At 38.4% G+C, this 72,089-nt stretch overlaps 1 protein-coding gene across 1 annotated transcript; it reads right to left on the bottom strand.

The window, feature by feature from the left end:
* Nucleotides 1–37,329: 37,329 nt before the first annotated feature.
* LOC139136212 (kynurenine formamidase-like) lies at nucleotides 37,330–51,562 on the bottom strand. The gene is made up of 8 exons (XM_070703951.1): nucleotides 51,363–51,562; nucleotides 47,222–47,317; nucleotides 46,088–46,181; nucleotides 44,471–44,821; nucleotides 43,567–43,770; nucleotides 38,337–38,432; nucleotides 38,020–38,113; nucleotides 37,330–37,627 (listed from the first exon to the last, which is right to left on the bottom strand). Exons 3-8 carry the CDS (start codon nucleotides 46,115–46,117, stop codon nucleotides 37,560–37,562), a joined length of 843 nt encoding a protein of 280 aa, XP_070560052.1. The 5' UTR covers nucleotides 46,118–46,181; nucleotides 47,222–47,317; nucleotides 51,363–51,562; the 3' UTR covers nucleotides 37,330–37,559.
* Between the last annotated feature and the right edge of the window lie 20,527 nt (nucleotides 51,563–72,089).

The following is a 72,089-nucleotide window of genomic DNA, read 5'->3' on the forward strand; positions in this document are numbered from 1 at the left end:
ACACCATACCAACCTAGGTCGACGTTGCAGTGGTAGTGTATTTGGCCAATTCTGCATGTGCAAATACAGTAAAATCTCAAAGGATACCGAACTCTATAAACTACCGAATTCAATATCAACTTAAAAAGGCCCAAAGACAGGGTTGGAGTAGGTGTTTATAAATTGAAAAATAGAATTAAACATGTTGGAATGAAAATATTTTTACAAGTTTTAAAATAAGGCGGACGTGCTTCTGTTACAAGAAAACGAGAAAGAACCAGATATGAACTAAAATGCTCACGTGTTTCATTATATATCGCAGTTATGTGTAAATTTGAACCTTTGACATTGAAAGTGTTATGATCAACATAATGAACAATATTCACCACAGATTAACTCTATAGGTCATTAAGTATTCAAATATGCAATTAGCTGAAATAGAAATAATTAATTTCTTTGACTGCTGTCATTGTATCACCACTTTATATAGCAAGTGTAATTGCCTTTGGTCAAGTCCTTCAAACTATATATTCCAAACTTTGAAAGCTCATTATATATGCAAACTATAAATTAGCTGAAATGAAAATGCGAAATGACTTCCAATAACCTGGTATAATCATCAATGTACATAGCATGTTTTGCCAACTTTGATCAAATAAATCAAAGTATATATCCCTAATTAGGAACGTTCATGAAATACACAAATTAGGAATTGGCTGAAGCAAAAATGCTTAATGCTTTTCAATAATGTTAGCCTACATCATAATCTTTAATGTACATAGCAAGTTTCCTCAATCTTGGTCATGTAATTTCAAATATATATCCCTAATTTCAAAAGTTCATTAAATATGCAAATTAGGAGTTGGATGAAGTAAAAATGCTTAATGACTTTCAATAACGTGGTATCATAGTATCTTTAATGTACATAACAAGTTTCGTCAACTGTGGTCTAGTCAATACAGATAAATATCCATATGCAAATAAGGAATTGACTATAGTGAAAATGCTTCATGACTTTCAATAATTTTCTTTCATAGTATCTTTAATGTACAAAGCAAGTTTCATCAATCTTGGTCATGTAAATTCAAATATATATCCTTAATTTCAAAAGTTCATTAAATATGCAAATTAGGATTTGGAAGAAGTAAAAATGCTTAATAGCTTTCAATAATGTTAAATCATAGTATCTTCAATATACATACCAAGTTTCGTCAATTTGATCTAGTAAATTCAGATACGTATCCCTAATTAGGAAATTTCATTAAATATTCAAATTAGCAATTATCTCTCACGTCACCCCTTAATAACTTTCACAGCTGATATATCTTGATGTGATCAACATTTATAGCAAATCTCATCAAATTGTGTACATTCGTTCTTAGTCTATATCCGTTTGTTTTTAAATCATTAATTATGCAAATGAGCAAAAAGTAAGTAAGCCACATCCACCAAAAACTAACCAGTTCTTGCCGTTTGCAAACTGAATGTATGTACCAGATTTGATTCTGATCTGATGAGCCGTTTTAGAGATATCGAGCACACAGACACACAGACAGACAGACAGACAGACAGACACACAGACAGACAGACAGACACACAGACAGACACACAGACAGACATCGCTGCGACATATGTTCATGTGTGTGAGTACATGAGCAAAAAAACGTGTAATGTATTATGCTAACACGTGCGTGTTCGACCTTTTGATAAACCTTGAAGAATGCGTTATCATAAAGACCTGATCACCACGAGCTCATTTGTTGACTTCACAACTGTTCATTGTCGTCTGTTGGTTTGTCTATACGTCATAAATTTATCATAATCTACCCTGATATGTTTGCTATGATGTCTAGCCGCAGTGTCTCGCAAAATGTGTCACCATATCCGGCTGCATGGCATAATGATGCAATGCTCTGAGAAGTATTTTCATCGCGGTTATTTGCTCACAAAGTTAATGACGGGCACTGCTCTCTATAGGCGGCTCCGTTCGAGCTTAGTGCAGAATATCAGTATATCGTTCAAGATTTGCGAACGTTGTCGAGAGTTTCTCAAATTCTCAGCATATGCGTTTAGGAAACGGTAGGTTTAGTTAAAATATAACCAGGGCGTCTCTACTTTCAAGTAACAAGCCGTCACTGGGCTGAACATTTAGTAAAGTAAATGGGTTAAGTAAGCCCGTGCACATCCGGGTGACAACTCGACAGTCTGAAGGGTAGAGACAGCAATCCGCAAAGTTACATCGTAAAGACATGAAAATGCGGTCAAATATCGTCAGAAGGTCGATTTTCGCAATGTGTTTACTCTGCTGCTATTGGTCAGAGATTGCTTTGGCACTAGCTTGATGTAAACAGAGTACCTTGAAGGATTGCCTTCACCTGCTTATGGGTATACATTTCCCAGCTTATTCGATATGCAAGAGCATGCAGTTCATATGGTGATTTTGTAGAGAGACATGGCCATCTCTCTTACAAACTGTTAAATCAAGGTTACACAAGAGCAAGACATGTCTCTACATTCAAACGCTTTTTTGGTAGGTATCGCAAGCTGGTAGATAAATACAATCTCTCTTCGACAAATGATCACTGATGGCATCGTGTGACATGGGGCCTTAGTTAGTGACCACTACCTATCTGACTTACATATTGATATATTGCGGGTGCCACATGTGGGCAGGATGAGCTTACTATTTTCGAAACACCTGACATCACTTCTTGGTCTTTTGGCCAGAGGTCCATATATCTTTCTTTCAGGAATTTGACTTTGTTTGTGTACCGTCTATTTAATGTCTGTTCTGTGCTGTTTTGTGTCTATGTTTACAACTATTGTCTTACAATTCTGACCTAGTGTTATTGGATTATGGATTGGTATGATTGCGATTATTTCGGTAATCCAATACCTCTTGTAAATATACACTTAGTGTCTCATTTTGCCCACTGCATTGTAGATCTGGAAGTAAATCGACTTTGTCGTTGTCTCTCAAAATTATATTTAAAATTCTGTTGACATCTTTTGAGTCAGAACCGTTCGCTTACGTTTGAATATATTCTCTGGATATAGCTTTAGTGTAAAAACGCCCCGAGTTTCGGAGTATAGAGTCAAATGCCCTAGATCGGTGACGTAAATGAACGAATTGTGCATTGATGGTTAAAGTTTACACTGCCATGCAGTGTACTCCCAGAGTAAACACAAATCAACTGAGGAGGACTTACAGATTGAAAGGATTAATGAAGGTCCAATACATCAAAGCATTGGTTTGGTTGTAAAACATGAACAATATCCAGGCAATTACACTTGAAGAGGCAGATAAAGATGGACCATATAATATTGTGGGGGCTCTGGAAGATTCTATGAAGAGGCGTCATATATATATATATATATATATATATATATATATATATATATATATATATATATATTATATATATATATATATATATATATATATATATATATATATATATATATATCTCCCAAATTTGTTTGTATCTTCTCAGAGGGGTAAAGTGCTCGATGCAGGGATGCAGAGCAATATTACAATAAATATGAGAACACATCAAGTATGTTTGGTACCTATTACTCGAGTCACACGCATACACGCGATCGTCAGACAGGTAGATGTTATTGTATGAAATTGATTCAGGTGCTTACATATAAGTATAAGGTTGGGTCAAACCATTTGTGTGGTGGGTTGGATTGAAATTTGACAAGTAAAATTTGTTTTCGTGTCGGCACTTGGAGACCAACTCGGAACGCTTGTTTGCTGCATACAGAACATGGACAGTATTATCAAATCACACAAAAAACGGGTCACCAAGCGCAATGATAAACAAGTCATCGTTGATGACACAGTCCCCACTTGTTAATGTTTACTTTAATTAGAAGTCTTCAGAGAAGATAGAGTCCTCTTCATTAATTAGGTCTGATAAAAATGCTTTGATACAGATGGCACTCAATGGCCAAGAATGAGTTCCATGGTGGTGAAAACATAAAACCAATGTAGGCCGCCATCCTAATTACAAAAGGTCATTAAATGAGTCAACTAGGAATTAATCAACAGAACGATGCCAAACATTTTAGCATACTATCCTAACACTAACAGATTATCACCGGTACCATATTTCATAAAGTTTGATGCAGTATTTACAACACTATGAGATCAACATCTGTACCAAGTTTCATCAAATTTGATGCAGTATTTGTGGATATATCACCCTAATTAGGAAAGTTCATTACATATGCAATTACATATTTATTAAAAGGACACTGATAAATGTCTTTTTCGCTGTTAAAGCAATGTGAGCTTAACATCTATACCAAATCTCACAAAATTTGATGCAGTATTTCTTGACATATCAGCCTAATTACAAAACCTCTGTAATTGACATGATACTGCTACATGTGGTGAAACAAATTGACGTGCATATATACATATAGTTGATAGGTCAATGTCCTTGTACCAACTTTGAATGATACTGGAGGAGACATGTCTGAGTTATGGCTCTGTACATGAAAAAATCGTAACTAAATCGCCGCAACGCAGCCATATTTGATCTTACTGTCTAAAAAATAGCCATGCATATGTATGACATAAGTCAATGTTCATGTACCAACTTTGAATAAAATCGGTTGAGACTTGCCAGAGTTATGGCTCTCGACATGAAAAAAAACCATAACAAAATGGCCAGCATGTGGCCATATTGCATCATATCGTGAAACAAATTGACGTGCATATGTATGACATAGGTTAATGTCCTTGTACCAATTTTGAATAAAATAACTTGAAACATGTCTGAGTTATGGCTTTGTACATGAAAAAATCGTAATAAAATGCCACTTGGCGGACATATTGGATCGTATCACAAACAAATCGAGGTGCATATGTATGACATATGAAGTAATCCTTGTACCAAGTTCGAATGAAATCGCTCCAGGCATCTCTGAGATATCTGCGTGAACGGACGGACGGACGCACGGACATGACCAAACCTATAACTCTCCCCCGGACGGTGTCCGTGGGGACTAAAAGCACACTTACGTATGTAAATGCCGCATCAAGACCAATTGCCCACTCCAGGGAGCTTGCCAGTCTAAATCTATAATCTATAAAGCTACTATTACAAGCGATGCCAATGAGGCGAAACATTACATCGGTCTAACTGACAACACATTTAAAACATGCTATGCAAATCATGTCCAAGCTTTCCGAAGTAAGGCATACGCCAACAGCACAGAATTATCAAATATGTCTGTCACTTGAAATCTCAGGACAAACCATTTAATATTATATATTATTGCCTGAATACATGGTTAATGTGCCCGAGAGCAGGTGACAATTTGCCCGACGCCAGGAGGGCAAATTGTCTCCTGCTGCGAGGGCACATTAACCTATGTATTCAGGCAATTATTTTTTTATTACATACCTCTTCAGCGTTAATGCTATATGACATTTAGTTTCAAGCAGGGCATTTTCCAACAATTTTACCATTATCGACTACCATCAAACAGATTTTAACGAAGGTCAAAATAGGAGTGCGGACATGGATATTTTACATCCAGTGATAAGCGTCTATTTTGACGTCGAAAACGTCGAAAGCCTTCACTGGACCGGGTAACCATGGAAACCGGTCAGCACACCTGTCATCGGCCCGCTAACATCCCGGATGTTCCTATTAAAATCAATGCACTGAATTGCACTCGCATCGAGGCATGTAATAAATCATGGTCAATCCTATTAGTCTGGTGCCGAAACCCTGATGTTTGGTCGAACCCAAAAATTTCGGCCCCACAATGGTATGGCTTTGAGAGTTTTTAGCGCTAGATAAAAGAAACCTGTGGTGATTTTTGACCTTGTTTGGCCTACATCAATTCACTCGGCGGGGCACGCTCCATTTTACATTTGTTTTAAAATGGCATGCTTGTACAGGGAACCATCGCTCGGTCAACGATGAATGTGAGTTTGTAAAACAGAAGCATGATCAAATTTACATTTGTTTATTAAAATGGCATGCTTGTACAGGGAACCATCGCTTGATCAACGATGGATGTGAGTTTGTAAAACAGAAGCATGATCAAATAGCCTGATCTTAGACTACATATATGGCGTGTAATCCATGCCAAAATTAACACCTTACATTTTGAGCCAACCTACATGCAACTCTCACGAAGCTACATGCGACTCACGAAGCTACATGCAACTCTCACGAACGTGCATGCAACTCACCAAGCTACATGCAACTCTCACGAAGCTACATGCAACTCATCAAGCTACATACAACTCACGAACCTGCATGCAACTCGCGCAAACCTCATGCAACTCTCTTGAAATGCCAAAATTAACACCTAACATATTGAGCCAACCAACATGCAACTCTCAAGAAGCTACATGCGACTCACCAAGCTACATGCAACTCATCAAGCTACATGCAACTCACGAACCTGCATGCAACTCGCACAAACCACCTCATGCAACTGCAACCTCATGCAACTCTCTTGAAATGCATTTGCTTTACGCTGCGACTTATTTGAATCGGACTCCCTAGATTACCTTTGAAGCTCAACTCATTTTAACTACACTGCTTGAAGCTCGTTTTTGAGCTGAACGCATTCGTGTCGGGGGACAATCCGTGTGAAGGGGGGACTTGGTTGGCGTAAACCAATTTTAAATAGGGTCTGCTGCATGCTGCCTTCGATTTAAATAAAGGCACTTCTGGTTGAGAAAACCATACGTGAATTGGAGTTCACTGCAATCGGTTAACGTGTGTGAATGAGATTCTATCGTATTTTATTTGACTCTCATTTGACTTCAAGTAGACTGTGCCACAATGTGGTTTACAATAAACCAACCCATCATTAAAGTGACTAACTTTGCCCCGACAACAAGGAAGCTTATGAGACGTCACAACGCGTCATACCAACGTCATATGACGTATTCAGGTGTTTTCTGTCAGTGAGCCAAGGGATCTGAAAAAATGACCCGACAAATAGTATATGCAGTGCAACGAGCAACTTGAGTTGCCCGTCGCATTGCTTCGTTTGTACGATGTCATCGTGTCACTCGATTACATAGACGAAAACAACAATTGTCTGTGCAGCGTAAAAATCTCCGTGCTGTGTGAATTTATCTCTGCGCTCATGGAAATTCTCAGCGCTGTGTAAAAATCTCGGCGCTCTTAAAAAATCTCCGCTGTGTAAAATAAATCGTGGCGGTGGGTAAAAATCTCGGCGCTGTTGAAAACTCTCCGCTCTGTGTAAAAATCTCCGCGCTGTTTGAAAATCTTGGTGCCTTTTAAAATTTCTCTCTACTGTTTAAAATTTCTCCGCAGGCTGTTTCAAATTTCCCTGCTGGGAGACAATTCTCCGCACCATTTCAAATTTCTCTCTTCTGTTTGTTCTCTGCGCTATTCACTTCCGTAACTATTCAATAAGGAAAATGAGGGCAACTTCATACAGCGTATGCGTACAAGCTGGCGATGTTTTACGGGTCGAACATTAGCCTGCTAAATACGTAGTCCTTACAATCGCCTTGTCAGACAAAACAAATTGAAATCATAAAAGTCGACAGGAAATGGCCAAGGATATATCCTTTACAATCGAATTAATGTAAGAGAACAATTTACAAAAACACTGGACATTTTTGCAATGTGCAGATTGCCTTAAAGCATGGTTACCTATGTACAGCATGATGAGTGATTCCTGGAGATTCCAACATCACCGACAGCTTCAGATTTTATAATTACTTTCTGGGAGGTCGTTCACAATTTTTTGTCCAGCGGAGGCTTTTCATAATTTTGTTTACCACCTGATTTTTTAAAGTTTCATACTTCAACTCGGACAATTTGCGTATATTGTGTACTGTACCATGCCTAAATCATCAAGTCATACAATATTTTCACAGTACATTGACCGTATCGACATCGATAAAATACGAGTCGGGATAAAATAGAGTAATATATTACAAGTTTTTCCTTCGCGATCGGTCGTAGAGTCGTGGCGATAAATGCCAAGAGAAATAGAATATTTTTTCAAAGTTTTTCTTTCAAGAAAAGGTCGTTGGGTCGTGGTGATGCATGTCAGAAGAAAGTAAAGTAGTTTTTCAAAGTTTTTCCTTCACGACCGGTCATGGGGTTGGCACATGCACATGGAGAGAGGTGCACCTTGGTATACATCGCCCCATCGTGTCAAAGAATATTGGTATCCTTGTAGCGTTTCTAATGGCATCTACATTGCGTTGAAACAGCCACAACACAACACTAATATTAGTTGAATTCCATTTGTCAACAACAACATCACGACTAATAAACATAAACATAAACACAATACAGACAACAATAACAACAACAACTAGATTTCTTGGTTTTATGGACAGTAACATTAAACTAAGAACAGGCCGAGGTCATAACCTGCCTGCTAGGATCGCTAGTCTCGTCTGATTAGCATGGCGACCAGCGCGGCCTATCATTTTGTAGGGAAATCAGATCGTTAATTTTGACACCTACCATAACGCAAGCATTTAAAGATTTAGAAAGTACCCATTTCGATAAAGCTTATATGGAACAACCTCTCAGTTCATTCTGAGTTCTGCTATCTTTCCGGGTTTGCATTGAATTGCTTAGAACCCGGCTGATGAATTTGTGTCACAGAGAGTGCTCAGTTTTACATGATTTATAAAATAACTCAAAGGAAATTTTTGGAATAAAATCAATGAGCGTCATAGTTCAACATTAATTTACGTATGTGGTAAATGTTATGTATTTTGAGCGCATTTTTATGTTAGATTTTCGACGGCAAATCCGAATCGCCCGGTTTACAGTGTAGTCAAAAGTTTTGCACGTCACTCGCGATCGGTTGATAGTGTCTATATATGCTAATGAGCGCTTGGCTGTTTGATTGTCTGTGACTTGTAGAGCCGATAACTATCGGCGATTTCGGACTTAAACTATGATACCAGACGATACTTTGTCAAATCGTGGGTAAATATCCGATGTATATCGGAGATTTCACCACCAAACAGATCTGACCATCCGACTACCTCTGTCCTACTCTTAATTGAAAATAGCATCCATGGTCGGTAGTCAAGAATCCTGCATGTTTTACAATAGTAGATTTATTCATGCACGAAAGACAATTTTTACATTTAATGCATTTTTCATTAAATGTCCACACGAAACTTTCAAACACATTACTATTTGAACTTCGTCGATAGGGACGATCGGATATCATATATCATCGAGAGTTTGGGAGGACCTAGCACGAAATACATTCTTTACATTTAATACATTTTACTCGATGATCGGGACTTGGACAGACGGACCGATTGGACATCATGAGAAGTTTTGGCTGGTCTTGCGCGAAATACATTCTCTAGGCCTACAACAAGAGACTATACTAGATTTTTCAAATCGCGGGTAAATATCCAATATACATCGGAGCATTCCTCACTTTACAGATCTGAGCAAGCCCGATTCCCTAAGTTCGACCCCAACTTCGAAAAACAGACGATATTATAGATTTGTCAAATCGCGGATAAATATTTCCCGATATATCAGCCATTTCGATCTGGCCAAGCTCGATTTACATGGTAACTGTCATTTATTAAACACATAACTTCCCTCTGAAGGGAAGAAAAGGGTTACAAAAACAAAAGAGGAAGTTACTCAAACGAAACCAAAACAGTGTTTCGAACTAATAATACGAAAAAGAAATAAATTCAAACCAAAAATAAAACCAAATCAAATGATGATTACATTTGATGATTACACATGGTAACACATACAATCAGTCAATCATTCCGTATCATTCACAAACCAAAAATTAATTTTAAGCTACTGATGAAGAAAACTGTTTTCGAAACGTAGCATTGAAGGATCGCAGGGTCACTTCAACTTAGTGTCTCCAATCAAGTTCGGGGTCTGTACAAGTACAGTGGCTCCCTCCACGGAATCATATACAAAACGCAAACAACCAAGATATGTGTGGAGATGCTTTCCCACTATTACACACCTTGGTTGAAATTGGTATGGTTTGATTTCAGTCGGGGAAAGTAATAATCGATGTCAGAAATATAGCTGTCCGAACTCTCTATAGTCGTCTTACATACGCTCTGAACAGTTTACGCATATTGAAAGTACTTCTCTTTCTGATAGCTCAAATCGTCTATTCGCCGATGACGTCAAGCACACTGCTACTATGAGCCCTTTCGCAATTAAATTCCGAGCATAAATGTCGTCAACTTCAACTTCTCTTTTCATCGCGCCATAGTCGTCAGCGCGTGCAAGTATGTGGCAAATTTGAGCTGCTTTTTATTCAAGGGTTCTATCAGAAGGGATAAATGATGAAAGTTGCTGGACTTAGGTTCCCTGTTATGGGGGCTTTTGGCACATACCATTATCATCATGTACGTACGGCAATTATCAGTAGTGGCAGCCCTTAAAAAACCTATTGAGGCGGATCTGAAAAAAAGATACCATGCTGTGGGCCCCTTTCAAAAATGGTTCACCCCAACCAAGCCCCCCCCCCCCCAACATGGATTATCCCCCGACACGAATGCGTTCAGCTCAAAAAGCAAGACGAATGCAGAGTCATCAAATGAGTTGAGCTTCAAAGGCAATCTAGGGAGTCTGATTCAAACGAGTCGCGGCGCAAAGCGAATGCATTTCACCAGTTGCATTGAGTTTCGTGAGAGTTGCAAGCAGGTTCGGGAGTTGCATGCAAGTTCGTGAGTTGCACGTTCGTTAGAGTTGCATGTAGCTTGGTGAGTTGCATGCACGTTCGTGAGAGTTGCATGTAGCTTCGTGAGTCGCATGTAGCTTCGTGAGAGTTGCATGTAGGTTGGCTCAAAATGCAAGTCCGTGAGTTGCATGTAGCTTCGTGAGTTGCATGTAGCCTCGTGAGTTGCATGCACGTTCGCGAGAGTTGCGTGTAGCTTTGTGAATCGCATGCAGTTTCGTGAGAGTTGCATGTAGGTTGGCTCAAAATGTAAGGTGTTGATTTTGGCATGGATTACACGCCATACTAGTCGTTTGTATCAATGAGAATGAGACTAAGTTTGAGAAGGTAATGACATTTTGCGATGTGTTAATCTTAAAGTGTATGTCCCGCATAAATTCAAAGTTAATTTTGCTTAAAATGAGCCATGCTATATGATTTTGCCATCCCTACTTTATCAAATAAATGCATCATCCCAAGGAAACGACGCGGTTAAATATTATAAAAATGCAATATGTTGTGCGATTTTGAAGTTGGCTGCCATTCGGGTCGTTTCGGAATTCGCGGGCATTGCCACCGGAAATGACGTAACTAATTGAACGTACGAGTGAGCGTGTTCACCACGGCCATAGCGAATGCTTACCGCTGTGGCTTCAACATGGTGAGAAGTTACCCTTTTGGTGGCTGAAGTAACCGCAGCCATTGCCAGTTTAACATGCACTTTATTTAGGATGCCGTATTTGCCAAAATTACAAGAAAGGGTCGGAAAAGAGGCATTCAGACAAGTGTTTTCTGCGGTGCACATTTTCGAGTGCCTCGCATGCCGTGCTTTGCTTGGCCTTGTGACTTCGCGTCGAATACACACGGTTCGGAAGCCATATGTACGGTAAGATAGAATTTAATTCCTGGAGCGACTACATCGATTATGTGATCGCAATGCCGTACCAGTATGACCATTGTCACCAGAAAGCGTTCGCGTGTATCATCATCAACTGTGGACAAGAGCGAGAACAGCAGCAAGACTGCGACAGGTTACCCAAACATGTCGAGGGGATGCGGGGCCGGAGAAGTATGACCGTGTTTACATCCACCAGGACTGAACGCCGATTCAGCTGCTTTACGAAAGTGATTGTAAATAAAAAAAATACAAGTACTACATCTCATGTATGTGTGACTCTATAATTAGTAACGTTGGGAGATATCTAACTTATTCCTAAAAAGTTTACGTAGTGATTGACTGACTCTTTGCGAGACTGAACGATAGGTTGTGTATAATACAGCATGGCGCTGCCAGTAACAGTGACACAACGTGTAGCGAAGAAGTTTCATACTGCTGACGAAGCAGTCGCGTTGTTGTCATCTGTTCCCTTCTGCCCGACTAAGTCTCCCCTAAAATATTTTAGCTTCTTTGAGAATTTCGCAGTCATGAAACAATGAACACTGTGCTTTATATCGCTGACACTTAATCAAGAAAAAAAAACCTGCGGAAGCGTAGCTGATCACTCCGTCACAGAAATGGCCAGCTGAGCCGCCCGGCCTCGGGTGCCAGTGTGCCCGATATTTACATCATGTCAATTTTAATTTATCTCTTCCCAAGAATTTGGCTAGACATGTCTTCACGGTCACATGTTTTTAAAAGTGCCAAACTTCATGTGAGGTTTTATAACGCCAAACTGAAGATTTTGCGGCGAGAATACTACTTTGGTTTTTATGCTAACGTGACCCTCAGCCGGTTCCGGTTCGGAAAGATGTGTGTTAAACGGTGAACAATTTTCAACTTGATCTCTACTACATTTATCTACAAACGTCATGGTGTAATTCAAATTTTGTATACAGATTTTGAACGAGGCAATTTATGTTGAGAAGTAATAATGAGGTGGGATGGCAACTCCAGACTTCGTTCATATTTTGTTAGCTTGCAGTTGTGTGTACGGAAGTGCACTAGTGTGTTGGACTGTGGTGGGCTCGTCAGGAGCTCGTCATAGACGGTCAACAAGAGTTCCGCTCTTGTTCTCGTTTAGGTTAAGGTGCCGCCTGTTAAAATCTGCAGGCCTGTAAATTCAGAACAGTTTTGTCATATCTTCTGTGACGATGACATTCTCAGTTGCACTGCTTTCCCTCATGAAATTATCACTATCACCATAGTCAATGCACTAAGTCGCCATCGCGCGTTCTATTAGTGACGTCACAGCTACTTTCGCCAAAACGGGGCGAGCTTGGCAATTTCCGGAAAATGTCGCCATGATTGAAGTCAAAACGTGCAACTTTTCCCGTGTTTTCGTCAAAATAACACAATACAACCGTCTAAAAACCGCTCAAATAAGCTTCAGTTTGTGTGTAAATGTTTGTTTTATTAATACCAATTTCATTGACAACCAGAACTAGAGTATAGGCCTCAAGTCAAACGAAAAAAAGGCCCAATGTGGCGGGACTCACACTTTAAGTGATATTTGAACACGAGCACACCATACCGACCTAGGTCGACGTTGCAGTGGTAGTATACTTGGCCAATGCTGCATGGGCAAATACAGTAAACATCTCAAAGGACACCGAACTCTATAAACTACCGGATTCAATATCAACTTAAAAGGCCACAAGACAGGGTTGGAGTAGATGTTTATAAATTGAAAAATAGAATTAAACATGTCGGAACGAAAATATTTTTACAAGTTTTAAATAAGAAAGGCGGACGTGCTTCTGTTACAAGAAAACGAGAAAGAACCAGATATGAACTGAAAATGCTCACGTGTTTCATTATATATCGCAGTTATGTGTAAATTTGAACCTTTGCCATTGAAAGTGTTATGATCAACATAATGAACAATATTCACCACAGATTAACTCTATAGGTCCTTAAGTATTCAAATATGCAATTGGTTGAAATAGAAATAATTAATTTCTTTGACTGCTGTCATTGTATCACCACTGTATATAGCAAGTGTAATTGCCTTTTGTCAAGTCCTTCAAACTATATATTCCAAACTGTGAAAGCTCTGAAGATATGCAAACTATAAATTAGCTGACATGAAAATGCGAATGACTTCCAATAACCTGGTATAATCATCAATGTACATAGCATGTTTTGCCAACTTTGATCAAATAATCAAAGTATATATCCCTAATTAGGAACGTTCATGAAATACATCATAAGAATTGGCTGAAGCAAAAATGCTTAATGCTTTTCAATAATGTTAGCCTACATCATAATCTTTAATGTACATAGCAAGTTTCCTCAATCTTGGTCATGTAAATTCAAATATATATCCCTAATTTCAAAAGTTCATTAAATATGCAAATTAGGAGTTGGATGAAGTAAAATGCTTAATGACTTTCAATAACGTGGTATCATAGTATCTTTAATTTACATAACAAGTTTCGTCAACTTTGGTCTAGTCAATACAGATAAATATCCATATGCAAATAAGGAATTGACTATAGTGAAAATGCTTAATGTCTTTCAATAATTTTCTATCATAGTATCTTTAATGTACAAAGCAAGTTTCATCAATCTTGGTCATGTAAATTCAAATATATATCCTTAATTTCAAAAGTTCATTAAATATGCAAATTAGGATTTGGAAGAAGTAAAAATGCTTAATGGCTTTCAATAATGTTAAATCATAGTATCTTCAATATACATACCAAGTTTCGTCAATTTTGATCTAGTAAATTCAGATACGTATCCCTAATTAGGAAATTTCATTAAATATTCAAATTAGCAATTATCTCTCACGTCACCCCTTAATAACTTTCACAGCTGATATATCTTGATGTGATCAACATTTATAGCAAATCTCATCAAATTGTGTACATTCGTTCTTAGTCTATATCCGTTTGTTTTTAAATCATTAATTATGCAAATGAGCAAAAAGTAAGTAAGCCACATCCACCAAAAACTAACCAGTTCTTGCCGTTTGCAAACTGAATGTATGTACCAGATTTGATTCTGATCTGATGAGCCGTTTTAGAGATATCGAGCACACAGACACACAGACAGACAGACAGACAGACAGACACACAGATAGACAGACACACAGACACACAGACACACAGACAGACACACAGACAGACATCGCTGCGACATATGTTCATGTGTGTGAGTACATGAGCAAAAAAAAGTGTAATGTATTATGCTAACACGTGCGTGTTCGACCTTTTGATAAACCTTGAAGAATGCGTTATCATAAAGACCTGATCACCACGAGCTCATTTGTTGACTTCACAACTGTTCGTTGTCGTCTGTTTGTTTGTCTATACGTCATAAATTTATCATAATCTACCCTGATATGTTTGCTATGATATCTAGCCGCAGTGTCTCGCAAAATGTGTCACCATATCCCGGCTGCATGGCATAATGATGTAATGCTCTGAGAAGTATTTTCATCGCGGTTATTTGCTCACAAAGTTAATGACGGGCACCGCTCTCTATAGACGGCTCCGCTCGAGCTTAGTAAAAATTTTAGTATATGATTCATGATTTGCGAACGTTGTCGAGAGTTTCTCAAATTCTCAGCATATGCTTTTAAGAAGCGGTACGTTTAGGTGTTATGGGTATCCACTTACCGTTAAAATGTGACCAGGGCGTCTTTACTTCTTATAACAAGCCGTCAATGGGCTCAACATTTAGTAAAGCAAGTGGGTGAAGTAAGCCCGTCCACATACGGGTGACAACTCGAAAGTCTGAATGGTAGAGAAAGCAATCCGTAAAGTTATGCCGTAAAGACATGACCAGATATGAACGGAATGTGCTCACGTGTTTTACAATAGATTCATTAATAGTAGTACGCATCATAGAATGTTGGATATCCAGTACACAGACTAGAAAATTGTAGCATTTACTCAACATAACAACTTGACATACTAATGTGACCCCTGAATGGAAGGAATGACTCTGAGTTTGACAAAATTACAAACCTAGTTATAAAGCATTGAAACTGACTGCTGATGACTCGACATGTATTGACATTTATCAGACACTACTGGACGCATGAAATAATACAATATGACATGAATTACTGCATACTTTTTGACTGTTATGAAGTTGTGTAAAACAATTGTACCTTTGACCTGTCTCATATAAAGTGACAAAACAACGAGCAAGGAGATGTTACGCAACATTTGCAGACCTCAGGATAATCACTAACCAAAACACAAGAACAAAGACAGACATCGTATATTCTGACAGCAGTTCAATTGAGCACACGACGCGGAGTGGAAGACAGACTTCTGATAAGACTAGCCGTGTATACGGTCTACTGCCAGAGTAACTATCTCTGACGAGGATTTATTGTATTATGTATTTCAATATTCCTGTCAATAAACCCAATTCATACCAATATAATCGACACCCGTGTGAGGCGTGTAATAAGAACAAAGATCTGTTATATCATTATATGTAGCAGGTTTTATCAATTTCGCACAGTGCTCTCAGAGTTAAATCACTAATTACAAAACTGTATTTAATATGTAAATGAGCTTATTAACTTGACACGCCCAATGCTTCTCAGTACAATTAAATATTTATCAGATCAATATCTGTATCAAGTTTCCTCAAATGTAATGCTGTAATTTTGGAGTAATATCACTAATTACAAAGTTCATTAAATATGCAAATGAACCCTTAATTAACTCCGCATAACTAAATGCTTTACACCACAATTAGATATCTGTCAGATCAGTATCTGCAGCAGATTTCATCACATTTGGTGCAGTTATTTCGGAGTTATATGACTAATTACAAAACTTCATAAAATATGCAAATGAGCTACTTGTTAACTTGACACTGCCAAATGCTTGTCAGTACAATTAGATATTTATCAGATCAATATCTGTACCAGATTTCACTAACTTGGGTGCCATAATACCAGTTAGACATCAGTCAGATCAGTATCTGCAGCAGAATTCATCAAATTTTGTGCAGTTATATCAGAGTTATATGACTAATTATAAAACTTCACAAAATATGCAAATAAGCTATTTTATAACTTGACACAGGCAAATGCTTCTGAGTAGAATTAGATATATATCAGATCAATATTTCTTGCACTTATCATCAAGTTTAGTGCAGGAATTTCAGAGTTATGTCACTGATAACATAAAGTCTTTAAATATGCAAATGAGCAGATAATTGACATGACACTCACAGTACATCATAATCATCGTAATGTTCTGAGATTGTAATCTGTGAAAGGTTTCATGAATTTTTGTGCAGTATTTCTTGATATATGCCTACACTGTCATTACCGTCTCCATAGGGAAACCATTGTACGAAAAAAATGATATTGCATAATTTCATTAATATGCAAGCCACACTAACCAAAATCTAATCACTTCTTGCAAGTAGCATATGGTACCTGTGTACCAAATCTGACTTGAATCTGTGCAGGCGTTTTTGAGTTATCGTGTAAACAAACAGACAGACAGACACAGACACACACACACACACACACACACACAAACACTAACATACACACACACGGACAGACAGACAACATCGCTATGACATTAGCCCACGTGTGAACACGTGAGCTAAAATGCGTTCAAATATCGTCAGAAGGTCGATTTTCTCAATGTGTTTACTCTGCTGCTATTGGTCAGAGATGCTTTGGCACTAGCTTGATGTTACAAAAGGTCATTAAATGAGTCAACTAGGAAATAATCAACAGAACGTTGCCAAACATTTTTGCATACTATCCTAACACTAACACAGTATCACCGGTACCATATTCATAAAGTTTTATGCACTATTTACAACACTATAAGATCAACATCTGTATCAAGTTTCATCAAATTTGACGCAGTATTTGTGGATATATCACTCTAATTAGGAAAGTTCATTACATATGCACTTACAAAACGACACTAATAAATGTCTTTTTCACTGTTAAAGCAATGTGAGCTTAACATCTATACAAGTCTCATGAAATTTGATTCAGTATTTCTTGACATATCAGCCTAATTACAAAACTTCAGTAATTGACATGATACTGCTACATGCCGTCAAACAAATTGACGTGCATATGGTCAATAGGTCAATGTCCTTGTACCAGCTTTGAATAAATTGGTTGAGACGTGCCTGAGTTATGGCTAGGACATGAAAAAATTGTAACAAAAAGGCCGCCAGGCAGCAATATTGGATCATATCGCGAAACAAATTGACGTGCATATGTATGATATAGGTCAATGTCCTTGTACCAACTTTGAATAAAATCGGTTGAGATGTGCCTGAGTTATGGCTCCGTACATGAAAATTTATTAAGTCAGACCATACCAACCTTGATGTACCACAATTCTCCAACAAGGTTATGCAAAATGTAGAAATCAGTACAGAACAGTTGTATGACCTGTTGTCAAATATCAATGTTAAGAAGGCCCAGGGTGCTGATAATATTAGTAATCATGTGTTATCACAATGTTCAATTGGACCAGCAGTCCCAGTTTGGAAGCCATTTGTAACCTCACTCTCTCAGGGCTGTTTTCCTGACATCTGGAAAAGGGCAAATGTAATACCAATACACAAGTCTGGAAGCGGGGAACGGGTCAGTAATTATAGGCCAGTCTCGCTGCTTCCATTTATAGCAAAATTGTTTGAAAGGCTAATCTGTGCTAATATTTATACTCATGTTAGTCCAGTTATCACAACACAACAGCATGGTTTTGTTCGACAGCGCTCTTGCACAACCAATCTTGCTGTTCTTGTGAAAAATGCTATTGATGCAATAGAAAGTAAACAAAAACTTGATATTAGCTATACAGATTTCAGCAAGGCTTTTGATAGAGTTGATCACGTTTACCTGCTCTACAAATTACAGTATTTTGGCATTCATCAGAATATTCTGAAATGGTTAAAAAGTTATTTGCTTAATAGGCAGCAATGTGTCCTAGTAAATGGAGCAGCATCGACTTGGTGCCAGATAACATCCGGTGTGCCACAAGGTTCCATTCTTGGGCCTTTGCTATTTTTATTATACATAAATGACTTGCCGATTACTGTATCTGTTCCGTCTTTGCTGTTTGCAGACAATTCCAAACTTTTCAGTCGTGTTAAAACTCTTGATGATAGCAAGTACTTACAAATGTCTGTAGATAAACTTGTTCAGTGGTCAAAAATTTGCGCTTAGATTTGAATGCCAGCAAATGTAAGGTACTTACCATCACCTTAAAAAAGACACCTATTAAGTTTAATTACCATGTGGATAATTGTTTGCTCGATCATGTTTCTCACATTAAAGATTTTGGTATCATTTCTGATTCAAAACTCACTGTTGTTTATCACATTGACTCTATTGTAGGTAAAGCCAATGGACTAATTGGTCTCATTAAACGCAATTTTAATTTGATTACTCAAGTGGCTGTCTTTTGACACCTGTTTATTAATATGGTGCGTCCAATTTTAGAATATATTACAGTAATTTTCTATTCAATTTCTGAGAGTCAGGCAAACCGAATTGAGTCAATTCAGAAACGTTTTCTTAGATATTTACATCATAAACAGGGATGTCACAGTGACTTTTCATCTTGGTGTAATTGTGACTATAACTTGCTCTGTAATCTTTTTAAAATTTAACCTTTGTTCTTACGTGGGAAACTATTTGATTGTATGTTTGTGCGTAAATGCCTTTTATCTTCTTATGACTCTGCAGATTGTACATGTTTTTATGGTCTAGGCGTACCTAGATACTCTGCCAGACATAGACCTCTATTACACATCCTTTATTGTAGAGTTGATGTTACAAAATGGCCTGATTGGACGTACGTCACGACTTTTCAATAACCTGATTGATAAGGTTTGCGATGTCGATGTTTTGAAAAATCTCATTCAACTTTTAAAAGACACGTTAATTTGTTTTTGTCATTGTTTGATTTTTAGAGTACTTTTTTGTTTGTTTAAATTTTAGTGTATTTTATCCACTTTTTTTTATTTTCATGTCTGTAAGTCGCTGCCTGATGGCGCTGTTGATGAGCAAATAAAGTAAAATAAAATAAAAATCATAGCAAAATGGCCGCAGAGCGGCCATATTGGATCGCATCACAAAACAAATCAATGTGCATGTGTATGACATAGGTCAATGTTCTTGAACAAGTTTGAAGAAAATCGGTCAAGACATGCCTGAGTTTTGGCTAAGGACATGAAAAAATTGTAACAAAATGGCTGCCATGCCGCTATATTGAATCATATCATGAAACAAATGAATGTGCATATGTATGTTATAGGTTAACGTCCTTGTACCAACTTTGAATAAAATCGGTTGAGATATGCCTGAGTTATAGCTTTGTACATGAACAAATCGTAATAAAATGGCCAATTGGCGGCCATATTGTAACGTATCACAAAAAATCGACGTGCATATGTATGAGATATGAAGTAATCCTTGTACCAAGTTTGAATGAAATCGCTCCAGGCATTTCTGAGATATCTGCGCGAACGGAGGACGCACGGACGGACGCACCCACGCACAGACATGACCAAACCTATAACTAACCCCGGACGGTGTCCGTGGGGACTAAAAACACACTTACGTATGTAAATGCCGCATCAAGACCAATTGCCCACTCCAGGAGCTTGCCAGTCTAAATCTATAATCTGTAAAGCGATGCCAATGAGGCGAAACATTACATCGGTCTAACTGACAACACATTTATGCAAATCATGTCCAATCTTTCCGAAGTAAGGCATACGCCAACAGCACAGAATTAACAAAATATGTCTGTCACTTGAATTCTCAGGACAAACCATTTAATATTATATATTATTGCCTGAACACATGGGTTTATGTGACCGAGAGTAGGAGACAATTTGCCTGACGCCGGGAGGCAATTCTAATTTTATTACATGCCTCTTCACAGTTATTGCTATATGACATTTAGTTACATGCAGGGCATTTTCAAACAATTTTGCCATTATCGACCACCATCAAACAGATTTTAACGAAGATCAAAATAGCAGTGCGGGCATGGATATTTTACATCTAGCGTTAAGCGTCTACTTTGATGTCGAAAACGTCGAAAGCCTTCTCTGGACTGGGTAACCATGGAAACTGGCCAGTACATCGTTCACTGGCACGCTAACATCCCGGATGTTCCTATTCAAATCAATGCACTGAATTGCACTCACATCGAGGCATGTAATAAATCATGGTTAATCCTATTAGTATGGTGCCGAAACCCTGGTTTTTGGTCGAACCCAAATTTGAGCCTCACAATGGTATGGCTTTTAGAGTTTTAGCGCTAGATAAAAGAAACATGTGGTGAATTTTGACCATGTTTGACCTACATCAATTCACACGGCGGGACACGTACAGGGAACCATCGCTCGGTCAACGATGGATGTGAGTTTGTAAAACACAAGCATGATCGAATAGTCTGACCTTAGACTACATACGATAGACTAGTCGTTTGTATCAATGAGAATGAGACTAAGTTTGAGAAGGTAATGACATTTTGCGATGTGTTAACCTTAAGTGATATTTGAACACGAGCACACCATACAAACCTAGGTCGACGTTGCAGTGGTAGTATATTTGGCCAATGCTGCATGTGCAAATACAGTAAACATCTCAAAGGATACCGAACTCTATAAACTACCGGATCGAATATCAACTTAAAAGGCCACAAGATAGGGTTGGAGTAGGTGTTATAAATTGAAAAATAGAATTAAACATGTCGGAATGAAAATATTATGTTTTACAAGTTTTAAATAAGAAACGCGGACGTGCTTCTGTTACACGAAAACGAGAAAGAACCAGATATGAACTGAAAATGCTCACGTGTTTCATTATATAAATATGTTGCAGTTATGTGTAAATTTGAACCTTTGCCATTGAAAGTGTTATGATCAACATAATGAACAATATTCACCACAGATTAACTCTATAGGTCCTTAAGTATTCAAATAATTAGCTGAAATAGAAATAGTTAATTTCTTTGACTGCTGTCATTGTATCACCACTGTATTGAGCAAGTGTAATTGCCTTTTGTCAAGTCATTCAAACTATATATTCCAAACTGTGAAAGCTCTGAAGATATGCAAACTATAAATTAGCTGACATGAAAATGCGAAATGACTTCCAATAACCTGGTATAAGCGTCAATGTATATAGCATGTTTTGCCAACTTTGATCAAATAAATCAAAGTATATCCCTAATTAGGAAAGTTCATTCAATACGCATATTAGGAATTGTCTGAAGCAAAAATGCTTAATGCTTTTCAAGAATGTTAGCCGACATAATCTTTAATGTACATACTAAGTTTCCTCAATTTTGGTCATGTAAATTCAAATGCATCCTTACTTTCAAAAGTTCATTAAATATGCAAATTAGGAGTTGGATGAAGTAAAAATGCTTAATGACTTTCAATAACGTGGTATCATAGTATCTTTAATGTACATAACAAGTTTTGTCAACTTTGGTCTAGTCAATACAGATAAATATCCCTGATTATGAAAGTTCATTAAATAAGGAATTGACTAAAGTAAACATGCTTAATGACTTACAATAATTTTCTATCATAGTATCTTTCATATACAAAGCAAGTTTCATCAATTTTGGTCATGTAAATTCAAATATATATATCCTTGATTTCAAAAATTCATTAAATATGCAAATTAGGATTTGGAAGGAGTAAAAATGCTCAATGACTTTCAATAATGTTAAATCATTGTATCTCCAATATACATACCAAGTTTCGTCAATTTTGATAGAGTAAATTCAGATATGTATCCCGAATTCGGAAATTTCATTAAATATTCAAATTAGCAATTATCTCTCACGTCACGCCTCACAGTAAGTGAGGCTACCCACAATTCCCCTTTATTTGTTCACTCAGACATTTTTGCTAAAGGCTTCTTCAATTTTACCAGTTTCCTTACAATTTTTACCATACAATTTAAGTTCAGGATTATTTGTTAAAACTATGTTCCAAAATTATTGATTATGTTTAAAATTCAAGAGTAAATTGAATGAGAAGTCGATGTTTGGAGGTGCTAAAAATTGCACACTTGTCAAGATAAAGTTATCAGCAACTAAGATGGTCTCATCATACCACCTGTCAGACATGCAAATTTCCTTTGTTACGAACATTAAAAAAATCAATACCCTTTCTTTTGCCAACACAGATGCAACTTATTCCCTTAGTTTCCTTGAAAATATTGTGTATGGCTGTCAAAAATTTATGTCTACAAAATTACAAAATTGCTATCTCCTCCGCGGAAAAGGGTTGATCTTCTCATTATTCACAGTGAAAAATCAGAAATTATGATTATCAGAACTATGTTGCCAGAATTTTGAAATATGGACAGAAGAAATTTGCTTGAGTTCAGTGAGTGATCTCCGTGTGTACAGATCATGGAGATTGGGGGTAGCCTCACTTACTGTGCCCCTTAATAACTTTCACAGCTGATATATCTTGATGTGATCAATATTTATAGCAAATCTCATCAAATTTATTTTTCTCCACAGCATTAACACAGGGATGGCAGCCATTTTGAATTTCAAATATCGGTAAATCTTAAGTAATTTGTCTCTGTAGTACCAACATTTGACACCCCCACCCGATTTTTACTCTTAATTTTGAAAGGGAGTGATTGAACTATTGCTTGATCATGAGGAAAGTTTGAGCAAAAGTATAAATCTTTCACTTTTCGAGGCACATTCTACCGTTACAAAACTTATACGTTGTATTTCACTGTATATTAGAGAGTAAGAGAATGTTTTCTGTGACAAAAATAAAAAAAAACACAATCAAAGGTAATGCTAACTCTGATTCCTTTAATTCTGACATGTTATTGTACCTTTTGCTCTTTCAATTGACAGTGTAAACATCCTTCGAAAATTCTTCTGTTGCTTGTATGTCTGAAAAGAATATTTTTTCTAGATGGACAGTAGCGTCCGCAGCCTTAGGATTTCGTCAGCAAAATATCCTTCGAAGCATATGATATGTTTGTGAAACGTGTAGTACCATTGTGTTGTGGATGTTTGACCGGGTTTGATGCCTGCGTGTTTGACTTGTACTGGCCTATGGATATAAAACGCTCGTTTGAATATGAATTTGGCTGAAGAGAAACTACACATTCTAACAGGAATCCTTACATCAGATACACACACACATTTAGTTGATGAAAATAACGAGGAAACCTGCCGGTAGATTTTGTACGGGGTTATGCTGTATAGGTAAAAAATAACATCACAATGCCATGCATTTGTTTGTGATGTAGGGATTTCTCGAAGGTCAAGTGATGGTTTGAGATGACCCCAATCATGGTGTTACTTTTTCACTACACAAATTTTGTGAAACAGGCAAAACAAAATCTATAGGCCAAACTTGGCTTTTGATAAATTACTGGTATGTTATCGTTTATAATTAAAACGCGGTCGACTCAAGATTTTGAAGCAAATAAAATTAAGAACCCAAGAAGCCGTAGAACAAATTAAATGAACTATAGCAATTTTCATAAATATGAACATTATGTTGTTCACAATAACCTTATATGAGGTGTTTTAGAAGATGGTGCTGTCACCAAAAGCAACAAGATAATGACGTTTGCAGTATTCTCAATTCCATATTTTTTATAATTTGAACCAAATGCAAATATCCCTATTATACCCGCAAACCTGATGGCAAATTCATCATACTGAAGTGAATGAAATCCCCCCCCCCGGGTGCAGCCAGCGAACCAGATTTCACGCCATAGGACGAGCAGGGTCAATGAAGAATTCTTTTGAACTAAAACGGAGAAAGTTACACAAGCCAAAAATACAAATAACTGTAATGACCCGTAGAAAACAAAAGAAAAGAACATGAGTTTTTGAAAATGAGAAAGGTTTAGGGATAAGATATTGATATAAGGTACGTCAGATTACTAGAGCTATGCATACTCCTGGCTTTCAGGAGAGAGAGAGAGAGAGAGAGAGAGAGAGAGAGGAGAGAGGAGAGAGAGAGAGAGAGAGAGAGAGAGAGAGAGAGAGAGCTTGGCAACTTTGGCGCACTTGAGGCGGAAAATCTTCGCTTACGTTCAGCTCGGACTCTCTGGTCAAGATGTTACGCGCTTTTTGCAGTATCTCAGTCCGTGTCTTGTAGGAAAGAGACTTGACAACGATTGGTCTTGGAACTCCTTTCTTCATTTTCACGTCCAGTCTATGTGCTCGTTCAATGGAGACTTCCTTTTCATCGTCTGCATCCGGTATATCCAATTTTGTTCTCAAAGTGTCAAGAATAACTTTTCCGCAGTCATCCATCGTTTCACCCCTCAAGTTCTTTCACCCCTCTGAAGATAAGGTTATTCCGGCATGTTTGGGAGCGTACACCGACCGCTTCACGTTCTAATTCATCGATTCTCTCACTCGGTGCTTTGTTTTGTTCAAGCAGTACGTCCTGTTTTAACTGTATATCGCCAACAGTCTTATTGTCATACGAAGGGTAGACGCACACGCATCGTAACTTGAACCCCTTCTTTTTAATTTACCGCTCGTAGACTTTAGACTCTGAAATGTCGATAAAATGTGGGCCTTTGACTTATGTTCTTACTGCTTTGACAAAGTTTAAACTATACAGGCTTAAGACCAGAAGCATCGTATTTTAAGGTAGAAAACGCCTCGGGGACAGATATTCGGACTCATTTTTTCCAATTCTTCTACCACTTATGAGGGCTCATTTTGAAGTTGTGTATGAGTAAGTAAAGTTTTCACGGCTTATTTTTGTGAAAATGAAACAAAATCCTTCCACATAACTTGACTCAGGGACGGTGGCAATTTTTGAATTTGAAGTATCACTAAATGTTGCTAGGTATAGGTTTACTCTGTATCAAAATGTGCACAGTGACCCCTGATTTTCATTATTTGTTGTTCAGAGAATGATTGAAAGTTTCGCCAGGGAAAGTTTGGGTAAACGTCTTTCAATTTCTATGCACTCACTATAGTCCGTGGGCCGGAGGGGCCCACCGTGCACCCCCAATAAACCTACTTCATGGGTATTTTTTGTTCTTTGGGATCTGCTGAACTGAAAAGAAAAAAGATGTTAACATTGGATATTTTGGGATGCACTACTTGTCTGCACTGATTTTGATTTGCACGTACCGCGAAAAATGGCGAAAAATGGGTATGGGTAGGGGGTACTATATCCTCCTCTTCGTTAAGTAAACTAGCATGAAATAGCACAAACCTTATACTCAGATACTGTTCTTTTTGAGAAACACCAACTTTAGCAAATAAATTGGTTTACATAGAATAGGACGACTTTAAAATGAATTTTCGACAATTTTGATTTTTTTAATCAAAATACCATGTAACAATTGTGATTTACTTTTTATTAAGCAAACTTTTGACAGCTTTTTGAGTTTAAATTATTTATTCCGACATATTAAACAACAAAAAATGTGTTAACATTGGATATTTAACTATACACTACTTCTCTGGAGTCAATTTTGAATTGCGTGTACCTGTATGGGGTTTGCAAAAGCTAGGGGTAGGGGTACAACATTCTTTCCTTGATGAAGTAAACTGGCTTGAAATGCCATTTACCTTATAGTTTTAGCAAGCTTAGATACCGGTCTTTCTAGAATGCATAAGGTTTTAGTAAAAAGTATGACGTCATAGAATTGGATAACTTTAATCGATTTTTTTCTAGTAATTCAGTATTTTTAACCGGAAGAAAATACGATAACTATGGTTTCCTCCCAATGAAGCAAATCTTGATATTTTCATAAGTGGGTGTGTCAGCCGAGTTTGAAACATCTACCCGTGTATATTCCAAAAATATGAGACCCGTTGTTAGAGATATGCTTGACAAATTTGGAGAATTTTCAGGATTATTATGTTGCATGTACAGGTTTTCCTAAAGCCTAGAACATTGTTATCGACCCATATTTAGCTTCTAAGGATGAAAATCGACACATGTTCAGTTTTTTTTGTGAAAAAGTGACGAATTCGGTCGGCACATACCCGTACGCCTTTTCTATGAGAGTGTCCCCTCCTCCATTCATGCTAGCTGCTACGATTTTCACGGGTTTATAACTGTTTTGCCAAAGATGCTACTGCCAGCTATCACAGCAGTCTGCAGACAACGATTTTTGCCAAAATGTTTCAAATCTCGGCTCAAGCCAAACAAGCATCAACAAAGATCAATGGATGTATAAAAATCAGACGGATTTGTTTACACCGCGGGGTAAAGAACCCGGAAGTGATTTCACATCTCATGATTGATAGTCGATATAAAAACTTTTCATAAGGACGAATGTACGCGTAAGGCTGCGTTCACAAAAAACGGTTAGTGGGGGTGCTGGAGGAATTCAGGGGGGATTCGAAAATTTTGGGGGTAGTGGAAGGGGGGGACTTGAAAATTTTGCTCTACCTGTAGGGGGGGACTTGAAAATTTTTGGGTCCCTTTTGTGTTTTACATTTTCCAATTCCAAGTTTTTATAGGTAACTCAATGAAAAAGAATACCATTTTTTATGTCATCAAAATGTTGTAGGCCCTAATGTTAGTAATAATTTAACAAAATCTAGAACCATTTTGTCACATTTCATGACTTTTATCTCGAAAATATCTAAACGTGTGATTTGTCGTAAAACACAAACTTGAGCCTCGTAACAGGGTAGAAGTTGCAACTGTTAATGATTTCTGCAATATTTCTATGCAATATAACAACTACAGTTTCTTGCTATATCCCTACAGCATGCTCAAACACACAATATTTAGTTTGTCGACAAAGCCTGTATATATAAATATAAATATGTATTTGGTGATAATTTAATTGGAGTCCAGACTGACAATTAGTTGTCAGTGCAACAAATGCATGGTACACATGTAGGCTGTGATAGCAAGCTGAATACTAGACAATTCATTATGCTGTAGGAAGTCGAACAAGAACGCAGTTGTAAAACTGAACAAAAATATTGCCAAAATTATCAAAGTTTATACAGCCTACGGGTAGTGTCACTACCAGATACTACCCTGCTACTGCAGTGTCACTGTCACTGCATACCTGAACAGTGACAGAGACAGCTCTGATGTACATGGTAGTTGAAGAAGGGTTTGGGTCAAATGACACTCATGACAGTGAAACTCACTTGTACACAAGATCAGGCCAGAGAGCAACACATGGAAGAAAACATATAAATGTTTGAATTCTGGCATATGAGAATAATCAAATATTTAAAAAAAGATGGGGTCACCATGCTTGATTTTCTAAATTTTCACACTCTTATTATAAAATGATACAGAAGTAAAACTTTGAATAGTAATAAAAGACTCGAAGAAAAATATGTGACCAAATGGAATTATTTATTTTTAACCAAATTTGCAATTATCACACCCAAAATTCAGAGATTAGAACATTTATTTGATGGAATATTTTAACTTCACGGTATTGTCAATTTTGAGTAGCATCTAATTCATATAGGTCTTGTAGTTTTGAAACAATTTTTTGGTAGGTCACTGTGCAATACGGCATTTAGCCAGAATTCACAATTTTCCTCCTCTCTCATGATTGCATTTTGTGTGCTCTTCAACAGGAGCAATTGACCTGGCCAGAGTTGGATTAACTCAAGTTGGCTTTTAGACCAATACATCTAAAAAATTCACTGATGCATTTAAAGAACTTGCCTTGGGAATATGACTATACAAAGTGCTAATACAGGTAGTGTTGAACACCTGTGAGCAGAACGGCGCAATACATGTTTATTTTTTCTGCGCTCACATCCTTTACAAATATGCGGGCCTGTGATAGTGGGGGGGGGACTTGAAATATTTTGACCATATAGAGGGGGGGGGGCATTTGAAAATTTTTTAGGGTACTCAGGGGGGGGATCTAAAAAAAAAAGATTTCAATCGAGATTCCTCCAGCCCCCCCCCCCCCTAATCGTTATTTGTGAACGCAGCCTAACACGAGATCAAGTATGGACCATTCGATGCCGGTAGGGGTGGTCAAGATGCTGAGTGCATCTTGCCCTTTCTTAATATTTGACAAGCTATTTCTTCGGACTTCGCTCGGTATACATACTATTTTTCGCAGACTTTGATTTCATTAATGTTTAAAAAAGAAACTCTATGTTTTGGCAATTTTGATTTTTAGATTTCCCTCATAATTCACCACCCCTCTCCACTAATGCTTTAATTTCGTAGAAAATTATCGTATTCTCAGTATTTGCCAACCTTTAATACACAAAATGGCGGCCAGAGATTCAAACCTTCTGGCAGAAATCGACAGAAATTTTCTCCTATGTGAATTTGTTCAGAGCGATACAGGAATGCAAAAATCCTACCGTGTTTACATAGTTTCTGTGAGCTGTGCACGAATAAGCTAGTGAAGACAAGTGACAGCAGTATCACATGCCCAGTATGCCGTCGGTCACACGAGCTCCCAAACGGCGTCTCTTCAATTTCGTCCAATGGTTTCCTCAATGACTTAGTTGATCTCTTCGCCAAACGAGAAAGCGAGGACGGGTCGAGAAACTGTCAAGCATGTGAACAAGAAGGTGCGACGACACGCTGTATTGAATGCGCTTTTGATATTTGTCAGTTATGTGCGTCTGCCCACACAAAATTCCTCTGATGAAAGCACATCGTCTCATGTCGCTCGACGACTACAATGTCGCACGGTGCAGTGACCTCACCTCCATTCAACCACCAGTCTACTGCTCTGCTCATAGGGAGTACCAGATTGAGTTCTTCTGCGATACATGTAAACAGGCAATCTGTCTGAAGTGTACTGCGTTAGACCATGCAAAACCAGAACATCGCTACAGATGTGTTCGAGAGGCCGCGGGAAGTTTCATCGAGGATTTATCAGTCATAATCGACAAAGTGAAAGAGAAAGAGACGGAGGCCGTTGACAGCAAAGTTGCAGTACAACAAGTGTTAGACTCGTTGGACAGCTGTTTTCGCAAAGAGACGGATGAGGTTAGCCAGCACATCCGTCAGAAGGTCGAAGAACACACACGTGTGATACAAGAAAACGGAAACAAACTTCAGGCAGAACTGAAAGCAGAATATGAAAAACGGAAATTCAACCTAACAGCGCAATTGAAAGAACTGGACATCGCTGAGAATGACCTCAAATGTACCCGTGAATAGGTGGAGACATTGTTGCAGTATGGGAATGCGCCACAGGTGACATCAGCAAAGAAGGGAGTCGAGGACCAGGCGGAAGAATTGCTTAAACTAAAGACACGAGTATCGCCGACGGAAGACGACTACATGGAATTTGTACGATGTGACGATGTCTGTAAAGACTGGAGGCTCGGTGAAATAAACCTGCTTCGAAGAGAGACTAAAAAGAACTGACAACATCGAGACGAAAATGGATGGCGATGAAGACGACTCCATCACGGTGACCCCAACCGAAGTGGTGACCGAGTCCATCTCGGCTGAATCGGGACCAGAATTTGCAGAGAATGGAAACGATAACGAAGGACGGAAAACGAAACCCATGGAAAATGATAAGACCAAAGGAATGTCGAAATGCACGAATTTCGCAGAGATACATACAAAGGCTGCAGAAAGTAAGAAACCAATAGCGGTGTCACCAAGAGCACCGTTACGAACGAAAGGGTTGGTATGTGAGTTTGGAGGGCGAGGTTCAGGCACTGGCCAATTTATTGGTTTACAGGGCATAAAGGTGATGGGAAATGGGGATTTGTTGATCTGTGAACATAATAATGGACGATTGCAGTCTTTCACAGTAGGGGGCAATATCGTAAGACAATCACGTTTCCAAAACTGGGTAATTTTCGCCCCTATGATGTGGCCCTGTCAGGGAACGGTCACCTCAATATCACCGACTTTGGAAAAAAGCACGTTATTGACTGTGATGAGAATGGCAAGCTAATAAGGTGTTTGGGAAACGGCAAAATTAAAAACCCAATTGGTGTTTCTGTCAATCCTATTAATGGGAGGGTCTATGTTGTTGATAATAAGGGACACTGTGTCCTAATCTACAATCAAGACGGCAGTTACATTCGCTCATTCGGTAGCCTTGGTAGTCACGAGGGCCAATTTCGATACCCAAGGTATATCTTTGTTGATCATGGTGGAAATGTTTATGTATCTGATTGCGTTAATGGAAGAGTACAGGTGTTTGATGATGATGGCCGTTTCCTGTTTGCCTTTGGACATGGTGAGTTGCTCAGTCCAACCGGACTCGCCGTGGACAAAATGGCTACGTGTATGTCACAGATAACTACAATAATAACATTTTAAAATACGACCGAAAAGGGGACTTTGTTTGTCGCATTGATGATACTTCCGACGGCTTGAAAAACCCGACTGGCATTTGTGTGACCGATGACTTGAAAGTAGCGGTGTGTGATTATGGAAATTATTGCATCAAAGTTTTTTCACAGTAAAGTCGTGACAAGGCACAACATGACTTGACGTCATTTGAAGTGACATGATATGGCACAATACAGTATGACAAAACATGAGAACATGATGACACGACGCAGACAAAACATGTTGAACTCTAATTAGAATGCTCCTCGGGGATAGTTTTTCTCATACTCAATTTTTTACAACTCTTTTCTAGCTTCTTTAGTCTACCGCTTGCGACAACACATCCATAGCCTATTGCATTCATGAAGTTTTAAAGGTAAAAAGGTAAAATCTAAAATGTAATTTTTCTAACATAGTGAATATACTGTCACATCCTCTATTTTGAATTCAATACATATGTAAGCATTAAGCACTTTATTTCATTAATCCCAAAATGTTTGTGTCTCTCGATCTTTATTGTTTTGAACATGTTGGGGTGAGGTGGAAGAAAAATGCGGGTAGATCGGAAGACTTTGCAGCCTCAAAATTTAATTTGGGCCTTTGTTTATAAACATAGATGATGATGAAATCTCATGATTTATGACAATATATGTTATCGACCTTCCACCTGTGATGCGTGGACCTTTTCTAACCAACAATTCTCTAGTGTTTAATAAGCTCAGAACCCTCGTAAATTATATATTTTTGGAAAGCCTAGATATAGGGGAACATTTTGGTTACCATAGTGTCACCATTGTTTACATAACAATCACGTGACAGGTAATTTGCATAACCTTTCAAAAATCGGTTTTCTCTATGTTTTTTCAATGCTTTGAGATATGTGGCTGAAATTTGTGTGAGTGCAAGCTGTCCTAAGGATCTTCCAAAGTGTGTCTCAGAATTTTTTTAAACCTTCTTAAACAATTTTTATGCCAGAAAAACTTCCAGAGCAGTGAAATTAACCGTAGTTGATTTCTTAAAATTGTGCTCAAAAAAAACTAAGCAAGATATAAAAAATCTGAGACACACTTTGGAAGAGCGTTGTGACAGCTAGCATTCCAGCAAGTTTGAGTGAGATACTTTGAAGTATTCAGACAAAACATAGGGAAAACCGCTTTTTGAAAGGTTATGCAAATTACCTGTCATGTGATAGTTATGTAAACAATGGTGACACTGTGGTAACGAAAATGTTCCCCTATATCTAGGCTTTCAGAAAATGTATACTTTGCGGGGGCTCTGAGCTTATTAACCATTAGTGAATTGTTAGATTAAAAAGGTCAGTTTCTTGTCTTGGAACCTTAATTGAATGTATTCAATTCAACCATAAACTCATGACAACCACAAAGAATAGTCCAGTAGACTGTCTCATAGGTATGTAAACAAAGGCGGAATATTCATTGGTATAGGAATCCGAAAGAGATTAGCTTGTAGCATTCACTGTGAGACACTCCTAAGGTTTTGAACAGCTTGACCTATTCTCATCACAGAGTTGTGCGCACATCATAATTAATACCCTAATATTACGCCTTAATTTGTTTTTCGTGCTTGTTTGAAATCTTTCGATGATCCACTTTGCGGAAATGTGCTTCCAACACCCTTTGTTTTACAGAGTGTTGTGCCGAAAGTATTTCAAAAGTACCAATGTTTTTCTTTAAAATTTAACGTTCTTATTCTCCAAGTGGACTACGCTCACAAATAAATAGTGCGATACGTAATGAAAAGATTAAATTCGGTTTTCCAGCAGATTGTAACAAGGAAAGTAATAATTTTCACTGAGACTGAATATTGCTTTTCGTAGACTGTACTTGTTTGTAAACCACCCGAGATCATAATATTCATTCACAGAGAAGTAGATACGAAGCTGCAAAATGGTGCTGAATTCTCTCTTTGAAAATCTTGAAATTGATACATAATTTCATATCTTGTTCTGTCTACCTCTGTATTAAGAAAACTTACTTTTCACAGTTTTCGAGACTTGACGGTACCTTAACTACGATGTAGCATGCAATATTTAATAGTTTTGGTGTTGAACTTTTGCGTATTTTATTGACACAGCCGAATAGGTTTGCTGTTGCGTGGCTTACACATGTTGGTGTTACCTACGTAAAGATTTTGTTATTTTGTGAATAATAAATTCAGAACGACAACATTATAATTTCACATGACAGTCATGAACGGACTGACACAGAAGAAATGCGCTCTGTGTTCTGTTTCTACTCTGAGCAAGGTGCTTATACTGTTTTTTGTAATTCCACTGTATTGTAACTTCTGTTATCTTAAGGGCCTGCAGATTTTAGTATTGTTCAAATTTTACGAGATAGAGCTGAATTTAGTTGACTTACCCTATTACGTCGCTGAACCTACTATTTAACTGAAGTAAACAGCTTACTGTAATTGTAGATATCGGTTTTGTCCAATGTACTATCTAAGGGTTTACAATGCGGTTTGATGCCACTAGATATATACAAGCACATATTATTTGCATGGTACACTTATGTTTATCACAAGCATAAGCCAACTCTACCCCGTCTACACAAAAACAAGATTTATATATTGTATAATATTATTGTTTTGTGGAAACTATGCATAAACAGGGATTTCAAAGCTCTACTAGCTGTAACTTTTATATATTTTCCACCAATCGTTTGGGTTTCTTTCAAACATTTTATTTGTCTATTTCAATTGCCAACATCTTGTTGAAATTCATTGTCTTAGTGAAATCTGTATATGTGAGTTCAATAAGTTAGGATTAGAATTTGTCAACTGTTACACAGGTATTTCGTGTCAAATGCTCTCAATATCTTACATCAAGGTCCATACACCAAGAGGTCACTGATTTCAGAACATTATGTAAATTAAGGTGTGCGAACTTTGATTTCAGATATTGAGAAATGGTGGAGCGAGTTATCTCCGAACACAACGGCAGCATTGCAGTCTTTATACCATACGTTGCTTTAAGGTAGAATGCACCTCGGGGACAGATATTCAGACTCTCAAACTTTTACAATTCTTTTCTGATCTACCACTTGTGGGTGGGGGGGGGGTTCATTTTAAAGCGCTTGGTGTAAGAAAACTTTTCACCTGCTTAGTTTTTCGAAAATCGAAAATTTTATTTTTCTCCATAGAGTTAACACAAGGATGGTGGCCATTTTGAATTTCAAATATCGGTAAATCTTGTTTAATTGTGTTTGTAGTACCAAAATTTGCCCGCCGATTATTATTCTTGCTTTTGAAAGGGGTGATTACACTATTCCTTGAGGAAGTTTGAGCAAATGTTTAAATCTTTCACTTTTCGAGGCACATTCTACCGTTACAAAACTTATACGTTGTATTTCACTGTATATTAGAGAGTAAGAGAATGTTTTCTGTGACAAAAATAAAAAAAAACACAATCAAAGGTAATGCTATCTCTGATTCCTTTAATTCTGACATGTTATTGCACCTTTTGCTCTTTCAATAAACAGTGTAAGCATCCTTCGAAAATTCTTCTGTTGCTTGTATGTCAGAAAAGAATTTTTTTTCGAGATGGACAGTAGCGTCCGCAGCCTTAGGATTTCGTCAGCAAAATATCCTTCGAAGCATATGATATGTTTGTGAAACGTGTAGTACCATTGTGTTGTGGATATTTGACCGGATTTGATGCCTGCGTTTGTGACTTGTACTAGCTTGTGTATATAAAACGTTCGTTTGAATATGATTTGGCTGAAGAGAAAGTACTCATTCCTAACAGGAATTCTTGCATCAGATACGCACATGTAGTTGCTTAAAATCACTAGGAAATCTGCCGGTAGATTTTGTCCGGGCTATGCTGTATAGGTAAAAACATAACATTACAATGCCGTGCATTTGTTTGTGATGTAGGGATTTCTCGAAGGTCAAGTGATGGTTTGAGATGACCCAATCATTGTGTTACTTTTTCACTACGCAAATTTTGTGGAACAGGCGAAACAAAATCTACAGGCTATACTTGGCTTTTGATAAATTACTGGTATTTTATCGTTGACAATTCGAAAGTGGTCGACTCAATATTTGAAGCAAATAAAATTAAGAACCCAAGAAGCCGTAGAACAAAATCAAATAAATTATAGTAGTTTTCAAAAATCTTTGTTGTTCGCAGTAACCTTATATAAGGTGTTTTAGAAGATGGTGGTCTCACCAAAAGCGACAAGATAACGGCGTATGCAGCATACTCATTTCATAACTTTCATAATTTGAACCAAATGCAAATATCCCTATTACACCTGCAAACCTGATGGCAAATTCATCATAATGAAGTGAATGAAATCACCCTCCCCCCAACCCGAGCACGGCGAGCGAACCAGATTGCCACGCCATAGGACAAGCAGAGTCTATGAAAAATTCTTTTGAACTAAAACGGAGAAAGTTACCCAACCAAAACTACAAATAACTGTAATGACCCATAGAAAACAAAAGAAAAGAACATGAGTTTTTTGAAAATGCGAAAGGTTTAGGGATAAGACATTAATACAAGGTACGTCAGATTACTAGAACTATCCATACTCATGGCTTTTAGAAGGAGGAGGAGGAGGAGAGAGAGAGAGAGAGGAGCATGGCAACTTTGAAACAATAGGACAAGAAGATAAGGATGGTGATTCTTTTTTCATTTTTTTACGACAAGAAGCTATTTCCCAGTGATGCTGTGGCATGAAGTATACTAAGTGATAATGGTATACTAATCTGCTAATGATGATGAAATATTGTTTCAAACCAAGTTAATAGACGATAGTAGCTAATTGCACAATCATTGAGGAAATTACAAGCGGAAAGCATCATGTGGATCGCTAATTTGCCTCGTGTCGACTTTTGACCGAGGAGACGATAAATAAAGGTAAACCTTTGACCTCTGTATTTTAATCTAGCACCTTTGATCATAAAAACTTTGTTGACCTGTCATTTCTAAAACAAACATAAAAATTGTACAGTTTGTGCTTTGTAGTTCGAACTCTCCAAGGTACACCTGTACTCACTTTGGGGTTCAGTGCTCCCTCCGCAGGGTTAAGCAATGCTTGTAGCTTTGACAAAGCACATTTCGATGAATGTATGGATCGACTGACCGCAATAATTGAACTTTTAGAAATGGAAACAGTGCATGTGAGTCGATTGTAGAAATTTTGCAACCGTTCAAGTAGCTCAAATCTTCACTAGACAACGTCATACCATTTTTTACTTTCTATAAACCTTTTTGCCCTTCTAGGTACAGTAAAAATATGCCCGCTATACACGCATATACAATGAAACCTGTACTTACTGACACCTCTCTACTCAGGACATCTCTTTATTAAGGACAGATTTATCAAACCAAAAGTTACACCTTGAATAGAATTTAACCTGTCACCTCTATATTAAAGACACTTTTCCATTCTTGAAGGTGTCCTTAGTAGACAGGTTTCACTGTACTTACATTTTTTATTTTATTAAGAGTTCAAACAATTTAAAAACTCACCTCTTTCAGTCTGAGAAATGATACAATATACGTTGTCATGTGCCATGTTTGTGCTGCCTAGTTCGGTAGATGTTAGTAAAATAACTCTCTAACTTTGATCAATAAGTTTCTTCTTTCTAAAACTCAGTGTATTTGCATTAGCGAATATTTCATTGTTTCTGTAAAGTCGGAAAATTAATTAGACTGCACGGAAATCAAGTTTAACTGAAAACATGGGGACACCTTTGAGGTCAGGGACACCTTTGAGGTCTTCACAGACGTCAATTTGTGAAATTCACAGATCAATTGTCATCTTGTTGCTTTTCTATAACGCTAAGCGCTTTAAATAAAATTCGTTTGTTTACCGTCCGCGTGCTGGTAGGTTTTCAGAGAAAATTCAGAAAACAAACACAATGTTAAGACTACTACAAATACAAATACTATTTTTCCTAAAGACAGCAAATAAATTGAGCTAATGGCAATACATTTGAGTTTTTGTCTGTTTTTGTTTTTTCCTTGGGTGGCCGGTAAGTTTTCCAAAGATCCAAGGACGGCAAACAAATAATTTTCTTTAAATGGCCAAACGTTGTCTGTCCTGAATCTGTCATTTACAATCATACCCGCAGTATATGTTTGGTCAATGTGTGATGCAATTGCAATACTACAGCCGCTTGTATTCCCGACTTTCTTGTACACGATGACCAAACCTGTAGCATTGCTCTCTCAAGTCTTTCATTAGACTCCCAATACTGTAAATCTGTAGTTCTCAAAAGATACTCTAATGACATGTTTCAATAGATTTACTGACTCAATAACGAGGCAACACTTCCCAATCGGAGACAATGCTATCATAACAAAAAGTAGGGTTTACAGTGACCAAGTGATATCAAAAACACGTACTACAACCTTTCAAATGTTACATAAAAAGGTATCATGACAAATTTTAAACTCTGTCCTTGTAATTACTTTTCAAATTATAACGCATGTCCTGTTCAAATTTTAACGCTTAGGAATATGTTTTGCACGAACTAGAAAACCAGTTTGATAAAAATAATGGCAACGATCGACAAGAGCAGCGATACGCCAAAAGTTGGATGACAAGCGCCACCAACGACTCTGCAAGGATCATTGAGATCAGGATTCCACCCGGTGGCAAAGATTCTCGTCGGAGCACCGCTTCTTCGTGTATCTTCATGGGAATGGCGAAAACTGTGGCACCTTTGAAGGCAGTTTGTCAAGATTTGCGACATTTTCAAGAACTGAAACAGAACATATTGTGAGAATAAAATATGGGTTTGTCGGTTTAAAATTGAGGCAGAAATTGTTGTTTCATTAAATCATGGTGACAGCCATAATCAACTCCAATTACTTTTTACAAATTTTAAACATTTAAAATTTACAACATTTAAGGTGTTTACAAGAGGATATCATAATTATTCCATCGAACAAGAAAATCGTTCTTACAGCACTGTAAATTTCATTACGTCTTTTGGCCACAGTCTGGCTTAGTGTTTATCACATGTCTGTGTGTCGGATCGTCAACACAACTTTTGCTGTAGGACAAACGCATCACGATACCCCAAAATGACGGTGCTTCGGCGCCGCGTAGCCTAGCACACACACACAACTAACATATGAACACTGGACTCACCTGGGATATTGTTGTTAAAAAATGTTAAGTGGCTGCCAAGTGTTCTGGACTGACCATGATCCGATGGCGTGGTGTCGATTCCCACACATTTTATCTGAAATACAATGAAGTAAATTCCTAAAACTCACAGTTTCCGAGAAAATATTATATAACTCCCGACATGCCTCATTTTTCATGTTCGCACACTTTCCATTTCTTTCTCAGTCTATTATCATATTATTTAGTTAAGCAGAAGTTACCCAGTACTACCTCTACCTCCTTGTGTAAATGCGCTGAGTCTGCTACTACAGAGTTGGAAGCGGTAAAGCGCTACCTACCTTCCTGTTATTAACTAGCCATCTTGCCGCGTCAGGATGAATTCCGGGAAAATGCAGAAGGGATGCATTGTTCGTTTCTGATCCAAGATAGGCTGTCTGAAAAAAACAAATGTACCGAGAATAGAAAATTTGCCCTATACCAATCATAAGGGTGAACCTTTTTTTGTTTCTCATCTCCAGAGGAATACTCGGGCAGGGCGGGCGGTCGAAATAAAAAAAACAAGTACCCAAAAAAAACCAAACTGTATTTGTTTCAGTTCAATGTTCCATTCAGTCTCTAGAATTTGTAAGTACAAAAAACCGTATATTTGTTTCAGTTCTGTCCATTCACCGTCACTGGAATTGCTTGTCTTTCAGTTCAGTGTTCTGTACACTCTGTCCTTTCAGTCTGAGTCGCTGCAATCTCACAATTTGATGACGGTGGTGCTGTTGCTAGGATGATCGCCTCAGAGGCGGCGCAAAAAAAACGTTTTTTTTATTTTCATGTCGGAACTGAAATTTACGGTCGGTCGGGAGATGAGAAACACAAAAATAAAAAATGTCGCCCTAACGATCACTGCTAAATTGCTCGTTACGCGTGAATAGATTAAAAGGTGCTTAGCCCCACCCTCTCCCAGATCGATTCTGGTCACCGCGCCCGTCATTTTAGAGCCCGCGCGTCATGGCTTTTTTCGGGGGGGGGGGGGTGTTACATACTCATCATTACAGCTATCCTTGATATCCCTGTTTGCATGTAAAAAATGCTAAAAGGAAAACGGAAGTATTATGCAGCCAGTGATAAAAGACAGTAACTGTTGCATCAATAGAGCCAAACCAGCATTGTTAGGAATAAAAAAGGAAAAGAATAAAAGAAAAGAAAACCGCGTCGCCGCATCACTTTGCTGAATGTCAAGGGCCAGAATTTCTTTTTTTTTGGGGGGGGGGGGCTTAAATCATCTTACTTCAAGAGCAATGTATTGTTAATGATGGAAAAATCTTTACATGTGACACAACTGAAGCTATGGACTATTGACCACAGCTTTAATTTAGCCCGATTACTCGAGAAGACGTGGAAATAGACCATATTTCTTTCCACTGAATTTTTAATAGGTTGCTAGACTTAACTGTTGAATGATCTAACATTAACAGTCATATTTAAGCAATAAATCAAAGTGACAGGTATACTACGAGATGCTGACCAGTTGAAGACACATATGCACCAGCGACATCGATTAATGGAGTGCATTGGTCAAAACCTAGTAATGTACCACTCGCTCGGGTGGTTTATTGCTATCATTTATTGCTATCATTTATATAACAGTACATTGAAATTATGATGCGACATGTTAAAAGGGAATAAACACTATTGGAACTAATTTGGGATAATTGGATCTTCATATTTTAAAAAGTTCTCAAAAGTGTTAGGTGCCCTACAGCTTAATGTTGCAATATTACAAAGTACTCACAAAAACAAGTATGAAACTTAAAAAGAAAAGCAGATGAGATTACATTTGCAGATAAAATCGACATTACTTTACCATCCAATTATCCCCAATTAGATCCAATTGTGTTGATAGTAAGTGAGAAGTCACGCGTGTTCTAATTGTGCATTGTCATTTCAGTGTCATGACCAATTTGATCACTGTATATTTGCAATCATTACTCGGGCATACTTACACGAAATTTGGCCGACATCGCACATCGTTTCGAAAGATGTGCCCGTATTGTGGCAAGTTACGCACATGTATTAAACTTTTTTTCATTATACAAGTCTTACCCATGTCTAGTGTGTGCCTGTTACTTTACCCTAGCTATCTCTGTATAGTATTTCAAAGAAAACAGTCCTGTGTATGAACGGCATATATATCTGTTAATTGCCCTCCCTAATCCCATCATTAATTTGTTCTGCCGATCACAAACGTAGGGGCTTATCGCCCTGACCAAATAAACTCGTTAACAGCTCATAAGGTAGTAGATGGATAGTACCTTATGCGAGCTGCTAATATTACCGTCACGAACGCCAGTCCAAGGGCAGGCAACACATCATTTTGTTACACAGAAAAAATCAGGACCCGAACCTATGTGTAGAAATCGCGGTCACAGCAGAACGTAGTCACAAGCAGAGAGTAGCCGCTGTCCGTGCACTTCCTGATGGTAATACCTAAATTGATTTCAAATAATATCTAAGAACAAAGACTAATTGTAACTATAGCAACACGTTCTCATACTTAAATCACTACAAGGCGCCGTAAAATAAATTCTTTGTTTGCCGTCCGCGTGCGGGTAGGTTTTTGAACGAAATCTGAAAAACAAACACAGATGGTATGCTCGAAAATACGACGCGATGTGCCCTTCCTTTGTTCGCAATGTCGCACCAATTTAATTAAATGTCGCAAAAACGCAAATGTCGTGCGATATCGTTTCAACACAAATCAGATTACCTATCGTAAAGGGGTACATCAACCGCTGTACGTAAAGTGTACATGTGCACCTCCTGTTGTAGCGGACTGCAGTCTAATGTAAGTGAAGATCGATCGACCGTTTCATAAGGTGATTTCTCCTCAAAGTTTTGAAATCGGCGGAAGTGCGTGAAATTGTTTTGGTCTCCATACAAGACGGATCGAAAACAATTCTTGACTGCTTTAGTTTCGAATAAGGAACCGAACTGAATTTCAACCAGCTTTTCCGCGATCCGCGATTGATCACGATTGATCATGATATTGGATCTGCACCGGGGCAAGCAAGTACCGCCGGTGAAATGTTCGTTGTTGAATGCTCCAAATAGTTCGTACGCGGTTGAAGTTGCTCTTACTTTGAACATTTTTTCTGCTAAAAAACGATTTGGTCATTTTATAAGTCCGGATTAGAATTCAGTTTTCAAAAATAGCAATGGCCATTCCGCATTGCAGTCTTTAGAAGCAGAATTTTGGCATTTAATTATTATGCAATAGCGCTGATCACTTAACGTCATTTTTCTTTCATTAGCCCAATATGCAAAAATAAATATTTGTCCGCATTTTCGGCAAGAACGATGAAAATAAAACCTGCTAGTGTTAAAATGCACACAAAAAGTCACATTAATTCTTATGAATTTATGGCTCATACTACAAGCTGCTTAACAACGACCGCGCATGCAATAACAAAATTTGTCCGAATTACAGGCAGCGGTGTCTGAAGTCGCGCGTGCAGCTATATTTATAGTAACAAACCTGATATCGAGATCAGCGCTATTGGAAGTCGGCTAACAAGAAGTTGATACTCGAAATTCAGAATAAATAGCCTTTAAAGTTACAGCTAATGGAGCATTTAACTCGACAGAAACGGTGCCCAGGACTAGTATTATTTGACACTTAAAAAGGAGGATTCGTACTCAAGGCTGTTATGATTTTTCAGCTACCCACTCTTCTTACTGCAAAATTGTAATTTTATGGAAGAGATAGTAGTTTCACCTTTTACCAAGATGTTTAGCATTTGTTTTCTGAGTGACAACTACATACTTTGTTATACTCAGTAATTTTGCAGTTTAATATTTGGAGTTTTCAGGTTTTGCAAGAACACCTTTTAGTTCTAAGCTTACCCCAACATTTTGAAAATCATAGTGTACAGTTGTCAAAACAGCTGTTAATACCTGTTTTTTTCTCGTGTTATCTCTTTACTTTATCTTTGCCTGCTTTTACTCATGGGCTTGTCTTAGCTTGCTGAGAGGTACTGGTACGCTTGGCAACACGAGATGTTCAGAGTTCGTTGGTACTATACAGACTTAAAGTTTCTCGGTAGACAAGCTTGACAGGTGCCGTCGCCCAAGATACGCTTCTCCAATTGTCTAAATGCCCTGGACTACTCTTTGGTCGTTCTGTCCTCCTGCCCTGTCTGTTGTATTTTTCTCTCTTGTCCTTTGTATTCCCTTTCCCGTATTATTTTAGAATGGGATTTTAAACGTTATGTTTAAGGCTTGGTTTTGATCATATGATAGATATGAATTAAAGATAAAAATATACGTCCAATCGTAAACATCAATACAGGTCTCGATCTTAAATTTACATGTCAAAATTAACATACAATTGTCACTGAGACACGTTGCAAAATTGAACTCTTCAAAACTTCGTAAACATCCTCGTAATACGTAATTTGCATCTTTTTACATTTGTTGCAAATATGCTTTGTATTCATAATTGAGATCTTGTTATTTAATTATTATGTTTTACTGGCACCTATGACCACCTAGTGCATAAATCTCCGTCAGAGACATACTATAGATCTGCGTAACACAACCAGTTGATTACTATCACACTGTACATGTGGTACATTTTGTACTGGTATAGTGTTTATTGCCATTGTTTATTATGGAATTTTTGTTCAGACTCACAGTCACCTAACTCTAAGTATGCTTGTTGTACTTATACAAGTATAACCTTTGTTTCCAAGCATTGCTTTCAACGTGCTTAATGAAGAGCATAAGAAACACTGCATTGTAAATGTAACAGATTATTTTTCATACTTGTGACCCATAAACCGATGAGAAAGTTATAGTTTATGCGATTGATCTACTTTGTATTTTTTTTCTGTGTTTGTTTTTTTTTGCTGGCTGGCTGGTAGGTTTTTCAAAACTCCAAGGACGGCAAACAAAGAATTTTATTTACACGACCTAATATCGTCTAATTCAACCGGAAATACGTGTCGACTCGTATGCATGTATTGGGGGTCGTACGCACGCTTTTCTAGTAGGCTACCAGTTCACGTCAATTTGTTGAGTGTAGAAAAGATGCCTTCTGAACCCACGTACGTCCGCAGCAATCAAGATCATCTCAGAAAGTGGGCAAGGGTTTTCTAAACCATGTTTTACCACCTTTTAGAATATGTCATCTGACTATGTATAAGCCAATCACGATAATCGAATGATACGTAAAGTGTAATAACGGTACCGTATGATGCAGTCTGCCGATCGCTATCGGAAAGCAGACGACATGCAACATAGTATCGCGCGTGACGTTAAGGTCTCGGTTGCAATACTGGCCAATTTTCGAAATGTGGTGTTATTTTTGATATACCTGTCTTTATACTCTATCTCAAATGCCACAAACTTAAAAGTTCTGTTCGTTTCGGTGTATTAGTGTGAAAACCCAAGCTGGAAAACCCCAAAGTTTTTCTGTAAAACAGTTCTGGTCAGTGATTTGTGATTTAACCTGTTAAAATATGGGTTAACACCACAAAACACGCACCAGAATTAAGTTCAAACTGTCATGACATATACCCTATTAAGCCATTGGGATCCCCGGCCAGAGTACACCATAACTATGACGTCATCAGGGATACGACCATTAGCCTCTTCCCAGTCTTCAAGATCGGCAACTTCCATCTCAGCTAATGAATCCTCGTCCGCTTTTGACTTTATATCAATCTTCACAGCTGGTCCTATGAGAGCGTCGAGGGGCACGTCGTGCACCCGAGGTTTTCCCTGTGGTAACGAGGTTAGGGAAAGCATACAGTAACTTGAGGATGAAATGCAGCGTGATCATCACAGAGGATACCTTAGTGTTCTCCATGAAAAGTTGATTTGCGTGGTTGACAGAAGTTATGAAACGAACGCCAGCTGCACTGTCATTTAAGTATCCATAAAAGTATGTGTGTGTTACATGTATGTATGATGTCTATCTATCTATCTATCTATCTATCTATCTATCTATCTATCTATCTATCTATCTATCTATCTATCTATCTATCTATCTATTAATGGGTATATCGGGGAAATGCTTCCTACTAGGAAGGCAAAATCAATATAAAAAGTGACTGCTCCCTCATATGTCAAGTCTACCCTCTACATATAATTTTGATGAATGGGGCACAAAGTGCCCCTGTCAATGAACATGCAGAGAAAACACTGATCTTGATCTTGCAATCCTCAGAAAAACTAGGTTTTCTACGGAATATATATATATATATATATATATATATATATATATATATATATATATATATATATATATATATATATATATATATATATTTAGTGTAGTTTTAACGGGAACTAAGGCAGTTTAAAGGTAGGCGTTGTATTACTGGTCAGTTTCGTGTAGGTAGAACCTACACTCATCAGATAACTAGGCTAAGGTATCTGATGAGTGTGGGTGTCTCGTTCAACACTCCTATTCTCTTACCCGAACAAAATGAGATGGTGCATCCATGTGAGTGCCTCCATGCTCAGCTGCACAAAAGCTGTTGGTTTCGTAATAATTTCCCCTTTCTGTTTCTCCACGGAAGTCGATGTTTAATTCAAATGGTCTTGAGCCCGGCCAATAGATGGTTTCATTTTCCTTAAAGTGTAACTCATGTCCAAATAAGGAGACGGACCGCCTGCCTCTATGTTGCAAGTTCCGGAATATCACTGCGCCACCCAGTGGCGAAGACCCGCGTAGGAGCTCCACTGCCATCATGAATTCCAATGGGCACTGCGTATACGGTGGCACCGATTGCCGGCAATTGATCAAGTTTGGCGATGTTTTCAAGTGCTTTGGAAGAAGAACAAGATAGCATTTTGCCTCAGAGCCCATACAGAATGTTTTATGGTTCCCTCAAAATCCCCCCAAAATAATTAAGTGCTCCATGAAAAAAACCTGGCACTATACGGGTATAAAAGAATACAAGTTTGGAACACCCTCTAACAAGTTTACAGTTAGAGAAAAACTAGTATTTAAGTTCCAAATAGCCGCTACACCTTGTGCTTACTCTATAGGGGAATAAAAGTTGGACTTTTTGAGCAACCAGATGATAAAAACTGAGTTTTCCTAGCAAGCTCCGAAGTGAGTCCACAAAGGCAAAAGACTAGAAAGGTAATAGACATGGAAATCTGCCCCGTAACTTGTCCCCGAAACACACTCTACCTTATTAGGCGTAGAATAGTACAGGAAAAACGGAGGCAACAGAGTGAGATAGACTCTAAATGGACAGGTTTGTGATCAGCTCTAATTCTGGTCAAATTATGGAACTGTGCACAACTTTCAAAGAAGAACAAAAGACTAACTAAATTACATAAAAAGTCAATGTTAAGGAACACTAAGTTCGAGGATATTGGATTGAAGACTGCCATTTAAGGTAGCATAGCTGTTTTTTACGCAGAACGCGCCTAAGGGAACACAAATTTGGACTCTCAAACTTTTACAATTCTCTCCAGATCTATCACATGTGGGGGGTCTTTTTTAAGCTCTTGGTGTAAGAAAACTTTTTCGAATTTTTTATTTTTCTACATAGAGTTAACAAAGGGATGGCGGCCATTTTAATTTAAACATCGGTAAATCATGAGTTATTTATTTCCTTAGTACCAAAATTTGCACGGTGACCCTCGATTTTTATTCATGATTTTGAAAGTGAATGGTTGAAAGATTCCTTAAGGAAATTTTGAGCAAAAGTTTAAGTCCTTCACTACCCTAAAAGCCATTTTGGCACAAAACCATCACAGTATGTACTGGTGTATAGTCGCACGATTTAAAATATTGCTTACGGCAACCGCGACCCGATCAGATTATTTTAAAGTCAGGGTACAAAGGGCTAAAAAACTCTCCTTTTACTGACAAGCACTGTAATCCATCTGCACTGTTCCAAGTAAAATATATTCAAATATAAACAAGGGTTGTTAATTTGCATCTAGAAGTATGCAACCCATGTAATGGTTAATCTTTATAAACAGTTATTTATCAAACAACATTGATGTTCAAGCCTCCCCCTCCCCAGAGAGACTCCGCGACAACTTAGATTAATACATTGCCCGTAATACTTACCCGGTATATTTTTTTCAAATAGAATCTCATGTGTCTGAACCGTCGTACATTTTCCGCAATCAAGGGAGGCGGTATCAATACCAACAGCTTTTATCTTTAAAAAAAGGCAATAGACCCTTTTCATAAGTCTAGCGCCCTCCTGTGGCCACTGTGAATTTCAAGTCAAAGCGAGGCACTGGGAAAACCTCTAGCCACTGCCCACGGTTTTCCACAGTGGCCTTGCTTTGACTTCAAATTCACAGTGGCCACAGGAGGGCGCTAGACTTATGAAAAGGGTCAATGTTACAATATGTTATTAAAACATCTTATATTGGAGTTGCAGTCTTTTTACTTTCAGCTACCCATACCTTTCGATTTACCACCAAAATTATAATAACTGCTCACGCGGAATAGAAGCAGAATGTGCTTATTTACAAGCGATGCATTCACTGCCTTTTTGAAAGAGTGTTAGGCAGTATACATAGGCGAAACGCTGAATTTGAATAAAATACGTGCATGAATAGACTCAAAGATTCGTCACTTGAGGGCGCCCAGGGTAGGGTGCCCACGAGCGACGAATCTTTCAGTCTAATGCATGAATAGTCATAGAAATTGGCGTACATTGAATTCCTGTGCGATCGTTCATATGAATGTATTTTGTTCTGTACCGGGTACATTGTAACTTCTTCAACGGTATTTTTTCATTTTTCCATAGAGCACAGAAGAAATAACAATGATGATCATACTAAATGAAATTAACCTCTCGTTATGTGTTTGTCATGACATTTTTAATGTAATGCCTCCAGAACAGATATTAATTCGTACTCTCAAATATTTGTAATTCTTTTCTGATCTACCACTGTTGGCGGCTCATTTTAAAGCTCTTGCAGTAACAAAAATATTCACCGACTTTGTTTCTTTTTAAATATCTTCCCCACAGAGTTAATACAGGGGTGGCGGTCATTTTGAATTTGAAATACATGTAAAGTAACATGCTTCTCTAATTCCAAACTTTGTGCGGTGACTCCTGTTTTTATTCTTGATTTTGTGTGAGTATGGTTCAAAGTTTCATAGAGAAAAGTTTGGGCTGAAGTTTAAGTTTTTCGCTTTCGAGGCGCGTGCTACCTTAATGAATAATTAAGAATTTCGACTTACCCTTCTGTTGTCGACAAGCCATTGGGCAGCTTCGGGATTGATACCAGGGAAATGAAGCTGTGATGTGTCGTTGGTGTCTGTTCCTAAAAAGGCTTTCTATTGGAAATTAAAGTGTTCGATATAGTCAGAGCATTGTATTGTAATCCGCTCACCGCTTTTGAAAAGTCAATCAAAATTCATCCGACAACAATAGGTTGTTCGCTCATATGAAGTTCAAGGGGACAACCATAAATAATTGCGTCCTTTATCAGAGGGAGACGTCATGAATATCTTGATGGTCAAGTTATTTAAAGTAATTTATGTTAAAATACATTTCATAGCTTCTTTATTGAGGGTATTATACTTGTGATCAGGAACCGTGTATAAAGGTCAATGTCAGATTCATTAATCCCGGACTACAGGTGAAATCATTATTTTTAAATCGAAAGGAATTATATTTCTATATATCCATCTATCTCGCAAAAGAAAAACCTAAAAAGCATACACAAGAGCACCTGCTTTACAATTGTCGTAAATGCTCAAATTTTATTTTTATCAGGCAAGAAGAATGGATAATATTGACAAGATAAATGCTCAGTATCTTCTTTTACCCTTTTCTGGCAGATTTGCCAGTACGTGTAGGGTTTTCTGAGGTCAAAGTTGCTAGTCATCGTCCTAGTATCGTCCGGTGTGGCTAACTTCGCCAAGTTTTAAAAGCCCGAAATAGCTTCTACCAAAAAAAAACAAAAACAAAAACAAAACAAAAAAATTATCCAAAACGGGACAGCAGCGTCACCTGACTTAATATGCTGTCACATGACTTGTAAAACGCTATCAATACGAAGCGAAGTGAGTACAACGAACAGCATGTCATTAAATGTCCGAAAACTGAGGTCGTCCGAAAACTGTCACACTGAGTGTATTATTAATCTTTACGGCCCTGATACGGCTTTTGCAGCCCGAGATCGTACGAGGAAGCGCCCGAGCGTGCGGGGGCCCGTACGCCGTACGGCCAAGGGCCGCAAAAGCAGTATCAGGGCCGTAAAGGTTTTATCATATAACTTATGGAATGATAAATATGTAGTTTACATAATATTCAACATTGTTTAGGCGATAAAAATGCATGCGATATCAAAAATTCTTCGCCATTTGTGTCAATTTTTCATAAATGCGATGGCCGCTTCCCGTCGCGGATTGACATACATAATGACGTCATTTGTTTACCTGCAGAATTCTAAAACGCGCAAAGCAACATGCGTACTAGTACGTGACCAACAGAGATCCAGGCTGAAATCGAGGTGTAAGAAGGACAAAAGCGTGATGTCAATTTATTGCAATTTATACTGAACAGGCACGCACTTAGTATACACAGGATTTCACAAGAATTTAGAAATAAAAGCCGGTGTCTCCGTCGCGGCTCCACTGTCGCGCGCGCCACGCGCAACTACGATCTGAGCGAGCAGACGTGCAGACGTCTCGCGCTGGCTTTGCATGGAACGTTTGTGGATAGCAACGCGCGTTGCAACCAGAATCGAGGTAGTTCAGAAATGCACGCGAGTGCCCAAACTAGTATTTGGGCACCGGGGGCGCGTTCGATTTGCACGATCATGATTATGATATATGTGACATCATTTTCGAAATCGAGGTTGTAAACAAAACTGGCTATCACGATCATGTTTTCAGTTGACATGGCTGCCCTCAGTGTTGACACATTTCTGCAGGGCTGCAGCATACGTAGTGACGCCTAATATGTAACAGGTCTGACCTGAGAGCGAGCGCAGCGTAGGGTATATCCTTATTGATGTTGATGCATGACGCATATTTTGGCCATTGAGGTTGAATTGCTGTGGAATGTTTTCTAGAATAACATTTATAGATTATTATAGCAATTTAACTCGGAAATGCCAAGTTCACTAACGAAAATTATTTAAAACTGGTAAATTATATAATTCAGATCAGTTTATTGTAACAGGGGCGGGAACAGAGGAAGTCTAATGTAAAACACGTACTGTTCCCTCAGCGCACTATTTTAATTCTCGCGTGAGTTGACCGTTCGTTCTCGCGAGAGTTGGCTTGTTTCAAAATGGCGGCGCCTAGTGATGACCGATCCGGGCTTTCAAAAGTGATCAAAAATAGCCATTTTGAAACAAATTTCACACTTTCTTTGGAACGGAGAGATTCTTTGTTCGGAAATACACATTGTCGAGTAGGATTTGTGGTAGATTATATCTTTAATTTCACGCAATCCGTGTAAAAGTATTCAAAATGGCCGCCTCCATGGAAGTGCTCTCCTTTCAAAACTCGTAGGTATATAGAGATTCCATTCTAATTTTCATGTACACGCGTTAGTCTTAATGCTCGCTTCGCGAGCGGCCTTCGGCCGCTCTCGCTGCGCTCGCTATAAGTTTATCGATAAAAGTTTCCATCAAATCTTCGTGTGGAATAGTTTATTGTACCTACACTCAGTGTGACAGTTTTCGGACGACCTCAGTTTTCGGACATTTAATGACATGCTGTTCGTTGTACTCACTTCGATAGCGTTTTACAAGTCATATGACAGCATATTAAGTCAAGTGACGCTGCTGTCCCGTTTTGGATAGTTTTTTTTTTTTCGGTAGAAGCTATTTCGGGCGCTACAAACTTGGCGAAGTTAGCCACACCGTACGATTCAAGGTGTCGGAAGTAACACACAGAGACAGTCCGTGTCCGATATACACGTCGAAATATAGTTGCGTCGTACATGGATTAAACGTAACTAATTTATCACCACATTTTTACAAACAGTTTTCTAAACACATCGAAATTGAAAATCGGGGGTTCGAAGTTTCAAAATATCAATATTTGGCCCTATAATCACATTCCAAATACGACGTTCCAAATACGACGTCCCATTACTACGATAGCAGTCCGATTACTACGCACTCAACATGGGATCAACAATTTGGCAACTTTGACCCCTTAATACCACTTCCGTCGTGTTAACAGTTTGAGGATAAACACGATAAAGTTTCGAAGGGTATGGTAATAAGATTCGTACTGGTCGTCATTTATGAAACGGCTTTGGGCGAAATTCACTACCCTGCCCGAAAGCTGTCACACTGAGTGTACTACATGCACTCCTATACATGTACTCGGTACAGTGCGCCCAGCACTGTGTTCTGAACAAATAAACATTTTTTTTTCAAATTTCGTAGTAAATCAAGGTATTTTATATTTTAATAACAGAGGCGACATCACGCCCCGGCCTCTGATCCGTGCATTTTTTACGTATCACGCCCCGGTCCAGTGCCCAAATATGGGCAATCGCGTGCATTTCTGAACTACCTCGATTCTGGTTACTAAGCGCGTTGCTATCCCAAACGTTCCATTCGTATACAGAGCCAGTGCATGCAGTGCGAGATTAGGAAAACGTCTGCTGGGTCAGATCGTAGTTGCGCGTGGCCGTAAATATTATTGTTATTGGACATGTTCGAACGCACGATAACAATCATGATTGGCCAATCACGATAATGATCGTATTAATCGAACGCGCTCCGGGCCGGGGTGTGATACGTAAAAAAATGTACGGATCTGAGGGCGCTTTCTCCATAGCTTTACAAAGGCACGTGAATGTAGGTGTATGATAAGATAGAGTAGCATCGGGGACAGATATTCGTACTTAAAACATTTACGATACTTATTCGGTCTACAACTTGTGGGGTTCATTTTGAAGCTCCCACTTATTTTTGTGAAAATCGAAAAGTTATTTTTCCCAACCGAGTCAAAAAAGGTGTGGTGGCCAATTTGAATTTCAAGTGTCATGAAATATACAAGGTGTATTGTTTCTGTAGCACCAAATTTCTCAATGTGATTCCTAATTTTTTATTCTTGATTTCGGAAAGGGAATCGTCTAAAGTTACCACAAGGAAAACTTGAACGAAAGTTTCAGTCTCTCAATTCCGGAGCACGTACTACAAAAAAGTGAAATTGTATTCATGTTTAACATCTCATTTTACATGGCAGATGAGCTGCCCATCGCATAATTTTGCTTGACAAAGATTTAAATTGATATACAGGACAGTCACAATATTGAAACACTGCTTTTCGAATATGGTATCAAATACTGCAGTCTACATAGACACTTTAAACCGGAAAGACTTCGATATATATACAACAAGTCTACCTTGTCTGGCCATCGACTTCCCCAACCACTGTAAACCAACAAGATGACGTCATCTGGTATCTCTCCATGGATGCCCTCCAGTCTTGTATGTCAGAAACAGTCAACTCGGCATCGCTATTCTCGTCTGGCCTTAGCTTTGATGTCCAGCTTGACTGCCGGTCCAATTAAGGTGTCCAGTGCTACTTCGTGGGCCCTATTGCGACCCTATATCAGTAACAATAAATATCGGTAGCTACCATTACGAGGGCCGCAGTAAAAACAAAGTATAACAATTGGCATTCCTTCCTATTTTATTTTCCTGTAAATGAATTACCAATACAGTCTCTCTCTCTCTCTCTCTCTCTCTCTCTCTCTCTCTCTCTCTCTCTCTCTCTCTCTCTCTCTCTCTCTCTGGCAAGTCCCTTGTGGCTATGAGAAACATGACTGACTTTCTGTGGAAAAAAGCCTCCAGGAATTTCAATTCGCAGCTGTGTCGAATTTACTTTGTGTTGGCCTTCGCAAACGGTATTCAATGGCATATGAAGCAAAATATCGGATGTGATTTCATTATTTCATTTAAAACAGAGCTCAGAATGCATATACAATTTCTCCTCGCGGATTTCATAAGACTCTGACCCGTCTATTGCTACACTGAAATGCCTTGCTGATGGATTCATATCAAACGGTAATAAAAGACACCAGAAGGGTAAAAATTGATGTGTGCGAGTGACTTGTGTCAACTGTTGAAAATATCAAAAAAACATATGGTTTCAGCTGGCCAACATGCACGTCTCCTACCTCCATAAAATGAGAGGGAGATCCAAATGCGTCCCTCCGTGTTCACCTGCACAGAAGTTATTCATCTCTATGTATATTCCGAATCGATCATTTTCTCCAGCTTGCACAATCTCTAATTCGAAGGGTCTTGCTGTCGGCCAGTAGATGGTCTCGCCCGTCTTAAACGCATATGTCATATCCAAGAAGGGGGAGACGTCTGCTAATGTTGAGACAATCGACGTGGCAGCGATGACGATTACAAAATATGTGGGAAATACTCCTTTCTTCTCCATTGTAAAAGGAGTCTCGATATTCCAGTTGACTACTTCCTTGGTGTGTCTCTCAGTGGTCTTCTGTCGATCTTAAATGAAATGCGTAAGCTTCAATAACACAATGACCATAAAATACTTCACTGGGTTTCGCAATGTCTTTTTAAAGACACATTTCCCATGGTTCACTGCTTTGTGCTGCCAGTCATTGATCAAGCGATCGAGCATTGGTGACGTGCCATGACGGCCTGGATCTGACCACAGTCTCTCCGCCCACCCAGTGGGATGAGGGACTTTGGACTGAATACAAAGCACAATCCATTGTACTTTTGTCATCTCCATTCAAATGGGATCTTTTAGAATAAATTAAACTCAAAGACCACCCCGGAGGAAAATTAGTGAAGTTCTATTATATTTTCTTCAGTCTTGACAGAATCATGACTGACTTGTGACTTATTGACTGGCTAATTCTTTTAATTTTAATCATTTACCATGATGTGTTCCGGTCCAACTTTGGTTTTCTTCAAATAATGCAAATGCACGTCGGAAAATGGAGTTATCACAACACTGACTGCTATTGGTCAGAGATTACTTCGGAACTAGCTTGATGTAAACAGAGTCCCTTGAAGGATTGCGTTCCGCTAAACAAATACCTCTAGAAAATATACACTTAATGTCTCATTTTGCTCACTGCATTGTAGTTCTGGAAGTAACTCGACTATATTGTTGTCTCTCAAAACTATTTTTAAAATTCTGTTGACTTCTTTTGAGTCAGATCCGTTCGCTTACGTTTGAATATATTCTCTGGATATAGTAGAATATAGCTTTAGTGTAAAAACGCCCAAAGTTTCGGAGTATAGAGCCAAATGCGCTACATCGGTGACGTGAATGAACGAACTGTGCAGTGATGGTTAAAGTTTACACTGACATGCAGTGTACGCCCAGAGTAAACACAAATCAACTGCGGACTTACAGATTGAAAGGATTGATAAAGGTCTAATACATCAACGAATGGGTTTGGTTGTAAAACATGGACAATATCCAGGCAATAACACCTGTAGAGCAGATAAGGGTGGACAATGTAATATTGTGGGGGCTCTGGAAGATTCGATGAAGAGGTGTCACATATATATATATATATATATATATTGTTACGTGCAGAGAAGACGAACAAAAGGGTGAACTCAGCAGTTAACGTTTAAACAAAATTTATTACGAAAATAAAACTAATTGCTAAGTCAGGGATAGAGTACAAGCTTTAAAAGTGTACAGACTACTTATCTCAGCTGGGACGGCAAAGCTCCAGTCTCAGAGTTGTAACAGTCAGTCGGATGAATGAACAGTCCTTTGGTTTGCAGGCTTGAAGCTACACAAAGTCCACAGTATAAATCCAGCGTTGACAGTGAAGGTCTTGAAAAGTCTTGAGAATGACTACTGCTGGAGTTTAGTAACACACAAGAGACACGATCCCAAAAGTCTGACTGGAAGCTGTGCACGTCCCTTTTATAAAGGCATATAAGAACAATCTAGAACTTTTATGACATGCTAATTACTGTTCTAAAATTATCTCCCTTACACAACTAATCAACTTTCCAGAACATTCCAAACATGACTAATTGAATTCAAGGTTGTGAGGTCATAAGGGCAGTGACCTTGAGAATGTTCTAGACTAATTGAACTCAGGTCATGATGAGTGTGGGGGAAATGACCTACATAACACACCCCCTCTTCAAAAAAAGAAAATTTTTCAAAGAAAATCTTTCTTTTACAAATGTAATCTTGAAAAGGATTTAAGTACTCAAATTTTGTTTTACTCTAAAGTAAAATTTCTTGAAAGTGAACAACAATAAACTCTAAATACGAGAGAGACAGTCTGCAATTAAATTGTCTCTGCCTTTGATATGTCTAATATCACAAGATTAAACTCCTGTAACATTAAACTCCATCTTAGCAATCTCTGATTTTTGCCTTTAAATTTCTGCAGAAAAACAAGAGGGTTGTGATCAATATAAACCACTATTGGCTGATTTGAAGAAGTAACATAAACTTCAAAATGCTGTAAAGCTAATATCAAAGATAAACACTCTTTTTCAATTGTAGAGTAGTTTCTCTGGGATTTGTTAAATTTGCGTGAAAAATAGCAAACAGGATGATCTATACCATGACTATCCTCTTGCAATAAAACAGCACCAGCAGCCGTATCACTAGCATCCACAGCTAATTTGAATGGCAAAGTGAAATCTGGTGCAGACAACACTGGAGCACTTTGCAGTATGGCTTTAAGTGTATCAAATGCCTGTTGGCATTGCTCTGACCAAACAAACTTTACTTTCTTTTTAAGTAAGTTAGTCAAAGGCTCAGTAATTGTGGAGAAATTTGGACAGAATTTTCTGTAGTAACCAGCCATACCGAGAAAGCGCATCAGTTGTCGTTGCAGTTTGGTATGGGAAAACTTGAAATGGCACTGATTTTGGCATCAACAGGTTTTACCTCACCCTGTCCTACAGTATGTCCGAGGTAAGTTACCCTAGCCCAACCAAACTCAGATTTGGCAAGGTTGACAGTCAACATTGCTTTGCTCAGTCTCTCAAAGAACTTCCGCATGAGCTTGATGTGTTCCTCCCAGGTGTCACTATACAGGACGACGTCGTCAACGTAGGCTGCACACCCGTCTAGCCCGGATATGACGTCGTTGATCATCCGTTGGAACGTTGCCGGAGAGTTCTTCATTCCGAATGGCATCACCTTGTACTGGAACAATCCGTCTGGTGTAACAAAGGCGGATATTTCACGAGCACGATCCGTCAGAGGGACTTGCCAAAATCCCTTCAGTAGGTCAAATGTTGTCACATACTTGGCTTTTCCCACTCGGTCGATGCAGTCATCAATCCTCGGGATTGGGAAAGTGTCTGTCTTTGTTAAAGTGTTGACCTTCCTAAAGTCCGTGCACATACGATAACTGTGGTCTGATTTGGGAACAAGTATGCACGGCGAACTCCAGTTACTTTTACTGGGTTCAATAAAGTCATTGTCCAGCAGGTATTTGACTTCTTCCTGGAGATATTTCGCTTTTGTTGGATTCAGTCTGTATGGATGTTGTTTTACAGGCTTACTGTCCCCAACATCAACGTCGTGATAGATGACGTTTGTCCTCGTTGGAACATCTTGAAACAGGTGTTTATATTCGTGGAGCAGTTCTTTCACCTGTTGTTGTTGTTCTGGCTGGAGGTGTGCCAACTTTGTAGACTCCAGCTTCTCCAGGATTTCTGAGTTCTGAAGCTTGACCGAGCCCAGCTTTGAGTTTAGAGTATTTTCACTCAAGTCAGTTTCAGTATCACTATCTTCATAATGGTTTGAACTGACTGCACTGACAGGCTGAGTTATAGTAGGATTATCCCTATCCAAATATGGCTTAAGCATATTTATGTGACATAGCTGTTTTTGTTTTCGCCTGTCAGGTGTTATTATGATGTAATTTAAATCACTCAATTTCTTATCGATTAGATATGGCCCAAAGTAACGAGCATGGAGTGGTTTGCCAGGAATTGGAAGTAGAACAAGAACTTTTGACCTGGTTCAAACTTCCGTTTTGAGGTGCTTTTATCATATTTGATTTTCATTGACTGCTGAGATGACTCAAGATTTTCTCTGGCTAATTCACATGCTTTAGAGAGTTTCGTACGAAAATCTGACACATATTGCAAAATATTCAGACAATCATCATCGTCTGATAGGAATTTCTCTTTAACTAGCTTAAGTGGGCCACGGACTGTATGTCCAAATACAAGCTCAAATGGGCTAAAACCAAGAGACTCTTGAATTGACTCTCTAACAGCAAAGAGCAGAAAATGAATTCCTTCATCCCACTGCTTCTCTGTGTCAAAACAGTAGGTCCTAATCATGTTTTTCAAAGTTTGATGAAATCGCTCAAGAGCACCCTGACTTTCTGGATGATAGGTGGATGACCTATACTGTTTAATGCCTAGCTGATCCATTACTTGTTGAAAAATTCCAGACATAAAGTTGGAGCCTTGATCGGACTGGACACATTTAGGGAGGCCAATAAAGTGAAAATTTGACTAAAGCTCTCACTATAGTCTTTGTCTTTATATTTCTCAGTGGTATGGCTTCTGGGAACCGAGTTGATGTACACATAATTGTCAACATGTACTCATTTCCTGATCTTGTTTTTGGTAGGGGCCCAACACAGTCTATTAGTATCCTACTAAATGGTTCTTGAAATGCAGGAATTGGCTGTAAAGGGGCCTTTGGAATGGTCTGATTCGGCTTTCCTACCATTTGACATGTGTGACAAGTTTTACAGAAATGTGTTACATCTTGCCTGAGATTAGGCCAATAAAAGTGACTGAGAATTTTGTGATAAGTTTTCCTTACTCCTAAGTGACCAGCCCAGGGGGTTTCATGGGCCAGGCGCAATATTTCAGCACGGTAGGGCTTTGGAACCACAATTTGATGTTTTATAGCCCAATCGTCATCAACCAAAACATCTGGAGGTCTCCATTTACGCATGAGAATACCAGATTTGTATAATAGGAAACAGAGCTATCTGAAGTTTTACCTTCATCATCTACCCTGTCAAACAAAGACAAAATATCTGGGTCTTTGTGTTGTTCTGCAATGAGATTTGATCTAGAAAATGTCTGACTTTGGTCAGCAGAAGTTTTACTGGAAGTTTCAAATCCACGAGGGATAACGGAATGATCCGTGTCAAACACCTGACTGAGAAAGGTGTCATTTAAGTCAACATCTGTGACATTATTTTTGAGAGTATTTTGATTCTCGGAAGTTTTCTTTGACATGGCTCGAGTAATGGCACATGAAGGAAATAAATCGGGTATCTCTTGTTCAATTGGCTCTGGATCCTGATCTAAAGTAGGATTATCAGTCACAAGTGGATTAGTAATGACCTTGTCCCCAGCAAGGTCGTTTCCAAGAAGAAGGTGAATCCCTTCAAAAGGCAAAAAAGGCCTAATACCTAAAGTCACAGGTCCAGAAACAAAGTCCGAAGACAAATAGACATTATGGAGAGGAACAGGAATGTAGTCATTACAATCTACCCCCTTAATAAGAACTTTAGAACCTGAAAATGACTTTTCAGAAAACGGCAGGGTATCTGCCAACAAAAGAGACTGGGAAGCCCCGGTATCTCTTAAATTTTGACAGGGGTAGCGGAAGAGAAATCACTAGAAAGTGATATAAAACCATTATGAATAAATGGCTCGAAAATACCCATAATGCTATCTTGAGAAGAATTGACCTTGACCTCATTAATGGGGATAAGAGGGGTTTAACCTCAGAAAATGTGTTGCACACATTATTAGACTCTAATTGAGTTGATGAAGAAATAAAGCCGGTTGGCTTAGATCCACTTTGACCACTTTGACCTTCACGTTTTCTTTTCAATTTGAAACACTCTGACATTAAATGGCCGTCTTTCTTACAATAATTACAAGAAAGTGTACCGAACTGTTTGTCAGAAGGAGATTGAGACTTGGGATCTGATGATGTGGGAGTGTTACTTGAATTTGTGAACCGTTGTCATTTGATTTTCTACTGTCCTTTGAAAAATTCTTGGATGAAAAGGAGGAGTTAAATTTACCTGCATTGTTTCTGTATGAAAAGGACTGGGATGGTTTGCTGAGAAATGAAGATTTGTGGGTCAATGAATAATCATCAGCCAAACGTGCAGCAACCTCCAATGTATCTGCCTTTTGTTCATTGATAAATGTCTTGATGTCACTCCGGATGCACCTTTTAAATTCCTCAATCAAAACAAGTTGTCGTAATTTGTCATAATTCTGACTACCTTTTCAGAAGAACACCAACGGTCAAACAGTTGTTCTTTTGTTCGAGCAAATTCAACATAAGTTTGATCTTTCACCTTCTCACAATCCCTAAATTTCTGATGGTAAGCTTCAGGCACCAACTCATAGCCCTTGAGAATTAATTCCTTCACAGAATCATAATCTGAAGCCTGCTCTACTGACAATTGAATGTAAATTTCTCTGGCTTTACCCACCAAAGCACTCTGCAAAAGCATAGACCAGGACTCCTTAGGCCAATTCAGACTCTGAGCAATTTTCTCAAACGGAGGAAATATTTATCAACATCCTTTTCTTGGAAAGGGGGAACTAACCTGAAATGCTTAGTGATGTCAAACTTGTCTGAAGGAAGAATTTTCCTGACTGTCCAAGCTCTAAACGTTTCATTTCTAATCTTTCCTGCCTGTTTTTCTCTCTCTCTGTCTTTCTTCCATTTCTAATTGCATTTGTATTTTTTCTTTTTCTAATGCCTGTCTCTCTTTTTCCATTTGTAATTCTAGTTTCTTGATCTCCAAATTTGTCTGCAATTCTAATTCTAATTTTCTGAGTTCAGAGGTAGACTCGGGCTCATAATCTTTCAGGGTGGATTCCTCAAATTGGCCTAAATCAACTAGATGTTTGGCAATACGGTACTGTATTTCCCTCTTGCGCATAGATCTTTTGACTTCTACTTTAAGGAAATTGGCCAGTGTTATGAGGTCGTCTTTTCTGAGGGAATCAAATGTATCCTGATCAAGGTCATCCATTTCCTCTGGTTTAAATTCCGCCATGATTAAATTTCGCTGAGTTCACAGTATACAGTAGTTTTAAAAAGGCTGGCAAATGTTGTCAAACGGCTCAAAATGTTCGTCTCCCGGACGAGCCCCCAATTTGTTACGTGCAGAGAAGACGAACAAAAGGGTGAACTCAGCAGTTAACGTTTAAACAAAATTTATTACGAAAATAAACTAATTGCTAAGTCAGGGATAGAGTACAAGCTTTAAAAGTGTACAGACTACTTATCTCAGCTGGGACGGCAAAGCTCCAGTCTCAGAGTTGTAACAGTCAGTCGGATGAATGAACAGTCCTTTGGTTTGCAGGCTTGAAGCTACACAAAGTCCACAGTATAAATCCAGCGTTGACAGTGAAGGTCTTGAAAAGTCTTGAGAATGACTACTGCTGGAGTTTAGTAACACACAAGAGACACGATCCCAAAAGTCTGACTGGAAGCTGTGCACGTCCCTTTTATAAAGGCATATAAGAACAATCTAGAACTTTTATTGACATGCTAATTACTGTTCTAAAATTATCTCCCTTACACAACTAATCAACTTTCCAGAACATTCCAAACATGACTAATTGAATTCAAGGTTGTGAGGTCATAAGGGCAGTGACCTTGAGAATGTTCTAGACTAATTGAACTCAGGTCATGATGAGTGTGGGGAAATGACCTACATAACAATATATATATATATAATATATATATACCAAAATTTGTTTTTTCTTCTCAGAGGGGTAAAGTGCTCGATGCAGGGATGCAGAACAATATTACAATAAATATGAGAACATATCAAGTATGTTTGGTACCTATTACTCGAGTTTCACGCATACACGCGATCGTCAGATAGGTAGATTTTATTTATGAAATTTGCTTCAGGTGCTGACATATAAGTATCAGGTTTGGTCAAACCATTGTGTTTGGTAGGTTGGATTGAAATTTGACAAGTAAAATTTGTTTTCGTGTCGGCACTTGGAGACCAACTCGGAACGCTTGTTTGCTGCATACAGAACATGGACAGTATTATAAAATCACACAAAAAACGGGTCACCCCGCGCAATGATAAACACGTCATCGTTGATGACACATTCCCGACTTGTTAATGGGTACTTTAATTAGAAGTCCTCAGAGAAGATAGAGTCCTCTTCATTAATTAGGTCTGTGATAACGATACTTTGATACAGACGGCGCTCAATGGCTAAGAATGAGTTCCATGGTGGTGAACACATAAAACCAATGTAGGCCATCCTAATTACAAAAGGTCATCAAATGAGTGAAGTAGGAATTAATGGACAGAACGTTGCCAAACATTTTTGCAAACACTAACTGATTATCACCGGTACCATATTTCATAAAGTTTGATGCAGTATTTACAACACTATGAGATCAACATCTGTATCAATTTTCATCAAATTTGACGCAGTATTTGTGGATATATCACTCTAATTAGGAAAGTTCATTACATATGCAATTACAAATTTATTAAAAGGACACTGATAAATGTCTTTTTTCACTGTTAAAGCAATGTGAGCTTAACATCTATACAAATCTAATAAAATTTGATGCAGTGTTTCTTGACATATCAGCCTAATTACAAAACTTCTGTAATTGACATGATACTACTGCATGCCGTGAAACAAATTGATGTGCATGTAGTCAATAGGTCAATGTACTTGTACCAGCTTTGAATGATACTGGTGGAAATATGTCTAAGTTATGGCTGTGTACATGAAAAAATCGTAACAGAATCGCCGCCACGCAGCCATATTTGATCTTACTGTCTAAAAAATAGCCATGCATATTTATGACATAAGTCAATGTTCATGTACCAATGTTCATGTACCAACTTTGAATAAATTCGGTTGAGATTTGCCAGAGTTATGGCTCTCGACATGAAAAAAAAACAAAACAAAACAAAATGGCCACCATGTGGCCATATTGGATCACATCGTGAAACAAATCGGCGTACATATATATAACATAAGTCAATGTCCTTGTACCAACTTTGAATAAAATGCTTGACACATGTCTGAGTTATGGTTACGGACATGAAAAATCGTACGAAAATGGTCACCATGCAGCCATATTCAATCTTATAGTAAAACAAATCGATGTGCATATGTATGACATAGGTCAATGTCCTTGTACCAACTTTGAATAAATTCGTTGAGACGTGCCTGAGTTATGGCTATGACATGAAAAAATTGTAACAAACTGGCCGCCATGCACCAATATTGGATTATATCGTGAAACAAATTGACGTGCATATGTATGACATAGGTCCATGTTCTTGTACAAACTTTGAATAAAGTCGGTTGAGTGTGCCTGAGTTATGGCTCCATACAAGAAAAAATAGTAGCAAAATGGCCACACAGCGGCCATATTGGATCGTGTCACAAAACAAATCAATGTGCATATGTATATCATGGGTCAATGTTCTTATACCTAGTTTGAAGAAAATCGGTTGAGACATGCCTGAGTTTTGGCTAAAGACATGTAAAAATTGTAACAAATGGCCGCACAGCAGCCATATTGGATCGTATCACAAAACAAATTGACGTTCATATGTACGACATACGTCAATGTCCTTGTACCAATGTTGAATAAAATAACTGAAACATGTCTGAGTTATGGTTTTGTACATGAAAAACTCGTAATAAAATGGCCACTTGGCGGCCATATTGGATCGTATCACAAAACAAATCAAGGTGCATATGTATAACATATGAAGTAATCCTTGTACAAAGTTTGAATGAAATCGCTTCAGGCATCTCTGAGATATCTGCGTGAACGGACGGACGGACGGACGGACGCGCGCACGCACGGACATGACAAAACCTATAACTCACCATGGACGGTGTCCGTGGGAATTAAAACACACAAACGTATGTAATTGCCGCATCAAGACCAATTGCCCACTCCAGGGAGCTTGCCAGTCTAAATCTATAATTTATAAAGCTACTGTTACAAGCGATGCCAATGAGGCGAAACATTACATCGGTCTAACTGACAACACATTTAAAACACGCTATGCGAATCATGTCCAATCTTCCGAAGTAAGGCATACGCCAACAGCACAGAATTATCAAAATATGTCTGCCACTTGAAATCTCAGGACAAACCATTTAATATTATATATTATTGCCTGAATACATGGGTTTATGTGCCCGAGCGCAGGTGACAATTTGCCCGACGCCAGGAGGGCATATTGTCTCCTGCTGCGAGGGCACATAAACCTATGTATTCAGGCAATTATATTTTTTATTACATGCCTCTTCACAGTAAATGCATATGACATTTAGTTACATGCAGGGCATTTTCAAACATTTTTACCATTATCGACCACCATCAATTAGATTTTAAAGAAGGTCAAATAGCAGTGCGCGCATGGATTTTTTACATCTAGTGTTAAGCGTCTACTTGTACGTCGAAAACTTCGAAAGGCTTCACTGGACAGGGTAACCATGGAAACCGGTCAGTACATCTTTCATCGGCCCGTTAACATCCCGAATATTCCTATTCCAATCAATGCACTGAATTGCACTCACATCGAGGCATGTAATAAATCGTGGTCAATCCTATTGTCTGGTGCCGATACCCTGATTTTTGGTCGAACCCAAAAATTTCGGCCCCACAATGGTATGGCTTTGAGAGTTTTTAGCGCTAGATGAAAGAAACATGTAGTGAATTTTGACCTTGTTTGGCCTACATCAATTCACTAGGCGAAGCACGCTCCATTTTACATTTGTTTTTAAAATGGCATGCTTGTACAGGGAACCATCGCTCAGTCAACGATGGATGTGAGTTTGTAAAACATTATCAACTATAAACTTGCATAATCAAATAGCCTGATCCTAGACTACATACGATAGACTAGTCGTTTGTATCAATGAGAATGAGACTAAGTTTGAGAAGGTAATGACATTTTGCGATGTGTTAACCTTAAGTGATATTTGAACACGGGCACACCATACCAACCTAGGTCGACGTTGCAGTGGTAGTGTATTTGGCCAATTCTGCATGTGCAAATACAGTAAACATCTCAAAGGATACCGAACTCTATAAACTGCCGGATTCAATATCAACTTAAAAGGCCACAAGACAGGGTTGGAGTAGGTGTTTATAAATTGAAAAATAGAATTAAACATGTTGGAATGAAAATATTTTTACAAGTTTTAAATATAAGGCGGACGTGCTTCTGTTACAAGAAAACGAGAAAGAACCAGATATGAACTGAAAATGCTCACGTGTTTCATTATATATCGCAGTTATGTGTAAATTTGAACCTTTGACATTGAAAGTGTTATGATCAACAAAATGAACAATATTCACCACAGATTAACTCTACAGGTCCTTAAGTATTCAAATATGCAATTAGCTGAAATAGAAATAATTAATTTCTTTGACTGCTGTCATTGTATCACCACTGTATATAGCAAGTGTAATTGCCTTTTGTCAAGTCCTTCAAACTATATATTCCAAACTTTGAAAGCTCATTAGATATGCAAACTATAAATTAGCTGAAATGAAAATGCGAAATGACTTCCAATAACCTGGTATAATCATCAATGTACATAGCATGTTTTGCCAACTTTGATCAAATAAATCAAAGTATATATCCCTAATTAGGAACGTTCATGAAATACACAAATTAGGAATTGGCTGAAGCAAAAATGCTTAATGCTTTTCAATAATGTTAGCCTACATCATAATCTTTAATGTACATAGCAAGTTTCCTCAATCTTGGTCATGTAAATTCAAATATATATCCCTAATTTCAAAGTTCATTAAATATGCAAATTAGGAGTTGGATGAAGTAAAAATGCTTAAACCGGTGTGCGGGGTATAAAAGGCCCCTAACTTATTGAAAATTCATAATGGCGCTTGAGTGACAACTGGCAATAGCTAGGTAGACCGCTCCGTGAAAATCGGCCTAAACGATTCTCAAACATATATTATTGGCATACCATGAACATAGACTGTTTCATAAACACCTAGGCCATACAGGTATCTGCAAAGTTTCACAAAGTTTTTTAAAACTACGACGATTAGGGGAAAAATCGCTTTCTGAACAAAGGGAATGGCCCTCTGGAGACAGTCGTTCCATGATTCAAACAATTGTCAATCATTCGGTGACGCGCAGAGGCGTAAACTGGTCAAACATTTGCTGTGCATACGAGAACAATTACGATGTAAACAAACTGTATGTAAACTTAGAGTTATATCAGCGGGCGAAGGATGAAAACTTGTGTTGCCATCAACTCTTTTGCTAGCGTTTATGGTGCAATGACATCACGAAAGTGCACCGGTACCATTTTCAGACGTGACTTAGCAAGAGGACTAGTCAGTAATCTTACCCGTAGTACGACGTTTTCTAGCGAAAAGCGCGTAAGCAGAGTCCGTAGTTTGCACTGAGAATGGCATCGAAAATAACGATCAAAACATGGCAGTAGCCTCCATGATAAATTTAATTATTGTCAGTCGAAGAGATCCACGTTTTTAACAACTCCCCCTTCCGAATCTACGGCCGAACGTGACGGTAGCACTAAGTGGGTAGGCTACTGAACAGTTGTTTTGGATATATATGCTGGCCCCGAAAACGGCCGTATGTACACGTGTTTTTACACGTGGAAATGACATGTCGTGTTCGGAGGGCTGGTACTAGTAAGGTTTTGACATACCGATTATCCCAGTAACATTTGGACTTCTGTGATGAGAATTTAACAAAAATTGTAAGATATTGGAACAGTTGAAACATTCTATCTTTCAGTTCAAGATGAGCAAGTAAGCGCCATCACCCAATCTTGTAAACGCTTTAGGATACGCGTGTCTGAGGACAGCTCATTGATTCCGCGCTACATCGTAATAATATTTCGGCAAAAGCTGGACTTTAATTCCTTCAATAACCATGGAGGTAGAAAGAAAGACGGAGAGAAACCCAGTCTGTCATTGATTCCAGTCGAAGGTTAACAAACGTTTCGAGCAAAACTTGCAATTGCTCCGAAAATAAACATAACTCGTGATAATTTTTCGATATCACCCTGCCGCCAAGCAACCGAGCAACTGACCGCGATCGCTATTACAGATATCGTGATACACGAGATTCAAGGAAGTCTCGACCCTTCCGTGAACTTCCTTTATTTTTTGCGATCGGTCATGACGTCGCCGTTTACCTATTTCCTACCATTTTCCTGACGTGTTCCTTTTCCTTCCTAGTTGTTCCTTTTCCTTCCTAGTTTTTCTTTCTTTCTTTTTTCTTTCGAGTATTGCCATGGCATAACTGAAACGAACCGGGAAACGAAGGCTGTACGTACCCAAGCCTGAGTGTGATTTGAGAGCAAACAGATTACGCAGATAATGCGAACGATCGCAACCGTTGCCAACAGACTCATTATGCAGAGCCATGCCCCAAAACGCCCACCCAAACTTGGCACTAATCCTGATCCCGGTCCATTTCGAGCCGGGCTTTAATGACTTTCAATAACGTGGTATCATAGTATCTTTAATGTACATAACAAGTTTCGTCAACTGTGGTCTAGTCAATACAGATAAATATCCATATGCAAATAAGGAATTGACTATAGTGAAAATGCTTCATGACTTTCAATAATTTTCTTTCATAGTATCTTTAATGTACAAAGCAAGTTTCATCAATCTTGGTCATGTAAATTCAAATATATATCCTTAATTTCAAAAGTTCATTAAATATGCAAATTAGGATTTGGAAGAAGTAAAAATGCTTAATAGCTTTCAATAATGTTAAATCATAGTATCTTCAATATACATACCAAGTTTCGACAATTTTGATCTAGTAAATTCAGATATGTATCCCTAATTAGGAAATTTCATTAAATATTCAAATTAGCAATTATCTCTCACGTCACCCCTTAATAACTTTCACAGCTGATATATCTTGATGTGATCAACATTTATAGCAAATCTCATCAATTGTGTACATTCGTTCTTAGTCTATATCCGTTTGTTTTTAAATCATTAATTATGCAAATGAGCAAAAAGTAAGTAAGCCACATCCACCAAAAACTAACCAGTTCTTGCCGTTTGCAAACTGAATGTATGTACCAGATTTGATTCTGATCTGATGAACCGTTTTAGAGATATCGAGCAAAGAGACAGACAGACAGACAGACAGACAGACAGATAGACAGACACACAGACAGACACACAGACAGACACACAGACAGACATCGCTGCGACATATGTTCATGTGTGTGAGTACATGAGCAAAAAAAAGTGTAATGTATTATGCTAACACGTGCGTGTACGACCTTTTGATAAACCTTGAAGAATGCGTTATCATAAAGACCTGATCACCACGAGCTCATTTGTTGACTTCACAACTGTTCATTGTCGTCTGTTTGTTTGTCTATACGTCATAAATTTATCATAATCTACCCTGATATGTTTGCTATGATGTCTAGCCGCAGTGTCTCGCAAAATGTGTCACCATATCCCGGCTGCATGGCATAATGATGCAATGCTCTGAGAAGTATTTTCATCGCGGTTATTTGCTCACAAAGTTAATGACGGGCACTGCTCTCTATAGGCGGCTCCGTTCGAGCTTAGTGCAGAATATCAGTATATTGTTCAAGATTTGCGAACGTTGTCGAGAGTTTCTCAAATTCTCAGCATATGCGTTTAGGAAACGGTAGGTTTAGTTAAAATATAACCAGGGCGTCTCTACTTTCAAGTAACAAGCCGTCACTGGGCTGAACATTTAGTAAAGTAAATGGGTTAAGTAAGCCCGTGCACATCCGGGTGACAACTCGACAGTCTGAAGGGTAGAGACAGCAATCCGCAAAGTTACACGTAAAGACATGAAAATGCGGTCAAATATCGTCAGAAGGTCGATTTTCGCAATGTGTTTACTCTGCTGCTATTGGTCAGAGATTGCTTTGGCACTAGCTTGATGTAAACAGAGTACCTTGAAGGATTGCCTTCACCTGCTTATGGGTATACATGTCCCAGCTTATTCGATATGCAAGAGCATGCAGTTCATATGGTGATTTTGTAGAGAGACATGGCCATCTCTCTTACAAACTGTTAAATCAAGGTTACACAAGAGCAAGACATGTCTCTACATTCAAACGCTTTTTTGGTAGGTATCGCAAGCTGGTAATAAATACAATATCTCTCTTCGACAAATGATCACTGATGGCATCGTGTGACATGGGGCCTTAGTTAGTGACCACTACCTATCTGACTTACATATTGATATATTGCGGGTGCCACATGTGGGCAGGATGAGCTTACTATTTTCGAAACACCTGACATCACTTCTTGGTCTTTTGGCCAGAGGTCCATATATCTTTCTTTCAGGAATTTGACTTTGTTTGTGTACCGTCTATTTACTGTCTGTTCTGTGCTGTTTTGTGTCTATGTTTACAACTATTGTCTTACAAATTCTGACCTAGTGTTATTGGATTATGGATTGGTATGATTGCGATTATTTCGGTAATCCAATACCTCTTGTAAATATACACTTAGTGTCTCATTTTGCCCACTGCATTGTAGATCTGGAAGTAAATCGACTTTGTCGTTGTCTCTCAAAATTATATTTAAAATTCTGTTGACATCTTTTGAGTCAGAACCGTTCGCTTACGTTTGAATATATTCTCTGGATATAGCTTTGAACAGTGTAAAAACGCCCCGAGTTTCGGAGTATAGATTCAAATGCCCTAGATCGGTGACGTAAATGAACGAATTGTGCATTGATGGTTAAAGTTTACACTGCCATGCAGTGTACTCCCAGAGTAAACACAAATCAACTGAGGAGGACTTACAGATTGAAAGGATTAATGAAGGTCCAATACATCAAAGCATTGGTTTGGTTGTAAAACATGAACAATATCCAGGCAATTACACTTGAAGAGGCAGATAAAGATGGACCATATAATATTGTGGGGCTCTGGAAGATTCTATGAAGAGGCGTCATATATATATATATATATATATATATATATATATATATATATATATATATATATATATATATATTATATATATATATATATATATATATATATATATATTATATATATATATATATATATATATATATATATATATATATCCAAAATTTGTTTGTATCTTCTCAGAGGGGTAAAGTGCTCGATGCAGGGATGCAGAGCAATATTACAATAAATATGAGAACACATCAAGTATGTTTGGTACCTATTACTCGAGTCACACGCATACACGCGATCGTCAGACAGGTAGATGTTATTGTATGAAATTGATTCAGGTGCTTACATATAAGTATAAGGTTGGGTCAAACCATTTGTGTGGTGGGTTGGATTGAAATTTGACAAGTAAATTTGTTTTCGTGTCGGCACTTGGAGACCAACTCGGAACGCTTGTTTGCTGCATACAGAACATGGACAGTATTATCAAATCACACAAAAAACGGGTCACCAAGCGCAATGATAAACAAGTCATCGTTGATGACACAGTCCCCACTTGTTAATGTTTACTTTAATTAGAAGTCTTCAGAGAAGATAGAGTCCTCTTCATTAATTAGGTCTGATAAAAATGCTTTGATACAGATGGCGCTCAATGGCCAAGAATGAGTTCCATGGTGGTGAAAACATAAAACCAATGTAGGCCGCCATCCTAATTACAAAAGGTCATTAAATGAGTCAACTAGGAATTAATCAACAGAACGATGCCAAACATTTTAGCATACTATCCTAACACTAACAGATTATCACCGGTACCATATTTCATAAAGTTTGATGCAGTATTTACAACACTATGAGATCAACATCTGTACCAAGTTTCATCAAATTTGACGCAGTATTTGTGGATATATCACTCTAATTAGGAAAGTTCATTACATATGCAATTACATATTTATTAAAAGGACACTGATAAATGTCTTTTTCGCTGTTAAAGCAATGTGAGCTTAACATCTATACCAAATCTCACAAATTTGATGCAGTATTTCTTGACATATCAGCCTAATTACAAAACCTCTGTAATTGACATGATACTGCTACATGTGGTGAAACAAATTGACGTGCATATATACATATAGTTGATAGGTCAATGTCCTTGTACCAACTTTGAATGATACTGGAGGAGACATGTCTGAGTTATGGCTCTGTACATGAAAAAATCGTAACTAAATCGCCGCAACGCAGCCATATTTGATCTTACTGTCTAAAAAATAGCCATGCATATGTATGACATAAGTCAATGTTCATGTACCAACTTTGAATAAAATCGGTTGAGACTTGCCAGAGTTATGGCTCTCGACATGAAAAAAAAACCATAACAAAATGGCCAGCATGTGGCCATATTGCATCATATCGTGAAACAAATTGACGTGCATATGTATGACATAGGTTAATGTCCTTGTACCAATTTTGAATAAAATAACTTGAAACATGTCTGAGTTATGGCTTTGTACATGAAAAAATCGTAATAAAATGGCCACTTGGCGGACATATTGGATCGTATCACAAAACAAATCGAGGTGCATATGTATGACATATGAAGTAATCCTTGTACCAAGTTCGAATGAAATCGCTCCAGGCATCTCTGAGATATCTGCGTGAACGGACGGACGGACGCACGGACATGACCAAACCTATAACTCTCCCCCGGACGGTGTCCGTGGGGACTAAAAGCACACTTACGTATGTAAATGCCGCATCAAGACCAATTGCCCACTCCAGGGAGCTTGCCAGTCTAAATCTATAATCTATAAGGCTACTATTACAAGCGATGCCAATGAGGCGAAACATTACATCGGTCTAACTGACAACACATTTAAAACACGCTATGCAAATCATGTCCAAGCTTTCCGAAGTAAGGCATACGCCAACAGCACAGAATTATCAAAATATGTCTGTCACTTGAAATCTCAGGACAAACCATTTAATATTATATATTATTGCCTGAATACATGGGTTAATGTGACCGAGAGCAGGTGACAATTTGCCCGACGCCAGGAGGGCAAATTGTCTCCTGCTGCGAGGGCACATTAACCCATGTTCAGGCAATTATTTTTTATTACATACCTCTTCAGCGTTAATGCTATATGACATTTAGTTTCAAGCAGGGCATTTTCCAACAATTTTACCATTATCGACTACCATCAAACAGATTTTAACGAAGGTCAAAATAGAAGTGCGGACATGGATATTTTACATCCAGTGATAAGCGTCTATTTTGACGTCGAAAACGTCGAAAGCCTTCACTGGACCGGGTAACCATGGAAACCGGTCAGACACACCTGTCATCGGCCCGCTAACATCCCGGATGTTCCTATTAAAATCAATGCACTGAATTGCACTCGCATCGAGGCATGTAATAAATCATGGTCAATCCTATTAGTCTGGTGCCGAAACCCTGATGTTTGGTCGAACCCAAAAATTTCGGCCCCACAATGGTATGGCTTTGAGAGTTTTTAGCGCTAGATAAAGAAACCTGTGGTGATTTTTGACCTTGTTTGGCCTACATCAATTCACTCGGCGGGGCACGCTCCATTTTACATTTGTTTTAAAATGGCATGCTTGTACAGGGAACCATCGCTCGGTCAACGATGAATGTGAGTTTGTAAAACAGAAGCATGATCAAATTTTACATTTGTTTATTAAAATGGCATGCTTGTACAGGGAACCATCGCTTGATCAACGATGGATGTGAGTTTGTAAAACAGAAGCATGATCAAATAGCCTGATCTTAGACTACATATATGGCGTGTAATCCATGCCAAAATTAACACCTAACATTTTGAGCCAACCTACATGCAACTCTCACGAAGCTACATGCGACTCACGAAGCTACATGCAACTCTCACGAAGCTACATGCGATTCACCAAGCTACATGCGACTCACGAAGCTACATGCAACTCATCAAGCTACATGCAACTCACGAACCTGCATGCAACTCGCGCAAGCCTCATGCAACTCTCTTGAAATGCCAAAATTAACACCTAACATATTGAGCCAACCAACATGCAACTCTCAAGAAGCTACATGCGACTCACCAAGCTACATGCAACTCACCAAGCTACATGCAACTCACGAACCTGCATGCAACTCACGCAAACCTCATGCAACTCTCTTGAAATGCATTTGCTTTGCGCTGCGACTTATTTGAATCGGACTCCCTAGATTACCTTTGAAGCTCAACTCATTTTAACTACAGTGCTTGAAGCTCGTTTTTGAGCTGAACGCATTCGTGTCGGGGGACAGTCCGTGTGAAGGGGGGACTTGGTTGGGGTAAACCAATTTTAAATAGGGTCCGCTGCATGCTGCTTTCGATTTAAATAAAGGCACTTCTGGGTTGAGAAAACCATACGTGAATTGGAGTTCACTGCAATCGGTTAACGTGTGTGAATGAGATTCTATCGTATTTTATTTGACTCTCATTTGACTTCAAGTAGACTGTGCCACAATGTGGTTTACAATAAACCAACCCATCATTAAAGTGACTAACTTTGCCCCGACAACACGGAAGCTTATGAGACGTCACAACGCGTCATACCAACGTCATATGATGTATTCAGGTGTTTTCTGTCAGTGAGCCAGGGGATCTGAAAAAATGACCCGACATATAGTATATGCAGTGCAACGAGCGACTTGAGTTGCCCGTCGCGTTGCCTCGTTTGTACGATGTCATCGTGTCGCTCGATTACCATGGACGAAAACAACAATTGTCTGTGCAGCGTAAAAATCTCCGTGCTGTGTGAATTTATCTCTGCGCTCATGGAAATTCTCAGCGCTGTGTAAAAATCTCGGCGCTCTTAAAAAATCTCCGCTGTGTAAAATAAATCGTGGCGGTGGGTAAAAATCTCAGCGCTGTTGAAAACTCTCCGCTCTGTGTAAAAATCTCCGCGCTGTTTGAAAATCTTGGTGCCTTTTAAAATTTCTCTCTACTGTTTAAAATTTCTCCGCAGGCTGTTTCAAATCTCCCTGCTGGGAGACAATTCTCCGCACCGTTTCAAATTTCTCTCTACTGTTTGTTTTCTGCGCTATTCACTTCCGTGACTATTCAATAAGGAAAATGAGGGCAACTTCACACAGCGTATGCGTACAGCTGGCGATGTTTTACGGGTCGAATATTAGCCTGCTA

Source organism: Ptychodera flava, chromosome 7 (genome assembly GCF_041260155.1).
Source record: "Ptychodera flava strain L36383 chromosome 7, AS_Pfla_20210202, whole genome shotgun sequence".
Taxonomy (NCBI): Eukaryota; Metazoa; Hemichordata; class Enteropneusta; family Ptychoderidae; genus Ptychodera; species Ptychodera flava.

Coding starts and splice junctions, on each gene's coding strand:
- LOC139136212 (XM_070703951.1), bottom strand. CDS start 46,117: ATGAGATTCTATTTGAAAAAAATATACCGG. Junction 43,771..44,470: donor CACCATCTCATTTTGTTCGG/GTAAGAGAATAG, acceptor TCGTTACCACAG/GGAAAACCTCGGGTGCACGA. Junction 37,628..38,019: donor TTTTAACAACAATATCCCAG/GTGAGTCCAGTG, acceptor GTTCTGTTTCAG/TTCTTGAAAATGTCGCAAAT.